We start from the raw sequence: 71,408 nt of genomic DNA on the forward strand, positions 1-71,408 counted from the left end.
TATTATTATTATTATTATTATTATTAAAACAATAAAACCAGAGGATAAGAATCAGTCTAAACAGACACCAAGGAGAGGATGGCTGTGTTATCCTACAAGGTGATTCTGCAGAGATATTCAAAAGCATATGACTGAAAATAGTACGTGTTAATGTGAGAATGTCTGTGTTTGCTGTTATTTAAGCGATTGTAAAGACTCAAAGTGATTTTCCTTGTCCTGTGACCGAAGTGAGAAACAAAATGGCTCACTAAACACTGCAATTAAGCAAGCAGCAGTTGAAGCTAAATTGAAAATGTCAAGAATAACAATTAAAATCATTATCTTTCACCACTATCTTTTGCTGAACATCCAACAAGCCAGGGCACAATTTTCATAGCGACTCCTGTCTAATTTAAGCTACTTAAATCTAATTAACACACACGCATACAATTAACACAATATGAATTGTGTAATCGTAAACAAATGATTTGCTATAAAAGAGGTTTTGTGCCATTGCCTTCATGGAACTCTTGCTAAAGAAGAGGCCTGGGTTGGTGTTGGCTTAGTGTTTAAGGTTGTGGATTTCTTGCCCATTGAGCTCCTAGTTTTAGGAAACCAAAAGATGTCCGTCATACTATCTACTGACCATAACTCCAGTGCATTAGCATGCCAGCTATGATCCCATATCCAACATCACTACTACTACGCCAGTGCGCCAACTACCAGCTGCTCAACATCAGCACCACAGCAGCATCACACTGACTACCAGTGTCCTCCAACATTGCTACAGTGGCAGTAGCGTGCTGGATACCACCCCCCCCCCCCTTTACCCAACACTATGCTACTGCTGTTCCACACATTTAGTGAAACTAGCATTACCTTTGTGTACCTTAACAGGGAAATAAAAGGTTGCATAACAGCTTGGACCTGGGAAATAAGACTAATAACAACAATAAAAATGAGGACCATCATGGACCCTTTATATTAAGAGGTTCATAAACAACAACATAGTCAGCAACAATCAACAGTGAACTAGCACTCCTCAGCTATGTTTAGCAGTTTATCCAGGCTGCTTGATACAGATCCACTAAAGCTAGAACCTAGATACAGAGAGACGTGAGAAAAAAAGTGAGAGAGTGAGAGACAGATTCAAAGAGAGAGAAAGACAGACAGCTACAGAGACAGAAAGATAATGAATGACACACAGAGACAGATACAGAGACAAAGAGAGAGAGAGACAGATACAAAGAGAGAAACTAAGATAGAGACAGTGAGTGATACACAGAGAGAGAAAGAGGATACAGAAAGAGGGAGAAAGTGAGAGACAGTGATACAGAAAGAGGAGATACAGAGAAAGAGTGATACAGATAGAGAGAGTGATACAGAGGCAGAGAGACTGAGTGATACAGAGAGAGAGAGAGAGAAAGAGAGAGACGGATACAGAGAGAGATATAGAGAGAGTGCTACAGATAAAGAGAGAGAGATAGATACAGAGAGATACACAGAAAAATAGAGAGAGATGGATACAGAGAGAAAGAGAGAGAGAGATACAGAAAGAGGGTGGCAGTCTTGCTCAGTGGTTGGCTCTATCAGTACAGTGACGCAGTGTGCACTTAATCAGAGGCAGTGCGTTTCTGGGCAGTAGGTGCACATGGTGGTGGTGGTGGTGGTGGTGAGGGGTGGACAGTAGTTGACGCCTGGAAAGAGAGGAAGAAACTGCAGAGGAGCTCGGAGCTCTGGACAGGAACTATGGCTGTGTCTCGGACAGTGCTGCTGCTGGTGCTGCTGATTATGGTCAGTGTGGGAAACTGGGCTCGAGGCTGGACTTTCTCCTGCCCTCAGATCTGCCGCTGCAGCCCGGACAGAGTGACCTGCACCAGACACACTCAGACCCAGAACTCATCCCCCCGGATCAGCAGCCTGTGAGTACACTTTCATTAAAACTCAGCACCACAGAGTCCATTCACTAGTGATTAAGGGTTTAGAAATCAAGTGAGGGTAGTGAAATAAATGTCTAAAAGATCTTGTCGTTTAACTTCAAAGAAAAAGTTAATTTAAATAATAATAGTAGTAGTAATAAGAATAACAACAGTAATAGTGGTAGTAGTAGTAACTTAAAGAAAACATGCATCTTTAACCTTTTGCTTTAGATGATTGTAGCGAATTTCTATTGGTCCATAGTTTGTTTGTTAGTTTACAAACATGAATTGTGCTTTTTCTTTTTTGCCAAAACTGTAAAAAAAAAAATAAAAAAAAAATAAAAATAAAAAAGATGCTTTAGATGATTGTAGAAAATTTCTATTGGTCCATAGTTTATTTGTCAGTTTACAAACATGAATTGTGCTTTTTCTTTTTTTTTTTTTTTTTGCCAAAAAAAAGATTGTTAAAAAAAACATTTATTGGTACTGTTGTCTGTGAAGAATGTGCCTAGATCATACAGAGCTGTACTAAAGGACTTAAAGCTTAAGTAAAGTTTAATTCAAGAAATTGCCTATATGATACAGTTCACGATAAAAGCTTACAATATAAATATATAAAAAATATATATATATAAAAAGCACACCATCATGTTTAAGAACTTTTTTTATCCAATCAGAACAGTGATATTTAACGACACAGCACATCACTGCTGTGGAGTTGGCAGGGTTTAAACACAACAGGATCCACTGACCGCCACCAATCTTTACATCTATATACATTTTTATACCCCTATATAAAGACCATGTTTACACCTGGTCAGTTCATGTTACTAGTATCTAAAATGGATCCTGCTAAAATGTGATCACATGCATTTACACTTGGTAGTCAAATGCGCATGAAGTGACCAGGTGTGAACAGAGTCTAAGTTTTTCTAGACTGGAACACTTTACATTCAGACTGAATACTGAATTAATGAGTGTACTTTATTTCATAAATTGGGCAATTCTCTCGTTCAGGCTTTGACTTAGATAAACGGGTTTCCAATTGTTCCAGTTGTCCAGGTCATGTCACCAATGTTCCGGGAAAGTAGGAAAGTAGGTCTGGGCAAAAGCAGGTTTAGTAAATGTGTCTTAGCCATGTCTAATCACAGAAGTTAAAGATTTGCCATGTGTTTTTGTATTTTTAGAAGACTGATGCATCTGCCTTTCAAAGAGGTGGCCAGCAGGACCTTCAGAGGTCTCCTCAACGTGTCAAGAATGTGAGTTTGAGGTCACACAGTGTACCTTGTACACAGGGAGCCAGCAACAAGATGTTAAGACTAGTAAACGTGCCTGTAATGAATAGCTCTGTCTTGTATTAAGCTTAATCCATAAACTAAAAGAACAGGCTGTTGACATGCTGAATTTGCAAAGAGCAAATTAAAAGGGTGATAAATTGTACAGCACTTATGCGTTACCAATATATTTATCAGATTCTCAGATAAAACAAGAATGTTTTAGACTTTAGACCTTCCTCAATGTCTTTCTCAATGGCCCAGGAGACAAAACCTAATATGTTGGATATTATACAGATGTTGTTTGATTTTATTTGAAGGTATAGCCATGCTTGATTTATGTATTTATTACTAGTTATCAAATGCTACTGGTCAGGTAAAAGTATCCAAATTTGCTTTATAGAAATCAATAATAGGGGGGGGGGGGAAACCCTGGTGAGCAAGCCAAAGGCACAAGTGTCAATAAAAAAAAAAAAAACTTCCTCAATGCTATAGGAAGAAACCTTGGGAGATACCAAAACGCACAATAATGGAGGACCCATCCTCCTTTGGTCAAAACATAAATGACTACGATAAAATTCACTAAGCTATTACATAAATCTATTTCTGTAGTTATATAGTCACAGTGGTGACACTAAGAATAATGTGTAGTAAAAAAAAAACAAAGTTAGTGGTAGTTTTTTTTAATATAATAAAAATAACAATACTAGCAGAAGTCAGAGTTCAAGTAAACGCAATAAGTAGTGAATGTTGGTCAACTCAAATCACTTCTTAGACGTCCTAAGAACAATACAAAACAATAAGCCTAAAGAAAATAATACAGTTAAATACACAAATGTAGTAGAAACCTAATGTAATGGATAAAATTGTGTCTGAGGTAAAAGTATCCCTCTTCTATTAAAACGTAACTTGAGCAAAATTCAAAGTTTTATCATTTAAATGTACAAATTTGTGCAAATGAGACTTAACTAAACACATAACTAAAGAAATGTAACTACCGTAGTTTCTGACAGATCTTCAAATTGAAACAATCATAATACCAGATTTTAGTAGAGCATGTTTTGTCCCCGACATTATAGCTGATACAAAATTGCTATACACTCTACGTATACACTCTAAATATACTCTCAAACCTCAGTCTCAGTCTCCATTCAACATAAAATCTATTTATAAAAAGAAATGTCTGGCTAAACTTATCCATGTAAATAAACATGCGACTCTGACAGAAATCATAATATCCATATTCAATTCAGGAAAAAACCCCACACGCAAATCTCACAGAAAAACTGCAGCTTTCTTAAGCCTCTATGGGACATGACAAAGGTCATGGGTCACAATACTAGTTCCTGCCCTATGACATGTAAGTAAGCAAACTCAGCATGTGAAAACAAATGCCTACCTCAGAATCCTCTGACATTTGTTTTAACTACAAAAGGCAATTCCGACTGCGATTACATTCTGAAAGATTGAGGAGGGCGTTACATCATCAAACACCTAAGACACATTTTAAAATCTGCTAAAGTGTAAGTGGTTCCTGATTGGGTAGGACTGTTCTGTAATTAACTGAAATGATGTCAACTAGATGAGTCATTTTAGGGGGAGGGGATAAAAAGCTGATGACAGAATTATCATTGGCACATCAAGAGCAGCTTATTTAGCAGCTTGTTTTTATATGCTGGTCTTTCTGCTTATTTCAATGTACTGGAATACATTTCTTATCAAAAATAACATATGAAAATGTCTCTGCTGCAGTGAAATTTCCCAGAGTGACTCAATCAGGACGATACAAAGTGAGGCATTTCTCTCCATCCACAGCCTCGAAGAAATGTAAGTAATATCTCTTTTCTTTCAACATATTAACTCGCATGCCAAAAGTCACGGGATAACAGAATGACGATAGATACGCTCGTGTACTTGGAATAGGTAATACATGGCATTACACTAGTTTTGTGCAGGCAAGGTCTCCTTCTTATGACTTTTCCATGAAGATTATGTTTGAGAGCATCACTGCACAGTAGAACACTGTACCACCACTCTTGACTGTTATAAACATTCGCAGTGATAAGGGAATTAAAATTTACCAGCCTATGAGCATATCTCATATTGACCTCCACAGTTCCCCTGAGCTGGCACTGAACAGGCAAGCAACACTGGAGTTGCTTATAGGCCCCCATATGCTTGATAAACATTTGTATAAGATTTGAAGTGTCAGATAATTCATAAAGCCTGGAAATCTGATTTGGATGATTGGTGATTGATGATATGTTTCAGACCTGCTTAAGGTCTGGTCAAAAAATCTCAAAAAAATCTTTAACAAATGTTGGAACTTTACAACTTAATTCTTAAGGTTATTAAAAACAGTAACTGTCCTGAAAATACTATTTACAAAATCAAAATAAATGTGTATTTCACCCAAACCTCTAGTAAGACAATCTACAATTTTCAATAAAAATATTTGTTAAACAAAACACAAATTTGTATTTAGGACATTCACAACAATTACAGTATTAATTTATTACACAGTGTATGGACATGACCTAAATCATTTGCTGACTTTAGTATTGCTCGTTACAGGTGCTTGATTTATTTATAAATACCATTTAAAAAAGTATATTTCAATTCCAATGTATAAATGTTGTTTCCAATTAAGAGCAGGACTGCATTGTTAGACTAGATAGCATAGATATTGTGACAGGCCCACTTGTATCATATCATATATAAACCAAGGACGGAATGCATGCAATTAATTTCTCTTTTCTATTTCTCTTTGTTTTTTCCAGCTTAATACAGAATATCAATCAGCTGCTGGTCATTGAAAACGGTGCCTTCACAGACTTGCCCAAATTAAAATACCTGTACGACAATTTAACCAAGCCATATTTTTAAAGTTATTTTTTAAGCTGTAATACAGTGCCTGATTCCTGTCTGGTCTGTTGTGTTTAGGAGCATCTGTAATACAGGAATGAGGCATTTCCCAGACCTCTCCACCATCGCCTCGATGGAGCTATATTTCTTCCTGTAAGTATTTGTATCCCGCAGTGATTTAGTACTGTAGCCTTCCAGCTGCACCTGCAGAGCTGAAGTGCGTATCTCTGGATTTATGCCCGGTTCAGCTAATACTCTGTGTTAATTTGCTATAAATATGCCTTTGGTGATTGCTGAGAGGGTAAGATTGGTGGGAGGAAAGAGCATTGTAGATTTCCTAGTGAATTGTCTATTAAAACTAAAACCTGCTCAGAATAAGCATCTGAATATGAAGCGAATGTGAAATACATATGCAGTTTTTCTCAAATTATTATTGTTCTGTTTGTTTTTCATGAAGGGAGATCGCAGACAACACACACATGAACAGCATTCCAGCCAATGCATTCCAAGGTATATCCAAGGAGTACATGTACATGTGAGTAGAGACCAATCCTGCATTTGATATTGATTATAAATCATATATATCAAATATATATTTCAAATAAAGAGAAAAATAGATAATCAAAGCCATCAAACCAAGCGGAACTGCTTGAATTTTTGTACCAGGAGTTGCATAAAGTTATCCAAAAGCAGTGTGTAAGACTGATGGAGGAGAAAATGCCAAGATGCATGAAAACTGTGACTCAAAAAACAGGGTTATAGAATAAGATTGCAACTGCTTGAATTTTTGTACCCGGAGTTGCATAAAGTTATCCAAAAGCAGTGTGTAAGACTGATGGAGTAGAACACGCCAAGATGCATGAAAACTGGGATAAAAAAGCAGGGTTATAGGATAAAACAGCAATGTTCATTTTACTCAAAAACATATACCTTTAAATAGCAATACTGAAGTGGTCTCATTTTTCTCCAGAGCTGTATATTAGACAAAATAGTAGACTATTGCTATTTTTCAAACAACATAACCATAGATCCAAACTGATGTACATGTTTTTTTATGGATTTTTTGAATTACGCAATCAACTCTTGAGCTTCGGAAGAAATTTAGTGAAGGGTTTTGAAATGACTATAATAAAAAAAATCATCTGACTGAATTATGACCAAATTTTTACAATATTCTTAGATTTACAGACAAATGTTATCTCTACATTGTTGAATTTTTACAGTGTTATAAATTAAAACTAGTTAAAAAGTTTTTTTTTTTTTTTTTTTACTTTTCAGCAGTTGCTAGGTGGCTATTATGGTGTTGCTGGGTTGCTGCTAGATGGTTGCTATAATTTTGCTACATCAGTACTAGACGGGTGTTCAGACACTTATAGATACCTATATCTATGAATTGGGGTTGTTTGGGAAGTGAACTTCCTAACATTCATACATAACTACATTGACATCAAACCCTGTTTATAACATCTGTTTCTTTCCTTAAGGAATCTGGTGCGGAATGGATTCACCGAGATCAGATCTCACGCTTTCAACGGGACCAAGCTGGATAAGCTGTACGTATCTCTCTCCTTTATCAGTGTGGGAAGGTTCATTGTTTCAGATGCATCACTTTCAGACATGTTTACAGAAAGCAGCCTCTCTTGTCTTGAGATGAGTGGCAGGATCAGATGTTTGTATTGAGCTTGAAGGTTCTGTCTAATCAGAAGAACATATTGTCCCGGTCAAACAATATATAAATGAGATAAAAACTGTGCCGCAGTGTTTTTCTAAGCATGTACACTTTATTATCTCGCCACTAAGTCTAAATAAACAGTTAGTATGCAGTTCTTAATGTGCAATCTGTGTGGTTATAATAGTAATTTAGCTAAAGCTGTTAATGGGTGCATTTTTTGGATATGGTGTTATTTTACCAGCACAGATATAATGTACTGTACAGAGGTTTTATGCACATAAGCACATTATTTAAATCTTGCTCAGCAAGAAGTGTTTTTAGTTCTTAGAATAAAATGCACAATGACATGAACAGTAAAATCTATTGAGATTTTTTTTTCTTCAAAGAAAGCAGTTAATATCTTATTGTTGAGCGAGTCTGGAGAACAAATCTTGACTCAAGACAACAAGAGCCAAGTCAAGATCAAGACCAAGACACATCAAGTCAGAGTCCAGACTAAGACTTATAATAAATGAGCCCATGTCAACACCAATGCCATCATATATCATATATTAAATCATACTAAATAAAAAGAGTATTCAATGAATTGATAATTGATTCAATATAAATTAAATATAAATCAAAAAACATATGTATTAATGCATAATAGTAAGAAATACCAATACAGATTAAAACTTAACATACATTTTGTTTTACTGAGTAAACATTTATAGATCAGATAAGAAGCTAGGAAGCCAAAGTGCCTTACACATTTGAACAGTGTTGTAATTATTATTACATTAAACAAGTACAGATTAAAACTAAATTTTTGACTGTATTATTGTTATTTTTATTTTTTTAGAATTCTGAAGAACAACAGGCAACTCACTAAAATCCACGATGACGCATTAGTAGGAGCACTGGGACCCAATCTGCTGTAAGTAAACTTTGAATATTAAACCATTTTTATTATCTGGTATTATCCAGTTAAAGGAAATCAACTGTGACTTAAATAAAACTGACTGGTAAAAGTATATTTTAGAATGTTCCTATCTGTTGGCCAAGGTCTGTATATTTATGGGGAGTAGAGTCGCCCTCCTACTGAAGCATTTCAAGGCAAGTGTCACAATCACCTCAAACTTTAGCCTTGGTATAAAAGAGCCAAGTACCCATTCTACAGGGCCATGCTCATAATGTGTATTACATACTGCGTAAAATCATCAGAATCAGGGTCACCTATCTTATCTGAAAGGGCCGTTATGGCTGCTGATTTCCATTCCACCCAAACAGGAGAACACCTTATATAACTAGGTGTGTGTGGGAAGACGGTGACATGATTAAAGAAGCTCATCAGGTGAGGTGTTCTGTGTTTGGATAAAATCAAATGAAAGCTACCATTGCTTCAGTTCAGTTTTAAGAAAAGTGTCATCTCTTTAGCTGAGTGAGTGAATATGTGAATAAATATATATATATATATATATATATATATATATATATATATATATATATATATATATATAAATATATAAATATATAAATATATATATATATATATTTTTTTTTTTTTCGATTCAGATTAGATCTGCATATTTGGACTGGTCCAATATATAGTCAATGATACGCACTTATAGAACACATAGAAATGGAAAAAAATATCAGCATCCACCAAAAACAGATTTTAAGAATACATAAAAACATGGTCAGCACTAAACAACCTCTCACAAACAAACAGATCAACACACCACTTAACACAACCATTATTCCAGCAACCATCCAATTACATCTAGCACCTCTACTCGAATGTTCCTATACACACACACACACACACACACACACACACACACACATACACACAGACTGGGCAGATACTTATATTTATTTCCTGTGTCTCTACCCATTTTCTCTCTTTTCTCTCTCTATCTCCACATACAGACAAAAAAAATGCTGTTCTGCTCTCTTTGTTGTTCCTTAATATTGGTCTTTTTTCTTGCTATATTTTGTCTTTTTTTATTCCTTTTTTTTGTCTTCTCTGTTTTTTTGTTTGTTTTTTGTTGTTTGTGCTTAAATTTTTTCTTTGAGTGATGTCATGGAAACAACACTTCTGGTCCCACAAAGGACTATGTTTGTAATAGTGATGTGTGAAAAGTGTAATGTTTTTTCTTAACAGATGTTTAAGTATACAGTTGAAATATGCTTAAAGATTCATGTCTTCTTGTGTGTGTGGTTTTTTATAGAGACCTGTCCTCCACTGCTCTCCGCTCGCTACCCTTACGTGGCCTGAGAGATCTAAAGGTTCTGGTAGCTCGGTCTGCACCTGATCTTAAGACACTACCCCCACTTGAGAGCCTTCAGGACCTACAAGAAGCAGAGCTCACCTACCCCAGCCACTGCTGTGCCTTCCACACCTGGAGACGCAACAACAGGTCTGATTCAGGATGACTAGTATGGAACAGATGATGGTTGCCAAATGTTTGTGGACATCCCTTCTAATGAATGCATTAGGATATTTAAAGTTTACTTTAAGTTGTACCTTTTGAGGAGATGCAAACACACACAAACACACACAGTTCGTCTAATATTTGTAGAAATGTATTGCTTTGTAAAAATCTGAGCTGTGAAGCAGTGAAACTGTGTTCTATGGAATTCTGTCACTCCATCCAGTACTGCTTTAACAATCCGTTTTGGTCCAGACTTCTACAGCAGGTGTGGATCTACTTAACCATGGTCTAATTTATCTGCATCTATGTGATTCAGATTTTTATACCAATTACAGAAAGTTGAGACAGGTCATCACCAACCTTTGAACAACACAAAGGGGGGAAACTTTTACAAATACATGTCACGCAGTTAAATCCCTGAGTCCTTGACTCAGTAGATTGGCTATTTATTCACAGAAATAAAAGGAATCAGAGGGTAATCTGTTATGCTCATTCTCAAACTCTGGCTGAGGCAGAATTCAGCACAACATCTGGGAAAAAACAACTTGCCAAACTGACAACATTTTACAAACGAATCATTGCAAAAACAATGGAGGTTATGAAAACAGAACATAGGAAATAACTGTTACTCAGTTCACTTAGTCACTAAACTGAAGTGTGAAACCAAAACTAACTGGAACCAAATGTAGCTTATGGTCAATTGGATTAATAGTCTTTACTTGAAGGAGTATCTTTAACATTTTCTATACATTAAAGCAATTATATTATAATATAGTTTGAAAAAAAGTTGTTGACACCAGCTGTTTTTGTCACCATCTAGGGAGAATGCCATATTCAGTCGCTTCAGGAACCTAACAAGGCTATGTAATATGGACAACCAACCAGATCTTATGTAAGTAGTCCTAACTTCCCAACATCTTACATTACAAATAAGGTACACCATTAAAACTGTCAATTTATTAATGGAACCTTTTATTATTTTTTTTTCCCCATATATCTTCAGGGACCCATCAGCTGAAGACCTGTCTGACCTTTACGACATCAACTTCCACTACCCAGATTTGGATTTATGCGCCAGCAGCACTTCTTTCAAGTGCACCCCAGAACCCGATGCCTTTAATCCCTGTGAGGACCTACTGGGTTACGGATTCCTGCGCTCCATCACCTGGATCATCACTGTCTTCGCTCTTCTGGGCAATTTAGCAGTGCTGATAGTCCTGCTCTCGAGCCACCAGAAGCTGACTGTCTCCAGATTCCTTATGTGCAACCTGGCCTTTGCTGACCTGTGCATGGGACTGTACCTGCTTCTGATCGCACTGGTGGACTACCGCTCCCAGCAGGAGTATTATAACCATGCTACAAACTGGCAGACAGGGGCTGGATGTGGAATTGCTGGGTTCCTGACAGTCTTTGCAAGCGAGCTGTCGGTCTACACTCTGACCATGATTACCCTGGAGCGCTGGCACACCATTAACTACGCCATGCAGAGAAATAGGAGATTGAGACTGCGACAAATTATGAGCCTGATGGCTTTCGGCTGGGTCTTTTCAATTCTGGTGGCTCTGCTCCCTGTGCTCGGCATCAGCAGCTACATTAAAGTTAGCATTTGCCTGCCAATGGACATCGAGACCCCGGCTTCACAGGGGTACGTCCTAGTTGTGCTAGTCTTAAACATGGCTGCCTTTTTAATGGTGTGCTGCTGCTATGTTGGAATCTACTTAAGCGTGCACAACCCAAACGTTATAACACGACATGGGGACACCAGAATAGCCAAGCGGATGGCGGTACTCATCTTCACGGACTTCCTGTGCATGGTGCCCATCTCGTTCTTCGCCATCTCAGCTGCTTTGCGCATGCCGCTAATCACGGTCTCACAGTCCAAGATCCTCCTTGTTCTTTTTTATCCCATCAACTCACTGTGCAACCCCTTCCTTTACACCATTTTCACAAGAGCCTTTCGCAGAGACATGTATCTGCTTCTGAGCCGCTGTGGCTGCTGCCAGACGCAAGCCGAGTTCTACAGAGTGCAAGGTCTCTCAGCAGTCACCTTGGCTTCCAAGAACAAGAACTCTAGGAAATCCCGTTCAAACCAGTTCCACGCGTACCACATCAAGCTGCAGGGCTGCTTCTTCAACAAAGATGCAACATGAGAAGCGCGTTTCAAAAAATCATAGACTGATAATTCACCTGTTGCACTGGAGAAATTATGTATATACTGTACATACTGTAAATATATATTACAGACTTTTTTATGAAACTGAATTTTCAAATGGATATTTTCTTCAGAAATAAAATAAATATAAATTGGTTCTATATTTTTCTTTATTTTACACTTCCAGGTAGTGGTGAATGCTATATAGTTGCTTGGTTGTTGCAAGAGTTGCTAAGGTGTGTCAGGCGGTAGCTTAGGTGCAAATAAGAAAGGTGAATAAACTGTGCCCTCCTTTTATTTATTCAGGGTCCAGTAAATATGATCATGTCCAGTAAATATGATCATATGATGTATAATTATGTCCCTAAATACACTTATTAATTATATTTAATAATTATATTATAGTTTATATGATTTTATACACTTACCATTATACCACCTATTCATTCCAGACAGCTCATTTTGAGGTGTACAAAAGTTTGTAATGAAACTGTTTAAATAATTTAATGAAAATTATCAAGTAATTTGTGTGTTTAGGTGCTAATGTGGATTCTGGATAATCAGAATAAATTAATTCTATATTTCAGAGAGAAAACTTCTAAATTACCATAGTTTATTTCAACCAAAGACACATTTGATACCAAGTATAGATGAATGTGTTGAAAACCTTCTAAGGATACAAACCAGATTAAGTGACCAGGTATAAACAGGCTCTAAGGGTTAATTTCCCCAAACAGGGATTAAGCGTCTCATTGAAATGAAATTTAGTTTTGGACCATGATGTGTCCTTTATAGTAGGCCTGTGAGGTTAATTGAATTAATTTGATTAATCAAATTACTGTTTTAATGCAATTTTCCTAAATTTAAAAATAATCGTGAATAAAAAAAAAAAATCTTGGATATTTGTAAAGAAGTTTGAGTGTTTGTTTTTTTTTGCAATATCGCCCAGCCCCACTTTATAGGTCTTTATACCATAAAAAGTATTTCATCACAAAACTAATACAAAACTAAATGACCTACAGGTGGCGTTGTTGAATCAAAATCCTTAAGTAGCCTGCTTACCCTTAACCTCCTTACTTTTTCCAATCCTGACTGAAGTGAGGTGGGCCTGCAGCTGTGTTCTGTTCAGACGCTCATCAGACATGTAAATGTGACTCCAACTACAATCATGGCAACAGCCAAACCCTGTGCAGAACCTGTGCAGGCAGAAATAATGCCGTAATTAGACAGCAGTGTGTCCTGGTTTTGCTTGAGGCAGGCAGTGGGCTGTCCCTAGTTCTGACAATCAATGAATACTGTCCAGTGTGTCCTATTGACACATTTTCTGGATTCCTATTTGGCCAACAACCACAGACATCTGGTGCAAGACCTTATCATTAAATAAATAAACACACTGAAAACTGGTTTAAAATAAAAACATGGGGAGAGATACTGGTTTAGATTTTCCTGCAGTGATTTAACTCAAACAGTGAGAACATACCAAGAACCAAGTATTACATTTTGAGAGCGCAGTCTGAACACCACCCCTTTAACCCAAAGAATATACATTAATTAAATAAATTAAACAGGGATTTTTATACAGTTTCAGTACTCTTTGCAAAATCTAAGCATTAAGACAGTAAATAAACCAAAAATATACATAAATAAAGCCGTTAATTTAAATAATACAATAAACAATATTCTCCACTTTTAAATAGTACCATAGTGTTTTTCTCTGTGATGTACAAAAGACTTTGTTCCACATTTTCCCAGCTCACCACTCAGCTTCACCGACAGCCTTGGAGAAAACATAGTCCTTTCCTCTGTAGCACATAACACCATCTTTCAAGTAAAACTTCCATCTGTTCTTACTGCGGTGAATCTGCCACACAAAAAAGAAAAAAAACACATTAAAGCTTCAAAATTCTGCATAATTTAACCATTGAGATGTACATCATCAATGTGTGAGTGATTTGAAGGGAAATGTACCATTCTAAAAATAAACCTACTGAGTGTCAGTGCTACAGCACTGACATGAATGAGAGCTCCAAAGCATTTAATTTAAAAGCGTTTTAAATAAACCCTTTTAAGCTTTTAAATAAAATTACATACATTACAGTGTGAAGAATTATTTTTTTTTTTTTTTTATCTTTCGTCCCTTGTAGCAGACATCACAGTGATGGGTCTGAGAACGTTGGGGTTATATAATAGATATTGTATTAATTGTATTTTATTAATTTTATGTATATGAAAAAAAAAAGTAAAACAAGAAAATAAAGGAATCACTAAAAGTTTATCTCCAGAAATTCGCCCTTCCCATTAGTTTAAATATTCTAAAATATTTACAATTTGGAATATATACATATAAAAGGAAAACAGTTCGGCAAAAGCTAATTTAGTACTTGACTTAATCTATAGAGGAAGGGGAGAAACCTGATGGACCATGTCATCAACACAGTGGGTAGCATACATTTACTTTTATTCATTCTCACTGTACAAGAAATGATGACAGTATCCTAAACAGAACATGTATAAATTGTCTTCATTTTCAGTAAATTAAGTGCATGTCATCGCAAAAGAATTCAACCAACATCACGCAAACACATGTTCTTATTACCCACAGTGAACCAGCTAACTCAAATCATACACTAGATCTTACCTTATCATACTGACAAACAACCACGTTCTCAGTGTCAAAGACTTCCGGAATATCCTGCTCACTCACATCATCACCAGAGTTCAGTGGATCCTAGACATAATAAAACAGCATCAAATCAGACAGCGTTTAGTTTCCATTCATTTTCTCCTTTAAAACAGCCCATATTATAAAGAAGTGATTATTCTGCATTGATTTTAAATGAAAAGTTATAATTAAATTAAATAAGACAATGCCAATTTTAAGAATAATGTAAAGCTACCCTTGGTCTGGGAAAGTACACAGTAATATGCTGAGTACAGAGGAAAATGAAAACAGCTCAAGCCACTTCAGTTTAGCATGGGGAATAATAATTTAATTAGTAAGCTCTGTTGGTGCCAGAATTAAAACATTCTTTCTTTTTCAGGCCAACATTATTAAAAATAAATAAATTATAGAATTAAAGATGAAGAGCAAACATTAAACTAAATCCACCAAAACAAGTACCCATATTCACATATATACTGTGGGCATGTATAGTATATATGTATGACACCCAAGGACATGCCAAAAATCATGGGACAGCAGTGTGTAAATTAAGTTTAAACTGAGTGAGGCATGATAGTGGACGCCAGATAGATGGGACATCTTTCTTGTAAAGTTGGGCAGAATTTTAACATTCCTCGTACCAAAGAGTTGTGCATTTACCAGAAATACATCTTTAAAGTAGGGCTGTCAACGTTAAAGCGCTAACGCACGCTGTTAATTTGGAATCAGTAACGCATTACTATTTTTTTAATTAATTCCGTAATCTGCCCCGCCCCCGTATATACTATTATTTGAATTGACACCACTAATAAACAGTAATGGCATTTTACATTTCTTACATTCATTCTTTTATTTACATTTAAATGGCCACAAAAAAAAATTGCATCTGAAGAAAAACAAATGCGATTAATCGCAGTTATTTACAGAATTTTGTTGTGATTTTTTGTTTTTTATAGACTGACACCACTACTTTAAAGTCATCACAACCTACAGTGGAACAGACTCAAGAGACTGAGAAAGAGGCAGAAATCACATTTTCAGGCCCCACACGCATATCCCACAGTTCATTTTAGCTGTCTTTAGTTTTGTTAAGACAATGCAAAAGTCATGGGACACAATACCCTTTCCTCTCCAATGACAAGTGGTGTCACTGTATGGTAAAGAATATTCATGCGTTAGTGCCAAAAGTCTTGCTTTTGTGCTGTCCTCACCTCCTCTTCCAACTCCTTCAGGTCAGACTCATCGTTGTTGCTGCTGGAGCTGTCACTGGGGTCACTGCTGCCACCAGCCCCCTGAAGTGCTTTCAGGGCCTCTGCATTGATCATGCCCAGGAACTCATTTTCTCCAATAGCTCCTGATTCTTCCTCCAGCTCCTGTGGTTCATCTCCTGCCTCAGAGCTGCTGTCACAAGCTCCGTCCATTTGTACTATGTTGGTTAACTCGTTGAAGTTGTAGTCCCTCAGGAGTTCCATCTCAAGCTGTGAAGAGAAAATGCAGTACATTTTATAGCATTGCACAGTTCAGTATTGGTACATAACACAGATTTAGATTGTTTTGTGTTTGTTTTGAGCATGATTGCATAGAAGTTAATGTCAAATTTCAGTTCCCATAAATCTCACAGTAAGAATCCAGACACTGTACATTCAGACCTTCAGCAGAAAACATGATTATGAGCTGATTGTATTTTAGCCACAGCATCTCCAGCAGTGAAGTCTAATACTTCCCATTTCCATTTACCTTAACTGCACTGTCAGGTGTTCTTTCCAGGTCTGGCAGAAGACTCATGGTGTCGCCACTGCTGGCCAAGGCTACAGGTTCTTCTTCTGCTTTAACAGCTCTCTCCACCATCTCCTGCACACTGCATCCAAACTCTGACACCTGCGCATTCCCTGATGCTCCCAGCAGCCCAGTAGACAGCTGTGTGGTTAGTGGAGAGGACATGCTCATATCCAGAGGCTGGGGGCTGAACTCAATGCCATCCAGGGTGAACTCGCTGGGGCTTTCTGGAGGCCACTGCGAGTACTGCTGATTAATGGAAGGCTCTGGGGTAGCAGGGGCTTCAGGCCTGGTGCTTTGATCCAGAGAGATACTGGGCGGCTGGGGTACTTGGCTCTGGCTCTGCTGGTGTGTTGGCAGGGCTGGTTGAGAGGTTTGAGTTGCAGGGAGAGTTTGGGGGCACGGGCCAGTCACCTGAGCAGGTATGTTGTGAATGATGGTGCTGGAAACTGTACTCTGCTCCACGAGGGGCTGATTAGCTTGGGCGGAGACGCGCTGACAACCCGGAGCCTTGGTCACCATTACTGGAACATTGACTTTGTAGAGATGACCTTAGGGTATATGGGAAGAAAGATGCATGAGGGATACTAAAAGTATTCTTCAATTATTAATCAAGTTTAAGATTCCAAATAGAGTTAATGAGGTCATTTGTATTTACAGAAGAGAGGTGCGTGACATGGACAACACGACAACTGTCAGACATTCAGAATTACGCATACCAAATACAGGTTATTATGATATTGTTGCAAAGCCTAAATGTGAATGTAAATTTTGTCTGGCTTAAAAAAAAAAAGCTTAAAAACTATGCTGTTAACATCCCAGCAGACATAGCAACAAAGAACAATACAGTCTTTTTCTCTGCATATAGTCTGCAGTGGTGGCTCACTCCTGCAAAGTCATGCTGCCACTGCTTCAGAATTTTATGGAACATCATTAAGATGCAATTACAAATCTCTGCAGAGGGCTTTTAATTTAAGATGACAGAGACATAAGGAAAGGGAGAAGAGACAAGGGATATCAATACCTCTCTGCATAAAGAAAGGGAAAAATGCACAAAATAATAACTGGACTCCCTGGTGTCCCTATTCTATTCCAAATTCATCATGGAAAAATGATCATACAGAGTAACATCATTAATGGGCTTGGTGTGAGCAGATCAGTTGAAGCCAATGCCTCTGGCTTTTACTATGACAGTGCAGAAAACATACTGTTCTGCAGAGTACTGATGCTAATAATATATCATATTGAACTTAACCCCAGTTCTCACATTTTTCACATTGCATAGCTAATATTTTCTCGTCTCCAGCACATTCACTTCCCAGCTAATTATAAAAAAAAATAATCATGGGTTGAATTGTGAGTGGTACGTGTGAACAAATGAAATATAATGAACAGCACCTGAAGAACAATATATTCTAATCCTCACAAAGGGCTGAAATCTGCAGGGGGTTTAGGATTATTGGTTGGCTTGTTGCAGATACAGGATGTCTTACCTGAAGCGGTCTGTAGAGTCACTCCAGCAGGAATATGAACAGGATAGGTAACTCCAGGTGGGAGAGAGAATGTTGCAATAGTGCTCTGAAAGTTAAGTTTTAAAAAACAGTTCTTCAGTAACTTGACTGTAAAATCAAGATGACAGAATATGTTAAACATTAAATCAGGTTCAGAGGAGAGAAAAGGCAAGGGAGGGAAGAAATAATTTGAATTTGCTTTTTTAATTTTTAATAAAACATTTACCTTTTTAATTTTAGCTTGCATTAAATGAACTTAGATTCATTCTTTTTTTCCTATTGGGCATTGTTTAATTCACAAATTGTGTTTAAATATTAAAATATCAAAAAGGCAAAGCTGTGAACAGATGTTGATATGAAGGATATTGTTCAATGAGGTCCTGGTCCCTGGTGTCTCCCTTTTCAGGATAATGAGAGATACTAAAGCTGCATCTAACTTACCCCTTTTGCAGCGAAACTCTGTGCAAGCTGCCCAGCAGGAATAACCACAGGAGCTGAAAATGTAACAAAATGTTTAAGAAACCATAAATATAATTTTTAAAAAAATGTGTGAGAATGTGTGAAAAATAAATATTTGATTCAGCCCTGATAACATTAATAAATATTATTAATATATATTTTTTAAATTGCAAGTATTATCCCAGATGTGTCTACAGCTAGCCATGGCCAGGAATGTGAGACAGAAATCTTTGGAGGGAGTACTTGCATGTGGAAATTGGTCATTATTACATTAAAAGTTAGACTTCACATGTTTTAGTTAATCAGTTAAACAACATAAATATACTAAACAAATGTGTCCAGAATTAAAGCATCTGTAGCTTTCATTAATCAAAAACTGTAAACATAATCCAGGACACTAAATATTAAACATTTAACTCACCTATTGTTTTCTGAAGAGTTTGAGAGTAATTTGCTGGGAGTTGCAGAACAAAATTTGATGGATTGGTGTTGTCTTTTGAAAAGCCTTCCACAGCTTTGGACTGCAAGACTTTGGACTCCCACCGCTACGAGGAGAAACAGATTTTTCCCACTGAGAAATAAAGCAGTAAAGCCTTCACATTTTTCCTTAACTCATAACCTCTGTAGCTGAAGTTTTATATTTTCTTTTAACCATGTGCTCCTTAAGCTTGGCAGAGCCCCAACTTAAACCAATACAAAAATTTAGTGGAAACGTGAGCCTTCTTTTCCTATTTTGCATGATTCTTCTTATGTTATCAAAGCAAAAGCATTTCTAAAGAAATGGTAAAAGGTTATTTTGACAGTATTTTAAACCAGTTAATATAAAATTTCATTTTACACAACAAGACATTCCATACAAATTCCATACAAATATCTGTATCAAATGAAGTAATTCATTTTTATCAAAGTGTTATTGGTAAATATAACTAATAAAATATTGTAATTTGGTAAAAAGCAATATTTCATTAGTTACATATTCCAATAACACTTTTAGTTTTCTATCAGGCAAAAAGGGTGTATTACCTGCCTCAAGTCATCTAGCACTTGCTCTTCTATTCCTTCTTCGAGAAACAGTTCACGAACATTCTCCATCACATCATCAATGACAGAGAGGTAGAGTTTAGGCTAAGGAAAGTGATAAAAAAAAAGTAAAATTTATGTTGAAAAAAATAAATAAATAAAAATAGAGTGTAAAAAAAAAAAAAAAAAAAAAAGGAAAAGCAGACAGATAAAACGACTGAAGGGTAACACCCTAGCCTGTGGAAATTCTGAAAAGGTATTGTTGAGCCTGAGAAAATAATAGAAAGCTAAAGTTTAGACTGTGGCACATAAATTGTAGTAAATTACAGCTTAAGGAATGTTTATAAAGCTAGGGTTTAGCCCTACAACATTATATTAACATAAAATAGTAGATCATAACAAGCTCAGAATTAGACATAGGGCATATTGTTTTTTTATTAATTTTTATGTGCTGCAAAAATGTAATAAAATCACTTTACAATGCATAAGTATATGAATATCAGTTTTTAAATGTCACTGCTGATGCATTTTGTCTGCATGTCAAAAGACGGAAATAAATATTTTATTGTTGATGGTTTAGTTGGTCTACAAGCATGATTAACTTTACCAAAATAGTATGATCAGTATGACCAAATCTGACCAAACTGGTCAACCAGCAAGACTAACATGGCCAATTTTTTTGATGTCTATGAAAATCAGTTTCTCTGATTTTGCTATTCATATTTATTTGTTAAATGAACATTGTTTTTTTTCTATAAGCTCTAAACACACTGCTTTTGGATATGTTATGTTATATATATATATATATATATATATATATATATATATATATATATATATATATATATATATATATATATATATATATATATGAACTGGCATATAGCTAAAGTTTACCCTGAGAACATTAGAAAAAATGTTAGAGTGTAATAAGGTAGAGTGTAGACTGAGAAAATAATTAAAAAGGAAAAAAAATAAGGCTGAGCTAGAGTTTAACTTAAGAAAAAAAGGGAACGATGATGTTGCTAACATAAAAACAACTAACCCTTTATGTCATTAATTTTCTGTGGATATATCAAATTTAAATTTCTATTTTGACTTTTTATAACAAACTGAATGTTTCAATCAGATGTTTTAAAGCAAGGAAGCACCCAGAACATAACATTGCAACAAATAAACACTGCTTTAGTAAGTTTACAACATGAATTTAGTAAGAATATAAACATCCAAATATACCTCTTTACATATTTTTGCATATATTTATACACACACACACATATACATATATATATATATATATATATATATATATATATATATATATATTTTTTTTTTTTTTTTATGACCCACTTGTACGTCACATATTGTATTAAACGTAGATATGGCTTGTGAGAATATACAAACAAACAAACAATAAATAAATAAATAAATAAAGGGTGGTCTGTTGCCAACACCGGTATACCGCAGAGTATTAACTTTACCTCGAGAGCCAACTAACTTAGCCAATGCTAGCTGTACGTTTTACTCAAATAATGAGTTTTAAATTGGATGTACGTTAAGTCTTTGCAGTTTTAACAGACAGAGGGTCCACACTGGCAGGTAACTAACCTAACTAAAGTAGATAGTTAGCTAACCTAAGTTAGTTTACCCAAATATCTTCTACACAGTTAACTTTAGCATTAGCTTGCTAGTTAACAATGCTAGCTAACAATGCTAGCTGGCAAGCTGAATAAACTAGATAGATATCTAGCCATATACTAGCTCATATCTGTGTAGCTAGGCATTAGCTGGATTAGCTGAGGTTAACAGCCAGTATGTTAGTTTATATAATAACTGATATACACGGAGAGGACTGTCTTTAGCTAGCAGCTAGAGGCAGCTAAACACTCATATACACTCCTATACTTACTAAAGTGTTTGAGTTTGAGAACATTTCCCCAGGTAAAGGTAGATAACACTACCACAAGCTGTTATCATGGAGTAGCTGTTCACCTTCACAGACTCTCACTCTGGTCTTTAGTGTGAATTTAGCTTTAACCTGATCAACACAAATGCTACAGAGGGCTGTACCACGAAGCAAGTTCAATTTGACCAAACATTCAGACACTGGATTAATTGGTACCACCACGTGAGACTAGTTACTTTGGGCCAGGCTTTCCTAATCAAGCCCTGTGGGCGTCTACTTTAAAAAGGGCTGGGCTCCCGGTGGCCTAGGTGTGTAATGACCAACCTGGCGAATTAAAAAAGGGGTTAACAACGTATGCGGAGAGACAGACTATGGTGTAACATCGTATGAAATGCAAACCATGATCTGTGTAACCAATGAGTATAAATACAAGGGTGGTCATATTAAGGTGACTCAATAAAATGTAAAATAAATCCAATTCAATTAATTCTAATAGTAAATACCACATACAGATGCAATCCCAATGGGCCTCGGAGATCTTGGCAGCAGATTGTTTTGCCTGTCTATGATTGTAAGACCTGAGTTCCTACAGCCAACAGGAAAAAGAAGGTCTTCAGGGGTAAAACCTCTGAGGTAAATCAGTATTTTCTAATCTAATTAGTTAAATAATACATCTCCCACCAGTGAATAATTTCACTCTCTTTTTTAAAAGGTTGGAACAGACACTGTAAAAGCATTGTACAAAAGAACACTGGAGCTGGATATACAGTACAAGCTCCTACAGGTTAAAAAGATTAAGCTGGAAATTGAACAGCTAGAGGTTGAAAAAAATGGTATAGACATTTTTCAATAAATATTCATTTAATGTATATATCCAATAAAATTCCTTAATCTTAATGTAGCTCTCCTCTTTTGCAGAAACGGCAACACCCCTAAAAGTTTTTTTTCTTTTTTTAATAATAAAATTTATTTAGGTTTGAGTGTTTGTTTGTTTTTTTTTCTCTTAGAATGTGTGTTTCATTGAGCACTTTAAGATATAGCAGACATAAAGTAAATGTTTCTCCCAAGCAGATGTAATCCTAAAATATACTTGTAAGGTAACAAACATTGAAATGGAAAAGTATTCAGCGACTATAGCAAAGAGATTGGGAAGATCTGAATAAATAAAGAATTTAGCATGTATGCCATTTTATATAACATGTCTTTATTAACAGTTAAAGAATAGTTCTGCAATTGTCTGTCTCACAATTCTGCCCTCTGGTTGGCCCAAAGTGACTGGATCGACTCAGGGGGCTGTGGCTCCACTGGTGGGCCTCTCTCCTTCCTAATCATGGCTATATTGTGCAGTACTGTTAAATCGTGACTTCAGAATCCCAAAGGTCATTTTGGTATGAGCCACATTGAACCGACACTGTGGTCCCGGCTGTGGATCTGGGAAAGGAGTCATCAGGTTCCCTTTTGCATGCATAGCCTCTGTCTCCAAGCAGCAACCCATTAAAAAATTCACCTTCAGTGGAAAACAGAACATTATTTTACTAATACTTTATTTGAAACATTAAACATTGATTAAGTCATTCATACCTAGCTCAAGACAATGACCTAGAGTTGACCCTCTTTATATACGTAAGAACTTGTTGTAAATTTCTTTTATTTATATGTATGGCCTTTTACATAAAATAAATGCTTGTCAAATAAATCAGAAAAACACACAAAATACTTTTTCAATTATGTTTACTAATGCTAGTTTTATATTTCTGCTCCTTAATCTGTATTTTATGGGAAAATAATAATCTTTACTCAAGTTTCTGCTTTTCTACTTTTTGTGTCTTGTAACATAAATCTGGTGGTGGTAATCCAACCTACTTTTGTATGATATAGAAATGGAACAATTATAATATCAAGAACATCAGTTTTAGAGCTTGAAGTTCTAAGTACACTAACCCCTGAACCCTATCATTCAGTTCTTAATCCAAATGCATTTTAAATTTTTGGGTAACATTGTGTGATGGTTATACTATACAGCATATCTTATGGCATCCCACAGGGTTACATTTTGGGGTCTTTGAAACTGTAATTAATGTTAATTATGACTTTAATCATGATTTAGTAATTTAGGGTGTGACTGTGAAATCGTAAGACTATGTGAACCATGATAAAAATAGATAAATAAATTACAGCATTTTCCTGTTGCTCTTAGAGAACACAGAAAGGTGAATTTGTTGTTTTAATTTTTAATGTTACTTTTGACCTCAAATCCTAATCAGCCATGGAGAAGGTGGTGGATTTGTTAACCATTACGCTATTTCATGACGAACAGTTTATTAGTGGTGGTCATGTACGCTAATTGAAGGCATACTGCAGTGTTAACAGTACAGGTTTTCTTTCCTATAGACATAGATGTAATTTCAGGAATGAACTAAAACCTTTAATAGGATCTTTAGACAGCATCTGCAAATATATGTTTATTGCTTACAGTGTATAAACAAAATGCAATTAAACAACAGACATTATTAAATAATATTACATGATAATGTAATGATTTATTCATGTCAGATACTCTATGCAGCAGGGTTTTTCTCATAATAAGAATTTCCTTTTCATACATGATCATGTGTATTATGTTTCATCCATTGACAGCCTTGGAATACAGGCTAAAGTGCAACAATACTGTAGGCTACTGAACAAGCTTTTTTGGAAGGCATTGCTTTGGCAGAATGCAATACACCTTATGCATCGTATTTACTTTGTGGTTATCAAACAAATACATGATTTCATGCTTTAATAATGAAGAGCCATGCGTGTAAATGTTAACAAACAGACCAAAGTAAGAACATTTAATGCATTGGTTTTAAGTGTGATAAAGTTAGAGAACATGCTGGATCACTGCGTCGCGCAACTTGTTGGTTTCTGTAATTCTGCTTCGATCACCTTCTTCTCTATTTCCACCTTAGAAAGCCAGACAAAGAGAAAATGATATTAAAATTAAAAGCTGTCCTCATTAAACAGTTTAACAAATACATTTTTCAGTTTATGTTTGTTTTATGTTAGTTGTGTTCCATCAATCACCCATTACCATGACTTTTACTTGTACCTGACATTTATAGTAGGCCTTGCTGCTGATGTGTTTTTGAGGCTGAATGTCGCTTTCTGTGCCCAAAGATATCACTCGAGTATGCGAAGCAACTGTGTATGCAACCTCACATTCCATGGTGATGAAAGGGAACCAGTCAGAGGGGATCTCCTGGTCTGATGCAAGTTCCAGCTTACAAGAGAAGGAGTGTGGATGGTCCACTGCTGTAAGTAAAAGAATAACACATTAGAGCTGGGCAACCTGACTAAAACCCCATATAACAGCATAGTTGTTTACATTTCATAAAAACATTGTGTAACAATACACTTTTCAAGATTATTACATAGAGAGAACTGTTAATCTTTACTTTAATGTTTTTTTTTTTTTTTTTTTTTTTTTTTTTTTCCCATGTCCACAGTGCTGCTGCGTTAAGTGGTTACTTGACAAAAATTTAACAAACAAAAAAATCCCTTGCACTTCTAAAAGCATTTACATGTGTCTTTGAAACAGAAAAAGGTCACCATAAACAGTTTGAAACGTCTACAACTCTAGTTCAACCATGTTTTCTCTAAAACTGTCCAACCTCTCATGTAGCTTTCCATACTAGGGTGGACCCTTGCATGACAGGAAATAAGAAGTTAAAATAAAAAGCGATTAAGCTGGGAAAATATGATTTACGATTTTAAGATAAATGGTAATACAGGACAATATGATTTACAGCTATAATGGTATAGTATAATGTATAGTATAAAGTTAAATTATCAGAATTGATTTATAAGCATTCTTAAATAGTTTTTATCTAACTGTGTATCTAAGGAACATATATGTTTTTTTTTTAAATAATAAACGTAAGAAATTTGCACTTTATGGCATTTAACTGACTTGCCAAACTGCATTGAATTTACAATTACAATATAATTCCCAGCCCTACAACAAATAATAGTAATAATAAAAAAATGCTCTAATTAATGTTGTTATTAGTCTTCCATCAGAAAGCGTGCACATAGCATAAAAGTCTAGAAAATAAACACAAGTATGAATGTCTGCTGAGGCAATACTAAAGGTTGTTGGGCATTCACTGTACACAGAAGGAAACACAAATTACAGTGGATACAATGGATCACAGTGAAATGTGTGTGTCTCATCTTGGTACACGACCCAAATGTGCCTGACAGGGATAGGTCTGTTTGTGATGAAAGTCTGACACTTCTTTTTTTCCTCCTTTCTTTTAAAAGAGGACATGTGCTTCGAGCTAGGCAGTACATAAGAAAATTCACAAAGAAGAACAGTTGGCTTTACGGACTGTGGATGTAGTTTCTGTTCGCACAGACAATTCCAGCCAGACACAATCATCCATTGACCACGCTGTCCACTTTGGTAACGCTTTAAAAATCAATTTAAATACTCAAGATCCCATGACTTTTGTCATCTATGTGCATTATTACTGAAAAACCTACTCAGTGTTTCCAGTTTTACGTCATCTGATGAGCAAACAGTATTCGAAGTTTTACAAACATCTAAGAACAGCAAGATACAAGCACAGATCCCAGCATCAACTCTTGCAGGGTTTACAAAATTAAGTTTAATTTTAACATAACTGAGTTAATTGAGTTAACATCCAACAGGGTTGGATGTTACTTTACAGCCAAACAGGGACCCTAATATAGAATGCACTACTTGGCTATTGTATAAACAGTTTGGCCTAATCCTTTGTCTCATTTATACCCCTACCCGTTGTTTTCGAGAGACACCAAATCCCTCAGAAACTAGTCACAAGAGAAATGGTTGATATCCTCCCTCTACGAAATGCCACATCCTTTTTATACATCATTAACATAAATAAATGAAAAAGGACACTGCTTCACTACAAGGCTACTAGTGGTGCTTTGTAGTCAACCCTGCCAGACTGCTGTAATTCCCTTTCCACCTTATATCATGCAACAGCCTCAGGTGCCAAAATAGAACTGCTGCACCATTTAAGGTGGAACAGGAAATGTAGCTACTAGTTAGCTAGCCACAGAGACACAATACTACTAACAATTTAATTTATATGCTTGTTATAAAGAAAAGGGTCATAATACACTGAACTACATTAATCTAAGATAATGTAGTATTTACAAAAAAAAAATCTGTTTCATTGGTTGTTCATAACCCACCATTTGATCGTTGAAAATTTCTCAATTTAAAGGGCCATGTAGATCTAACCCTCATTGTACCCCTCTGTCCCTAAGCTTGAACAAACAAAACGCAGTGATATAGTTTTATTTCTTTTTCTTGTTCTAATCTACATTATAAAATCCAACATCTCCCAAAATAGAATTCAGAAAAAATGAATGTTCCCTTACCCATGTTCTTAGCAGGAAGCCTGTCAATCCTCCAAACAATGGACCCGTACACATTTTCATACTTGACTGTACCAACAGTTACCTGCATGACAGGATGAGAGTCTGTGACGTTCACTGAGCCCAAACAGGCATTCCTGTTCATGCGGGCTTTCAGTGATTTCTGCCATGGCAGCGACACACTACGAGGCATTTTGACCCAGTCACCTGGCAATGGCACCTGAATGAGCACATTTTCACAAACTGGCTGCATCTCTGAATTTGCTCCAGGGAAAGGGAAGGACGATTGCATATTGAGAAAAGCTTGTAGCTCCACATAGGCACCTTGCACAGTGACCATTGCCTTCAGCGAGAATGGCAGCTCGCCACAACTAAGGGATACAGTCCTGTAGCGCATGAGTTCCACCTTGCAAGAATCAGGTGGCGAAAACTTAATCAGTCTAGTGTCTTCATATTCTGACTGTCGCACACACTTGTGAAAATGGAAGTCCTCAATCTCCATCCACACCTCCTCATCTTCCTCTGAGCCATATCCAGAGTCTCTTCTCAGCAGTGCAAGGTCATTCAATGCCAGAAAACATTCCCCTGGACCATTCAAGAAGGCCAGACAGTGAATTCGAGTAATGGCTGCACGTTCCAGTGTGGCTCCGTCCTTGTCTACTCGCATCCAGATGTGGTCTGCAATCTGCAGGGACAGCTCCTGCTCCTCATAATGTTTTTGTTGCTTATGTGGACCTGGTAGTCTCATCAGCTCCTCCTCAAGGGACACAAGCAAGTCTTCCATGTCTCCAAAGTCTGTTGTTCCAAACTTCAGCAGCTGCTCAACCTCAGCTTCATGAGTGACTTCGGGCTTGGGGTGATAGCGCTTTCGCTCTGTGTACAGCACATGCTCAATCTTCAACGTTGCGATCTTGCGTTGCTCACCATAGCTCTCTAGTTTCAGGCCTGAGAGCGAGCAGTTGGAATGAAGCTGGAACTCCTTGAACGGTTTTTCCAATCCCTTCTCGTAGTACATCTGGAGCACAGCTCCTGGGAGCAGCTGCAAGTAGATGGGACCCCACTGACGTGATGACATACGGTTCTTTTTCTCCGGAATCCTCAGCATTAAAGCCCAACCATGCCTCCTCTGGCTGAAGAACAGTTCCTGAGGAACGAAGGAAGAAAGGCAGCCTCCAATCTCAGCATCCCTCAGTGTCCTAACATCTGAAACTCTCCTTTCCCCATTTCCATTTCCATCCTCATAGTCCTCTTTTGCCCTTAGTCGCTCTAACTTGTGGCATATGTAGGAGTAAGAGTTTTGAAGATGGTCTCTTGGTGGTTCATAACCATCCTTGCTTCGAATAAAGAAGCGAGGCAAGGTTGAGCTGGGCTCCGAGTCTGAGGAGGAGCTTCCAGAATCTCTCTTGTGTATGCTTTCTGTCCAAAAAGGGCTAAAGTGCCCTGGGTCATCTTGGAATGATGGGAAGGAGACCTCAGGAGTCCAGTTGGAGGCACTTTTCTCAGGAGAGGAGATGCTGGTTGGTGTACTGGAAAAACTGTTGAAGAAGTCAGACTGTCCTTGAGGGCTAGAGTAAAAAGGAGATGGACCAGTTGGTGTCTCCCTCACTGGAGTACACATCGGAGTGTTGCTGGGCACACGTGAGCTCCCATTGAGGGTAAAGTGCATTTGAGGAGATTCCAGTGGGCTGGACAAGCTTAGAGATGGGTTCCCTAAAGGAGGCAGAACAAGCTTTAAACCATTCGGGCGAGGAATTGACCCTGAGCTTGAGGATGGAGACCTAACGGTTTTCTGAGGTGACGGGAGTGGGGTCCCTTCCTCTTCAAATGTCACCCAGTTAGCTGGAAGATTTGTTGAACACATTGTACTGGAAAAGTTGTTTGAACTCAGATTTGAGATTTCTGTCCGGAGTCAGCCTGAAGGAAACCCACCTTAGGGATCATCTGCATAAAAATAAAACAGAAGACACACAACATTGTAGTTAGGCCGGTCACAACAACTGTTTCAGAAATTATTGTGATTAAATTATATTAGTCATTGTAAGAACATTAAATGCCACTGATTCTCCAAAAAGGCATAACATAATGGCCACCTCCTCATTTCTACACCTATTTTTTAAATAGGAGCACTTGTAGTTCTATAATTACAGACCAGTCTTTATGTTTCTCTCTTGGACCTCACAGAACCACAAAAGAGCAGCTATTATTTGGGTGGTGGGTCATTCTCAGCAGTGCAGTGCAAGGTGGTGGTTAGTGTGTGTTGTGTTGTTACCGCTGGACTGATCATTTTGAAGATGCAGTCCTGTCTGTGTGTATGGAGGCACCATTATTGATGCACTGGTCACTGTGTATGTAAACAAACACGCAAAGAAACATAATATAATAAACAATATCAAGGTTAGCAAAATGGATTGAGGTCATATCCCTATACTGTACAATATGAAACAAACATAATTATCATGACAGGCCTAAATGTAGTCTTTGACAAAGACTGAACACTTCAAAAGAATGTACAGAATGTTAAACACAAAGAAGCTTATGAAACAATGAAGGTGGAATAATATAAATTCAGGAAGATTGTTATTGTGAAATATTCATGAAAAGAACCCATTCTTGGACCAAATGGACTGGAATACAATGTTGTGTTTTCTGTGTAAATGCTTCCAGAGAAATATGGCTTCCATTATGTGATTATACAATTCATGCCTTCCAAGTACGACATTTTCCTAATGACAAAGCAGAGATCCAAACAATACATTCTGCCAAACTTCCAATAAAAAACAAGATTTAACCAAAAGAGCATTTGTTAGGTAACCACTGCAACAAAATCCACTCTAGCAGCTGCCTGCTCGCACAGCATCTACCAGCATCTGCCAGCATCTACGTACATATCCCAGCTAAAGCATGATGTGATCAATAATATTCTGTGGATGGAAAAGATACAGTGTGAAAAGTATTATCTAAAAGGTATTACTGGATCACAGACGGGTCTAAGTAAGACCTTCTGGCAAGTGAACAGCTGGACACAGTCATGCAGCCAGTCTCCATTAGCCGATTTTTCACATGACTGCAGTTTTAATTATGCAATGGCACGGCACAAGCTTTTGGCTTCTTAGCCTTCTTTACTGGCTGCAGTTTTCTCTAAATGCATCCAAGTGGAAACATCTGGGGCTTCAAATCTCCACCTTGAGAAAGCCATTTGTATTGTAACAGCTGAGAAAGGACAGGAGGAAATTTGTCACACACTGGCTGATTTCATTTTCCATGTTTTAACTTCCTCATATGACTTATGATTTAAAAATAACACCCTGAATCATCTGGTCATTGTCTGGTCTTGGCACTGGTGTGTTCAAAAAATCTATAATGTACCATTTCTCCTCTATGTGGAGGCACTATTCAGCCGGATTTACTATATTGATCAACTTTTGTGCATGAACAACAATGTAGTCTCGGATACAGATTAGGCCACAGATACAGAGCCTAAAACACATCCATGCAAACAAAATCCCAATCCTGAAGTTTTGAAATAATGATTCTGGTCTATTAAATCTGGCTCAGCAATTAATCGACTCGGTTCCAGCTTGCAGGACATTGCCAGAGTTCTGAATTCTTTCTTGGGCAAAACATTTGTCAGCATTCCAGTATTTAAGATAATTCAGTATTTCTGTATTACTTTTAAGTAAATTATTTAAGGTATTAAATAAGTAGTACATATTGGTATAGCCTTTTCCTATAAGAATAATGAACCATGTGTATGGATATGGTATATACATTTTTGGCCCTGTGTAGTTTATTATCAAAATTAAACGTTAAGTTTTGGTTGGTTTAGGCCCAAAATAAACAACTTTAGTGCATCCCAAAATGTCAGGGTCTAGGTAACAGGGCTGCAGCATACATCGGTTCAGCACTGAATTCACAACGTACACATGTTCAATAGTCAAATCGCAGGAAGTGCAATGTTTTGTGCAAAGTCAAATTACATTTTTTTAAACCTTTTTTGCTGCATACAAAGAAAAACTTAAAATGGATGCTTTGAAGATGCTTTACAGATGAACTGATGATCAACTAAAATCCTATTTTTCGAATTGAATGATTAACAGAAAAATTTAAATATTGAAATGTACAATGCAATACAGCTGCATCTACCGTAAACTTAAAAAAATAAATAAAAACAGAAAAAACAGTGTAAATGAGTTGCTGTTGATGATTGTGACCAATGGCATCTGGCTAAAGTTGTAAATGCAAACTGACAAACAACCCTAGCAAAAATCAAACCCACATTCAATGAGGAAGCCCAGTATGCATATCCTGCAGGTCAGTGCAGTGTTCTTTAGCTTTCATGATACATGGCAACAAATCAAGGAACACAATACTAATCCCATGTCCCATGACTTTTGGCATGTCAGTGTAAATACCATACTAAAATACAAGAGTGGTTTAATCACTGCTTCAGCTTACACAGCCAATAAAGAAAAATAATTGTTTAGGAGTTGTTTTAGAGTAGACCTTTACTCACAGACAAATCCATTATATAGAAAAAGAAGTTTTGAGGGTTTGGCAATCTTCCAGACTTATGAAACAATGCATTAGATTAAGAGGAATTCTCATAATGAAGAGCTGAATCATTCCTTCTTTATGCTGGAGAAACTACACAAGCTACAAAGATAAAGCTGACACAGGCAGCATCAGCCGGCCACTGTGGCACGAGTGGGCAGAGAAATGAGAGGTTTCAGAGTCTTTGGAGGCTACGAGACACATTCTTCACATTCCTCTGGGACATTCACCATGGACAGGAAATACCAACTCAATACTCCCTGCTGCAAATTCATACATTAAAAGTTCACTAATTATCCCTTTAACTTCAGACACATTACACACTAATAGTCAAAATTGACTTTATCTTCATCTTTGTTTTCACTAGTTAGTTCCCTATGTTTCAGGTTTCTTAACAACATTAAGAAAGTTGGGCAATATGACAATATTTCGGCTATTGTGTGTCAGTAACAAACATTCAATTTGGGCTGCCACCATGACAGCCTGTCACTGATCAAGACTAAGCTCAAGGTCACCTTTTACAGCCACTGCACAGCAGTACAACCTGGTTATTTAACCTGTCCGAGTCAGACTAGTGATTGGGGCAGTGATCACACACCCCTGGAATGAAGGGCTGCCACCTCAGAACCCGAGGAGAAATTGTTGTTTAGGTGTTTGGCTTAAAAGCACCTCAGCCATTATTACTGAGATGATAGTATTGAACCTTCAGTCTGCCCACAATTCACTTCCTGCCAAGCCAATGACTTTCAAATCTGAAGAAAACACAGTTTGGTTGCAAAGCTAAAGGTGGAGGAAGGAAGGATGGAAAAAATAGCAGAAATTAATGTGGTTCAGTATAGCAGGATTAAATATGTCCTTCTAGTATTCTATTCAAGGTACCACTAGTACTTTTTCAAGCATACATAATCATATTAGCTATTTTTGTGTGGTCACAGTGAAACAGCGTCTAAAACCCACATGACTGGTCACTGTCCTGTGATCAGAAACACTTACACACTCAAGTCAAGGTCATGGAAGCACACACACACTGAATCACACACTGTAAGCCATACTAGTCTAGAGCATTTTATCACAAAAATTCCCTTTGCAAACAAAAATTGCTTTCTTGTTACTGCTCTATAACCAGAAAACACATCTCAAGTCTAGACAGGTCATATACCTGTTTAGTGAATGAGTACATATAATATCCTCCTATGATCCACGGTTTTGGAACGGTTTTGATATCTGGTCAATGTTTTATATATACAGCTCTGTAAACAATTAAGAGACCATCTCAGATTCTCTGATTTAGCTACTTATATGTATATGGTTGAGTAAAATGAACATTGTGGTTTTATTCTATAAACTACAGACATTTTTCCCAAATTCCAAATAAAAATATTGTCACTTAGAGCATTTATTTGCAGAAAATGAGAAATGGCTGAAATAATAAAAAAGACAAGAGTTTTAGACCTCAAATAATGCAAAGAAATTAAGTTCATATTCATAACATTTTAAGAGTTCAGAAATCAATATTTGGTGGAATAACCCTGGTTTTTAAATCACAGTTTTCATGCATCTTGACATGTTCTCCTCCACCAGTCTTACACACTGATTTTGGATAACTTTATGCCTTTACTCCTGGTGCAAAAATTCAAGCAGTTCAATTTGGTTTGATGGCTTGTGATCATCCATCTTCCTCTTGTTTAGATTCCAGAGGATTTCAATTTGAAAATGTGACAAACCCATGGGCCCCCTTCAGGTATATATAAAAGTTCTGTTGTCATTTTTGTCACTATAGAGGATACTAAAATAAAAGCTGTGATTATTTACTGTACATTTATATATTCTTATAAAAATAAAGTTTCGTTTTTTTTTTTTTGTTTTTTTAGAATTAAATTGCTTATCAACAACAAAATCATGTCACCAAAATACAAATATAAAATATAAAAGCTGCGATCAGCAGAATTTTTTTTATTTTCCCTGTGCTCTGTTAGCCACGCCCCCACAGCTGAGGCCTCACTGGACAGCCCAGGATGTCCTCTTCACAGAACAGTGGGACTCCAGCAGATTGCAATAACAGTGTTTGACTTATAGGTCCCTGACCATATTTTTCCACTACAGTGGACAAAATAAACCACCAGGTCTCAGGATAATATTATAAAACAATTATAAATTTTATTCATACAGTACATCTCCTGGAACAAACTCTAATCTAAAATCAAGAGTATCAAGAGTCTCAGTCTCTTATCCCACAGGAAACATTATGGTTTCTCATTCCAACTTCATCAGCCATAACTCTGCAGCACATAACCGGATGCCTTTCCTCACATGGTTAGTCTGACAGCAACAATAAGATATAGTAGTTTGTTAACTTGGAACACACAAGTCTTAATTACTTTAGGTCAACGTACACCATGCAAAAACACCAATCCAAATTTCTCTCAGGGAGAAAATATTAGAGAAGCATCCTTGGGAAAATTTTATATTAAAACAGTTTTAGCCAAACATGGATAAAAATTTTAAGAACACATCATGTTGATGCACATTGTATAAAGTTGCCTTGGATGGAAATAGGCATGAATGGTTTTCAGCACATTAAATAAAATAGAAAATATACTATATTATTTACAATCCCAAATTGTAACAAAAAGCAACATATTCCAAAAAACAGGGAAAATTAAGGGCTAGTAAACATTGAGAGCCATACTTTAACATTAGCTTATAGAACCACAGGGGCAAGGGGGAATGTGTGCAACATTTATCAAGAACTACAATATGTTGTTACCTTTACAAATACTATTTACAATTCTACATGGATGTCTACTCAGTTTCCAACATTACAATGCAAAATCACATGAGGCACACATTACAAAGATTCCGCTGTAGAAGAGGGTACAAGTGCTGGGCTGGCCTGTCGGCAGGCAAATTAAAACCTGAAACACTTAATTGAACACATAATTTGGTTATCACAAAAATCTCTTTACATTGCAAAAAGTGCATATTCTGAACACAATCTAGTCCAGACAAAATAACACCTGAAACACATATTATATAAAAATATTTTAAGTGTTGGGAGAAGGAATGGCATCAACATATGATAGATGCTATCTGAGAGAAAAAAAAAAACCAAACATTTGGTGGTCAACCAGGTCTTGCATGATTTTCCTTGTATGCTTTGATCACATTTTGAAATATAGTTTTCACAGCTCTTTTTTTGTTTTTTTGTTTCCATTTTCCTGAAGGTAAATTACCTTGTCTTTGAATCTTAAAAAATATGTTGTGAAATATTAATAATAATAATAATAATAATAATAATAATAATAATAATAATAATAATATTAACAGCTTGTCTTAAACTTAAAAAAAGTAAAAGTAAAAGTATTTCCATGCCTTTCTTTTCTTAAGCACCACTGTTCCCACATTTGTTAACCACAATGCAAAATATGATAAATACAGTGTACCTTTAATCCAAACCTAAACGGTATACAAGCAACTCTCTCTAGCTCTTTTTTGGGCTACATGTCATGAGCCAGAGGGAGGATCTGAGTTCAGATAATTGCAGGGTACCAAATTAGACTTCATCGGCACTTCAATCTCAGATGTCGTGCATGAAAACTGTAGCTAATCTCAGCATCAGTGTTGACATAATCACATGGCTAAGCGTCATACTCATCTTCTGGCGTGACCTCCAAAACAGATCATCATGACACGATGCATGGAAAAATTCATCCTCACATGCAATAAAAATATGCAAGAAAAAAGAGAACCCCAAACACAGTTTATCAGCCAAGAGGTATCTGATATCTGAAGTCTGTATGTGTAGTTTTGAAGTTTTGAAGACCTTTTTATATTTTACGCCATTTTTTAGTCATGCCCACATAACCATTTACCAAACTGAAAACCTCTGGAATATACTGCTGAACTGCTTGAACCAGGAGTGGCATAAAGTTATCCAAAAGCAGTGTGTAAAACTGGTGGAGGAGAACATGCCAAGATGCATGAAAACGATGACTGAAAAAAACAGGGTTATTCCACTAAATATTGATTTCTCAACTTTATGAATATGAACTTGTTTTCTTTGCATTATTTGAGGTATGAAAGCTCTGCATATTTTTGTTATTTCAGCCATTTCTCATTTTCTGCAAATACATGCTCTAAATGACAATATTTTTATTTGGAGAAATGGTGTCAATAGTTTATAGAATAAAATAATGTTCATTTTACTCAAATATATATATCTATAAATAGCAAAATCTGAGAAACTGATTCAAAAACTGAAGTGGTCTCTTCGTTTCAGAGCTGTTTATAAAAATACATTTTTAAAGGTAGTTTAAAGATCTTCTTTTTTGTTAATTAACTTTTTAAACATGTAATAATATCAAAACATAAAATAAAAAAAATACCAGGGTGCTGATGCTCCTGGAGAAGGAGGGGGGGATTCAGAGCATCTGGCAACCCGAGCTGAGCCAGGGCATCAAGCTATTCTCAATCAGTTTTCACAGATTACTGAACCAAACCGCTCGGGTGAGATTTATTTACACGAGCCGACATTGACTACGCTAACGTTACTTCTGTTTACTTAACACTTAATTACGAGGGTAAAAGTCCGTCTTAACAAAACTTTTAAGCCATTTTTGATGCTAAAAACCTTTAAAACTCGCATCTGATCAACATTGCTTTGTAGCATTGTTTTGGAAAAGTTGCAGCACTAGTTTTACACACGTCTGCACTGATTTACAACAATAACAACCGCTCTAAATCAGATTTACCGCCTGTATTTATACTTATAAACACATTATCTATACGAAAACGTTATCAGTTGCGTAGAAACGTAAAAGCTAGCAGCTTTACGCGCTGTGGAAAAGTAACTTTAACGTTACTTTCAGAAGTTCACTAAAGCCAAGCCATGTTTAAAGCTGCGTTACTCCGCAGTCATCCTGCTGTAAATGTCGCTACTGAAGGACTTTATCGTTATACTCACTCAGATACTCAGCTCCAGTCCGTGTCCAGCACCGGGTCATGGTTCGGGATGTTCCGCTGGACTGACCGGATCGCTTCAAAATGGCAGAGATAAGTGGAAAAGCTGCTCCCTCCCTCCCTCTCTCGGTCCTCTCTCTCCAAGTCCTCTCCCTCCTCCTACATCATCTACAACAACAGCAAGGCCTTCGAAAACACGCCACCGCGACCCACAGGTCCACCTAGGGCCCCTAACTAGTACACGAGTTTATATCCGAGCCGCTGCGCCCTGATCCTCACGGAAAATCTTACAAATCCGTACAAAATTCCTGAAAGAGGTGTAAAAAAAAAAGTCTTAACACTGCAAACAGTGATCTCATAGATGCTCCTCCTCGGCCTGGAGAACATCAGGCAACCTCCTCTAATACAAAAACATCAAAAAACAAAACAACAATAGTAACAGACTTGAGATTAATTTCAAAATAGGTTTGTAAAAAAAAATATCAATGATTCTTGTGATATTTTGTTTGCATGGAAACCCAGTCCGACCAACTAAAATATATAAATAAATCCAGTACATATACTTTAACGTTAATTATTAAGTACATTGCTATCTCATTATAATGTCTTTATTTAGAGTAACTGTCTCTTTATTTTCAGATACTGAAAATAAGACGTTATTTTGAGATGCTGCCTAATTATTTTTAAGATGATACCTCTATTTTGAGATACTTAGTCATTGTTTTTAAGATAAGTTACTTTGAGATGATTGCTTTGAAGTAAATACTTAGTATCTTAAAATAACAACTTAGAATCTCAAAATAATTACTTTGTGTCTCAAAATTACTTAGTATCTTAAATTAACACATTAGCAGGTAAAACAGCAGCTTAAAGTAAGTAAGGAGAACCCAATCCGAAACAAAATATTAAATTTAGTGATTTCTTTTTATACTCAGTGAAGCTCACAAGAGCTGCTGATGCTCATCAGGCTGGGAAAAAAGGATACAAAACGCTCTCTAAAATGTTGGAACTGTACCAACCCAGTCAGACATTGTGTACAGATAAAGGAAATTCAAAACCATATTTACCCTTCCCAGGAGTAGTCCATCAATAAATATCACTCCAAAAGCAAGGCTGGTAATAGTTTGCAAGGTCACAAAAGGACTTAACTTATAAGCAATGCACAGCCTTTCTCTCATTAAATTCGTTTTTGTGCATGAGTCCACAATCAGGAAAGCACTTATAAATGGTGAGCATGGACAAAAAGAATACTCTGCAGTTTGCTAAAGCTCACATGGAAAAGACAGATCAAATTATTTTTAACATAAAATAATCCCCCTTCATCTGTAAATGGTTATATTACCTTTTAGTTCATTTTATACCTAGCATTAATAATATTGGTTAAAAATACTTTTTTTTTTACTTGCCTTCTATTAAAACATAGCTCCTAAATGCCCATTTGCCTTTGTACATCACCATGCACTAGGGGGCAAACAAATATGAATCCATACTCTTAAGTTAGTACTTTACCATTTCATAAAACATCCTAAAGCCCATTTCCCACACTCCAGAAAAGGGAAGAAAGTATACTCAGGGCACAGTAAATGAACATAGTAACGGCACCCTCTGGAGGCATGACGCCAAAAGCAAACATTATCTCCACCCTGTCAGATTCTCCTTTTATTCTTCAAAAAAATATTAGAGCATTAATAAGTTTCTCAATGTTTGTAATTCCAGTTATGAATTAAACAAGTATTTTAGTAAAGCTGAGCAATTATAAGAGTTGAATACACTTCTCTAGGATTTAAAATGTGAAAGGTACTCTACCTACTTTGTGTACATAAACATTTAGAACATGACTAAACTGTTGAGACTTTGGTTTCAATGAAAGTTTAATCAAAAGGGGGACATAAGTGATACTCTGAGCCTAAGAATTGACAAAAAAAAAATTGACTCAAAGCCACATTGTCACCTTGTGTGGGCAAATACCTGAAATTAATGTTGTTAAACTTAGCCCACAATATCCAAAATGTTACCAGGCCTTACTCTGTGTGAAGCTTAACAAAACATCCAAAACTAGAACTAAAAATTAAGCAGATTATAAGGAAAGTTGTGGACCACTTGGAGAACACACATGTTGACATCAAAATTAAATGAAGAACGGATACAGACGGTTGGGTGGTGAACATTTTATTGACTACTGTACATTTACTTGTCCTCTGGCTTGTTGAAGCAGTAAGTCAGACAGCACTTTCCGCAATAGTGCCTGTCGAAGTGGCTGGCCATGAAAACACCGGCACCACACTCATCAGCGGGGCACTCGCGACGAAGACGGTGGATCTTGCCGTTTTCATCGACCTGTCAGAAAGGAATGGGCAAGGATGAAGGGGGACCATAACTATTGCACCCTACTATCTGCATGTCATTCAAGTTGTTTTATCAGAAGTTACTTCGTTCAATGTTTAAAAATCCATCCTCACCTTATAGTACTTGAGCACAGCGAGCTTGACCTTCTTCCTCTTGTGCTTGTTCTTCTTGGGGGTGGTGTAAGACTTCTTCTTCCTCTTCTTAGCACCACCACGAAGTCTCAGCACCAGGTGCAGGGTGGACTCCTGTACAATTGAAAAATCAGTTAGCTCCACAGTACAACATTTCTATCAACACAGAACAATTCAAATAAGCTTAAATGTGCTTGCTTTGCCTTGTACTAACACTAATTTAACTTGACATTTCATTATCATGCAATGGCATTCACATCTCTTTTTATATGACTACAAAAAAAAAAAAAAAAACACAGCAACAAAGAAACAATGCATGTCTATTCCTTTCAATATCAGTGTCCACCATAAATGATTTTTAAAACAACCCTCCAAAATATCTCCAAATCTGAGGATCACCTTGTGCACTACAATATACAATTAATGGGAGAGACCTGCACCTAATAAAACGTCATACCACTACATACATACATACATACATACATACATATAAATATAAAATAAAATGTGCCAAAGAACTGATGTCCATCTACCCTGGACAGATGTGCAGTCTTAAAATACTTTGATTATATTTACACACAAGAAAAACAGATGCTGTTTACCTTTTGGATGTTGTAATCAGACAGGGTGCGTCCATCCTCAAGCTGCTTGCCGGCAAAGATCAACCTCTGCTGGTCAGGAGGGATACCTAAATAAAAAATAAGAAACCAAGCAACACACAATTTAGGCCTAGAACAAAACAACTGGTCACTTAGCAAGTGAAATTCAATCGCTGATTGACATTATTATCAGTTTAATATTACCTTCTTTGTCTTGGATTTTGGCCTTGACATTTTCGATAGTATCTGAAGGCTCAACCTGCAAAAGATAGAGAAGGAAGATTATTCAACATGCTCGAATTACAATGAATCATTCCTTTACAACATTAACTATATTTTTCTGCACCAGTTCTGTTTACTACGCATACTGTCCTTAATTATACTAGTAGTGTGATGCATATCAACTGTGCATATTGCAGTGTTGGGTTGCTCCATACTCCGAGACAATTAAGCACTTTTACAGTTAAAACAGATTAAAGTTCGACTTCACCCCAAACCTCCATAAATTCTTAATATCTATAATTCAAAATCCCAACACTAGTTCTAGTACAATAATTAAATTACTTAAGAGGAGATACAGGAGCATCCATGCCAGAAACAGTTGCTCGAACAGCTTCCCTTTATCTTCCATCACTTAGCAATATCTGACACTAGACCAATAAAATCAGAACTATCCATAGAACTACTGACGGATGAACTGAATATTTAGCAATCAAAATTTAGCAGAAAATGCTAACAAAAGTAAATATTCTCTCATCAAATTCCCTGTTAATTGCATATTTTTATAAAATATTTGCATGGGTGAAAAATGGCTAAATTAACTGTTTGCTATTCTGCCTAATGGTTTATTTGATTGGGTTTCAGGCAAAATTGTGGTTTCGATTCTTGCCTCCACATACTAGCTACAAACAATGGATTAATAATTATTAGATTAATTTATATACCATAATACACACGGGATAGATAACGATTGTCTAGACTAACAGACCTGTATATAACATATATTACCACAATTTGTAGCCCATGCATTCACTAGCTAGTTAGCTAACACACATCTTGTGCTTTGGCACGTCCAGGTTATATTTTACCAACTTAAACGGGTTTCATTAGAAATTACTCCATTTCTACATTAGAAAGGGAAAACACACCTTATATTGAACACAGCCGGCCTACAGCTACTATACATCAGTTACTATCTAGTTAATGAAAGTGTTTCCTAGTTAAGACTAGCACATACATTTAGCTACACGTGCTACAACAGGCAACCGGCTACTAGGGTAACTTAACTGAAAACCCTGAACCTCAGAAGCTTCTGACAGACAGTTGTACACCTAAAAAGAGATTTAACGCTTTCTGAACCATGTAAATCATTCTCTATTCTCGTTTAAAATGTCTGATCATTAAAAACGAGACAGAGTAAAGGAACAGTGTACACATGCGATTCCTCTGCCCACCTCAAGGGTTATAGTCTTCCCCGTAAGGGTTTTGACGAAAATCTGCATTTTGCCGTCGAATCCACCTAAACACAGAAAAATACAAGCGTTCCGCCACAGTTAGACGCGCTCAGACACTTATTAGACCTTAATTTTACACTTTATTCCATGTATTAAAGCGGAGCCCCACTCACCACAAGCCTCTCGCTAATGGCGGATCATGAGAAGAGGGCTGGAGGAGGGCGCGACGGGGTTTTCTCGCCCAGATCGCAGGGATCAGCAGAAGCCCCGCGCGATGCCTGAATAAAAACACCACGAACTAAAAACTTTTTTTTCGGTCTGTTATAAACTCATGGAACGTCAAATATTCGTACATCTATATATCTAAAATAATAGTAAAATACCTTGATTCACAGAAACGTTTGAGTTATTCGAACCAAGGTAACAACTAACTACATTTCCCACAATGCATCCGCGGTTACCGTGGAGACTGTAGCGTTACCTAGCTTTAGATGTTCTGTCAGTGGTTAGCAGATTAGCTAACTTTGAACAATTTTAAATTATGCTTTAAAACAAGCTGTTTATAACAAAGTAATGGATGTAAAAGGTAAAACTGAGCTACTCTTCAGGACTGCTGCTGACAGGGAGTTTTTGGAGTCACTGCAGCAGTTTATATGTGGAGAGAAGGAGTGCCTGAGCGGCCCTGAGCACAGATACAACATTTATAAAGCTGCTTTTGATAAGGTACATTAATATTGTAACTTAGCTAATATTATAAGTTATTAAGTACATTAATGATTAACTGTTAGCATTAGAGCTCAGCAAAAATAGTTACTTTAGACAGTGGCAGAACTTTAAAACTATAAATTGATCAAAAACCGTTCTATAAATAAACAGCTAAATTAACTAGAAAAGGAGAGTTTGATGACGAATTAATAAAGTTGAGAGTTATTCAAATCAGGATAACTAACCACATTTCCCACAAAGCACTCTCAGTTTCTCAGTTAGCTAACATATTTCATCAAGCTATGCGCAAAAACAAGCTGTATTTAATATAAACAATTGGACTTTATAATAAATAAATAAATGAAAATAAGGAGAACTTTTTTATTTTATATGATTTTATTAGTTATGGCTCTAAAATAATATCAGGATATTTCAAGGTATTTTTGCAGTAAAGATATTCTTGGCGACCTACATAAAATATAACAATAAATATTCATTATATTAGTATGATAAATATAATAATACAATGTTTGTTTTGTATAAATGTAAGCATTTCATACTTTCAGTAGAAACAAAAAAAACTATAAACGTTTGTCTGTTTCCTCAACAGTAACTTACCAAGTCACTGATATTGTATAAAATATTTATAGTGTAGCATAATTAAAAAGAATGTACAAAAATATAGTACAACAACATTCTTCTACCGCAGAACTGAAGTGCAGCATTTATAGCTAGCTTTATAGACTAACAACAGCAGACTAAAAATGCACTCCAAAGACATTCAATAAAGCTCAATAATAAGACTAAACATTTAATAGTTGTAGGCTATAGCCTTCATTAATTAAAAATGTAGTAAACTTTATATTATAGTAAAAATGTCATCACTTAACAATTAGGGACAGGCCCTGAATCGTGGAAATTAGTTCAGTGAAGGTAGCCGTGTAGAGAAGCCGTTAATATTGTAATAAATTAAAAATTAGTCGTATTCTTGATGTAGACCATTATCAGAAAGGGGTACAATCAACCGTCACTGATTAAAGTAACTATTTTATTTAAATATCTGAAAGGTGAATTAAACCCACATTGTAATGTAATTGTTCACTTGAAGCTCATTACCATTTGTTTCCTAATTTTAGGTAATTGACCATGCTACACTGTACAAAATGCTTCTTACATCCATCAAGAAAGAATATGATGATTTCATTGCTGCTGTAAAAACTAATAACCAAAGATCAAAGCTTGCTCATAAAAAACTAAAGGCCATGGAAACTCAACCCACCTCCTTAATGAACTTTCAGAGAAGAGCTGCACAACTTCAGGACAGGTAAAAACGCCACACAATTAAAACTTGGACTATGGCTTTTCTTATTTGAATCAACCAGTAATTAAACAGTAAGTAAATTAACAGTTTAACCAGTTGGTGACTCTGAAATGTTAATCTTGGTCTGAGCTCTGCCTTTCTCCCGTGAACAATGCGTTTGTCGATAAAATCAATACACGCACTTGTTGTGAGTGCAGACTGAATACCATCCCCACCAGTTACAATCTCTTACACCATGCTGGGTCCAAATGTGTAAAAGCACATGGAATACGTAAAAGCAGACTGAGATGCAAATTGTAAGTGCACGTGCAAATTGTAAGTGCACGTGCAAGTTCTACCTCAAAACCGACAGAGGCCGTTAATGATCTTTATAAAGCTATTGCAGCGCAGGAAACGCGTAAAAACGCACTGAACGCTAAAAGCGCAGGAGATGCGGAAAAAGCGCACGGAATGCGTAAAAAAGCATGTGAGAAGTGTAAAAGACCACAGAATTCCAAAAGCACATGAATGCATAAAAGTCAATGGGATGCGTAAAATCGCACTGAAAACGCACAGAATGCGCAACAATATGAGATGCGCACAGAATGCAAAGTGCACTGAATGTGTAAAAGCACACGAAATGCGTAAAAGCAAATGAGATACATAAAAACACAAACTATGCTTAAATGCGCATGGGAAAAGTGCAGATGCGCCATGCCTAAACGCCACAGAGAGTGATCAGACTAAAATCACAAGAACTGTAGAGATCTAATTAATGAATTTGGACCAGTCCTAAAAGCACACAAAATGCACAATAATTGTAAAAATGCACTCACTTTTTGAGCCATGGGGTAATTTTACTTGCTGGTGCCTTTCTTGACTTGAAAGGAAGTCGGGTCCCATATTCCAGATGTGTTCCAAATATGTCCAGGATTTGTGATGAATGGATTACTGGCTGATTGATTTTCTGTTCTTTCAGAATTGCTGTTATACAGAGAGATACTGCTGATGTCAGAAATCAGTTACAAGGTCTTGAGGAGATCAGAAAAAATCAATTGGATTCTCCAAAGCAGGAAACTTTAGATAGCCATGAACGAAATCCTGTTGGACAGATACCAGGTACTGTAACTACTATTCACTCAATTTAAAAGTCACAAGGTACTGTAACTGCTTTTAAATCGCAGCCAATCATTGGTAAGAAGGAACTTGAAGGCCCTCATCCTTTTCTACAGGAATCATATCACCTAAAATGTTACATGTATGATTCCATTGGCTCAGCATTTACCACTAGATGAGTAACACTGACTGGAGGACATAAAACTATATACAAATACTTAATGACAACTAATTTATTCCATATTTAAATAAACAAAAGAAGCATATATAACAATGGATAATTGTTATAAATAAACCATTTTTTAAAATGACAATATTGTAAAAATTATTCAGGATTATGTGCTAACCTAAATATTTATTATTACATTAAGGGTCTGTTATACCTTTTCCTATACTTAGGCCTTACATTCAGTGAGTCTTTGAATCCTGAAGCCCTGGATAAGCGTCTGTTGTTCTTGAAGCAAAAGCGAGACAATCTTCTAAGTAAAATAAAGAGCCAATACATTCCAAGGCAGGAGAAAGATGCCCTGGATTTCAAAATGAGGACCAGTCTGAACCAAAGAGATGCACTTATATTAGAGAACAACAGACTGCAACGTCGGTAAGAGCATCACTTTGTCGATATTTCATACCAGTTTGGCAATATTGTATTACACTTTCTGCAGCATAAGTTCTTGATTTTATGATTGATGCGTAATACAATGTTAATGCTAATATGAGCAGTGGTAGCAGTTAAAGCACTAATTGGTTATTGATTACTGGATTGTGGGTTCAATACCTGTGATTGCCAGGCTGCCACTTTGGGCCCTTAAGAAACAACCTTAAGCCCCAATGCTCTTCAGGCATATGTGCTCTATTTTTTTTTTTCTTGTTTGTTGCTTATTTTATTTATATTAAATAAAACTGTCATTGTTTACAGATTTACACAGCTGACATGTCTAAGCAAGGCTCTGAGTTCCTGGGAAAAAACATCAAGTCGTCCTCCTCTGCTTGAGTTTCTATCCTCCAAATTAGAGCATGTCTCTGAAATGAAAGGTTCCTTTCTTTTATTACCTTCACCACATGGCAGGTCAGAGCAGAACATCTGCTCTGTGTTTCACTTACTTTCTGGAGGCTAAATGTGTGATTTTTTTATTCCAGTCTCTGAGACTGACAGCTATGTCATCAAAACAGACGATGAGTTTGAAGAAGATGATCCTGAGAAAGTCCACAAATCAAAGCTTTTGTTGGACTACATTGAAAGGTATGTTAATGTGACCCGAAACTTGGCCATATCTGGCATTTACTAGTGGCCTATTCTACTTGGAATGATGGCCCATAAGTTAGCTGGGTGCAATTTTGTTAATTCATATTTGTTTTTTAAAATCACCATTTTATGTCTGCAGAATGAAACTATAATTTCTTTTTTATGTACAGAGCTGCCTATTTAGTATAATGATTTAAATAAAACGAACTGTTTTTAAGCAATTATACTAATATTCATGATAACAATTACTGTGAAGTATTTAAAACTGCAGACAATGTAATAATGTATTGAAGGAACATAGAAGCTCACATGTTAACTGCCAACATACTGATGTCCATCTTCTTTGTTTGTAGTCATTTGAGCGGTTTGCTGTTGTTGCTGTTCGAGAGGGCATATATTAGTGTATGGGTTTATATGTGTTTATTTAGATTAGTTGTGGTGATTCCATCCTGGTGTTAGTGTGGAGGGTGAATATATTTTTCCACCCACAGGTTCTCAGATCTTTTTAATTCAGGTGAATACGAGGCTGCCGCTTATCATGCTGCCAAGTCCCCTCATGGAGTCTTGAGGAACATGGAGACCATGATGAGATTCAAATGTATGTCCCTTCCTTATACTTGCTATTGCAGTGGTGGGCTGTGATAAGGTGCACTAATATTTCTCCACTTTTTTCTCTCAGCTGTCAGTGTGTATGAGAGACAGCTTCCTCCTGTACTGCTCTTCTTTCAGGCTCTGATGCTCTCAGCCCAACCTGGAAAGCAGGTGCCAGGAGAGAGGATGTCTCTGGAGGGGGTCCGCTGTGCTCTGCAGTACAACTACATCCAGCTGGCTACTTTTGGAGTCACCCAGCAAAGGTAGGTGATACCTTGCTTTACATTATCGTGGATGTTCTGTCCCTAGTGACTCTAGTGGTTTGCAATTATTGAAAGAAAGGAAACACCTCTGCATATATAAAATAATAAAAGAGTTTTCCAGATGGTGATCCAATTTTAAATATCAGGTTTTTTTTATTATTTATATGAATGTTTCATTGGGTTTCCAGGGTGTTGCCCAGCCTTGCTTTTAATAATTCTAGGCAGGCTTCAGATCCACCATGACCCTGACTAGGAACAAGAAAATAAGATTGTTTCCATGTTGGCCACACATATGGATGTCACTTATGATGGACCTCATTAGGGTCAAAGTACATTAATTTCTTTTGATGTTAGTGCCTATATCTTTATGTAAGTTTTGGCTCACTGTTCACTGACACTCAGAAGTGAAAGAATATGTTCCATGTGTTACACCCACAGGTTATCGTACAGTGAAGAATTAGGGGATATGATCTGTAACCATGGCGACAAGGACCCACGGATAGCAGACACTTGTTTGGCCCTAGCCCAGATTATTTTCACAGCCTGCGGTGCTGTTAAGAAGGCAGTGCTCAGCATGTGCAGACGAGGGTTGACCAGCGGTGCCTTAGAACACATTTACAAGAACAGAGACTTCACAGTAGGTGAGATCCAGCTTATTACACACCACACTGTTCTACTTATGGCATATCAGGCAGTTATGTAAATGATTAAAGGTGTGGTCTGATTACACTTTGGGTCTTACTACAAGAGAGCTTTTGGGTAGTGTACCCCTTAGTGAGAGATCTCTGACTCTCTCATACCTCTACAATGTATTTGAAAATATTTTTCCCTGTTGACAGGCTTTGAGAGGAGACAAGGTATGGACTGAAGTAGTAGGGTCACAGTCTAGAACAACTATCAGCCAGCTATAGTGACCTTTGTAGTGACAAATCCTGGATCTTTTGGGATCCAATAGCGGTTTTGAGGATGGAGGTCTTGTGGTGAGCAGGTTTGGACTTTGACTTGGCCATTCTAACACCTGGATACATTTATTTGTGAACCATTTCATTGTAGATTTTGCTATATATTTTGGATCATTGTCACAGGTTTTCTTCCAGAATGGTCCTGTAATTGGCTCCATCCATCTTACCATCAATTGAAACCATCTTCCCTGTCCCTGCTGAAGAAAAGCAGGCCCAAACCATGATGCTGCCAGCACCATGTTTTACTTTGGGTATGGTGTGTTCAGAATCATAAGCAGCGTTACTTTTCAGCCACACAAAGCGCTTTGTATTTAGGCAAAAAAACTTAACTGAAGGTTTGCCCTTCTTCCACATGTTTGCTGTTCAAACTTCTTATGTCTGTCTTTGAACAGTGGCATTCTTATTGCCACTCTTCCATAAAGGGCAGATTTGTGCACTGATTGCTGTCCTATGGACAGAGTCTCCCAACTCAGCTGTAGATCTCTGCAGTTCATCCAGAGTGATCAAGGGTCTCTTGGCTGCATCCCTGATCAATCTTCTCCTTGTTTGAGCTGAAAGTTTAGAGGGACGGCCGGGTCTTGGTAGATTTGCAGTGGTCTGATACTTCCATTTCAATATGATTGCTTGCACAGTGCTCCTTGAGATGTTTAAAGCTTGGGAAATATTTTTGTTTCCAAATACGACTTTAAACTTCTCCACAACAATATCTCAGACCTGCCTATTGTGTTCATTGTTCTTCATGATGCTCACTTCTGTGCTTTAAACCGAACTCTAAGACTATCACAGAGCGGGTGCATTTATACGGAGACTTGATTACACACAGTTGGATTCTATTTATCATCCTCAGTCATTTAGGTCAACATTGGATAATTCAAAGATCCTCACTGAACATCTGGAGTGAGCTTGCTGCACTGAAAGTAAAGGGGCGAATAATATTGCACGCACCACTTTTCAGTTTTTTATTTCTAAAAAAAGTTTCAAATAGCCAATAAATTTCATTCCACTTCATGATTGTGTCCCGCTTGTTGATTGTTGATTCTTCACACAAAAATACAATTTCATATCTTTATGTTTGAAGCCTGAAATGTGGCAAAAGGTTGTAAAGTTCAAGGGGGCTGAATACTTTTACAAGGCACTGTATAGTACTCTCTATGGTAATCACTGCTAAATGCATTTGTGGAAAGCCATTATGAATAATGTATTTGATTCCATTACATCTATTAATTTAATCTTAATGTTGGATATTTTATTTTAGTGGAACACTGGTAGTCCATTCACTAATAATATAAAATAAGATAAGAGCACATGTCCCAAGCAGCACCCCTCTCTCACTCAGTTTATGCACCCCTGCATGCACCATTTCTTCTGTAGTGCTTGGTGTGTGTGTCCTTGCAGTAAAACCAGTGCCAATCGTGCCAGGTAAAGATTACACTATTTTTCTGTTGCGCTCCATGTTCATTCAGACACCTACATTCCAAACTGTGAGGCTCTATGGATTGAATAGTGATCCCCACCTCTTTCCACCATTACACAGTATAACGCTAGAGGCTGCAGGTGTTATCAGATTTAACACAATTTAAAAGGCAGTGCTTTCTTCCAAGCGTATTTAGCTGTGTTGTTGCATCAGTGGCAGTTCTACAAAATGCAGTGTCTGGACCCAAAGGGAACCAATGCTTGCCTTCACCCTGTAAGCATTGACTTTGTAATTGCTGCGTGGGAACCATAATATTACTTAACTAAAGGAAGATTACATGCTTTGCAATTTTTTTCTTGTGAGCAAGTTACTTCATCCAGTTCATTCAAAAGCCTGCTACCAATGTTCTTAAAATATATACATGTTTTACATATTAGGTTGAGTGTTAGTATTTCCTGTTGTGTATGCAGAGGACCTCATATTTGTGCTGAGGGAATGTCCCAGTTTGAGTCTGCTAGAAGATTTGACTCAGCCATATGGGGGGAACCCAGCCCTCCTGTCTGTGGGCTTTATCTGTCACTACCTTCTCAGTGCTGGCCTGGAGGACCTGGCCTTTCAGCTATTAGAGAAGATTTACACTGATGGACAAGGTTAGTACACTTTTTAGTATCTTACACTGACATGCTAAATTTATCATAAAGTGTTAGCTCAGGGGATGGCTTCAGAATGCTCACATTTGTATAAGGTTTAAGTAATACAATGGAACCATATATCTATTGTCCACTGTCTGTAACTGCCTGCAGGTGCCCTACAGCAGACCATCCTGGATGACGTCATGTGCAGTGCAGAGGGCTGGAGTGAGATTGCGGCCCGCTGTGTTCAGAGGGAGCGGCCTCAGCTGGCACAGGGGATTATCTCCACCCTGCTGTCCCAGCCTGGAGCAATGTGCCTCCCTCAGGAGCAAGAGAGTGCCAAGCTGATGGAGCATGTGTTCGTGTAGGGGACTGGCCAGAAGGTGGAGCACAAGCGTCAGATAGAGCTGAGTCAAAATCTAAAAACAAAGCAGAACATTCCTGTTTGATAGTACTTGAGTTAACTTGAGTTTAGGGCCGGTAATGAGATTGTTGGACAAAAAACAATCTAGCCTATACAAATGTTAACATATTTCTTACTAATTCAAGTCTATAAAATTAACTGTGTAATTAGCTCTTAGCTTTTCCCACTCAGCATCCCTATGCCTGAGTGGGAAGCCTAATTGGGCACCAGAAAGTTTTGTCTAGGGGTTCAACATGTTGGGCCCACATATGTATATCAGTGAGGGGACCAGGGTGCTTAAATATGGGCCCCATATGGATGGCCTCTGCACATGGGAACTGTTTGGGACCATGAGAGCTTAGGTGGGCTTTAATGATAGGGCCCAAATGGGAAAACTAGGTCCACGTAAAAACACAAGTACAAACCCACAAAGTCCCACATAAGAATATCGGCTGGGTTATTATAAATTCATGGTCCTTTGTGACTGTGACTGCCCTTACTGGTTTTACCCATGTACAGTTATATATGTCCTGTAGTATGCTATACAGTGTCAGAAAACCATGAAAGCAAATCTATTTAAAATTACTTAACACAGTTTAAGGCCCATTTTAATTATTAATGTCTGCGGATAACACATTACACTAAACATACCTTGACTGATTAGCTACATTATATGTAGTAAAAGAAAAACAATCTATGCATCCATGCATCTATGAAACATGGTGGCGGTGGTATAATGTTCATCATTATACAAGCATTATACTAACAGTGCAGATGACACTTTTTTTCAAACAATGCTCCATACAGGCTAAATGGAAAGATGAATGTGTGTTTGTGCCACCAACACTTTCTCCAGTTGAAAGATCTGTGTCGCCCTGTCTGTCTTTGTGCCGTGATGCCGCCGCTCTGGGAGGACGCAGCAGTCGGAAGAAAAGGCCAGCCTTGTGACGGCCCACACACACAGTAGACTCTTTGTTGTTGAGCTGAGCCACTATGGTAACAAGGCACATGAAAGCAAACGGCGCCCCCTCAGTCCACAAACAACACCCACATTCAGTAATCACGGTTTCCCAGCACCCCTAAAAAACAGTCCTCACCATACTATCTGTACAGGCTTTCTCCCTGAAATAGATGGATCCTGCCTGCAGCTTCATGATGATTCTTGTTTTGTTGTGAGAGATGATAATCTTGTGAAGAACCTTCACTTGACGTAAAGGTCCTTTATCACTTTAAAGGCTCTTCATAGGTCTCTGTTCCATAGAAGTAGTTCCTCACTGGCATCATTTCAAATCTTCTACAGCACCTTTGTTATTAAGAGTACGTGCACAGAGCGTTTACTGAACAAATTGTATGCATTAAATTATGGCCTCTTTTCCAGTGCTGGGCCAGTGGTTACTAACATTTCCACACCGGTGCTGACCTATTAGTCTGTGATGAAACAGTGATGATAAGCCCTGTCCCATATCATTAACGCAGTGTTAGCATGCCAGCTACAGGCCTCATCCCACATTGCTACAGCAGTGTTAGCACATCAGCAATGGGCCCTGTCCAACATCACTACTTTAGTGTGAGCATGCCAACTGCAGTCCTCATCCGGAATTGCGATTAAACAACACTAGATTAAACAACTATGAACGTGAGTTTACTTAAAACAGTAAAAAAATAAATAAATAATAATATTAAAAAAAAATGGACTATCAGATCAAAGGACAAATAAGATTAAGTAAAATAATAATGGTTAAAGCAACTTAGTCATGTTAAAAAAGAAAAAGGAAGATTTCAAAATTGTAACAAAAATAAAATAACTGTTTTTATTAGAAGATGTTCTAAATTAGTATAAATAATACAAGATAAAGCTATGCCCTGCGCCTCAATGACATGCATTATTAACAAATAATGTATAGTGAATTAATTATTTGATAGACTTATATAGACTCTGATAGACTTATATAGATTATCAGTCTGCTCAGGGTTTCCTATGCAGGGGGAGTTGGGATAGAAGGAGCTATTGTACAAGATGCTGATAAATGAAGAAAAGGGTGTGTGTGTGTCTGTGTGTGTGTGTGTAAGTGTGTGTGTGCGTGCTGTCTCAGCTCCTGGCTGTTCAGCTCACAGTGGTCCTTATTGATTTTCTGCAGCAAGGGGAGCCGAGCCGAGCCTGAAGCTGCTGCTGGGTCAGTGTGCTACACAGTGCAGCATCACTGCAGCCTCACCTCAGCTCACACAGCGCTGCCCGGCCCTCCGTCCAGTTTAGCCTAGCCACTGTAGCATCACTTGTTTGTTTTTCTCACTGCAGCTTTTATTCTTATTCACTTCCATCCATATAAAAAGTTGGGATGCTATGTTAAATGTACATACATATAAGTAAAAGCAGAATTCAATGATTGTATTTACAATAGAACATACAATACATCCTAGAAGTTTAAAGTGAGACGTTTTATCATTTCATGAAAAAAACACTAACTTGATTGCAGCAACCTGTCTAAAAAAAGACTGGAAAATTAAGTGGCTCTAATAAAATGTTAGGAATATCAGAGGGGCCTATTATATTTGCAAATCATTCTGTTTTTACAGTTTTTACACATTTAACAGTGTTGGGGCTGTTTTGCTTGTGTTTGAATTGTCCTCAAAAAGTGCCATTTTGTACAAAACTAGTAGTTGTATTGTGTGAAAACTGTACACAAGCTAGCCTGCTAACATGGGTGGAATATGGGTTAGGTGGGTTCCAGTTGGGTTCCTGGGAGTTATGGGGGTTATGAGAGGGTTAAAATTAAATATTAATATTCTATTCTAATATCAAATTTACTGACTTTTGGGTTTTTATTAGCTGTAGGTCATAATTACCAACATTAAAAGAGCACTTAATATAGATTAGTCCATATGAGTTTCACTTGTTGAATTTACTTTTTAATGATATTTTAACTTGGTAAGATGAACCTGTACATCAAACTGCTTAATGTTAAATTAGTGAATTGGGGCATTCACAAAACATTTGGTGTCTAATCCGCTCTTCATTGTTGGTTTGACACTATTGCACTTTTTTAAAGATCAGGCTTTTTACTGAGACTTTTGATCTTGTCCTGTGGTTCCTGAATCCAGCCATGTCCAGGCAGTAGCCCTGAATTGCTCTCTTGCGCGTCAGCCACAGCGTCTGCTATGTGAACTGATGTGACTGTCTAGGGAACACAGCCGCCGGCCAAAGCGCAGCCGACCAGCGCGGGGCCATTGTGTGGCACAGACACAGAGATTTTTGAATCATCGAGTCATTTCCAGCCTCTTGTTCCAGCGAGCGTTATTTAAGGGTTTAGCGCCTGGGTTTAGCGCAGAATTAGCAGTATTATTAGCTTTCTATTCCTGAAGGTTGTCTAGGCATTTGGGTATGTCAGAGAAACATACAAAGGTTGCATCAGTCAGAGCTGCTTTGATGGTCGTTGTTTTGCTTCGTAATCTGCTCATCAGGTCAGTTTTAAATTTAGCCTTTGTAGTACCTGTCTGGTGCGCATCCACGTTATTTTGGTTTATAGGGATCAGATAAATGCTAATATTGGCTTGTGCAGAGAATGGAAAATAGCTCATTGATTCCCAGTGCAGCTGATCGAGAGAGTGAGAACGCTTTATGAACCCCTGAGTCAGGGCACTAATGGATGGCCTCTAGAAGCCTAGCCTAGCTTCACAATCGTACACTGCTGTTGTACAGTACGTGCTGTGCTTCTGTTATCCAGGATCCGGTACACACAGGAAAGGCCAGAGTTGGGTGTGAGGACATTTTTTCTTGGCCAGTGTGAAGTTTCCTATTCCCATTTCTATATTTCTATATTTTCTATATTATGTGAAGATTGAACTGTAGTGGCTAAAACAGAAAGCATCATAACATAGGATACCATAGCTTTGTATGGTAACAAGAACATTATAATGTCTTAATAGATACTGTTAAATGGCTGTTAAAGCCATAGAACAGATAGCCGCCTTATTCTTAGCCTTACACTTCCTTGTTCACCATTTATTGGAGTGTGGAGGTACTGTGTGCTCTACAATATTACTGATGAGCATATTGGAAGAGGAAGTTTGTCTCAGATAACTAACTAAAATACTGTTATAGTGCTTTGACATGGGCTTAATAGCTGATGTATGTAAATTTTAGAGGATGTATAAAGAAAGTGAACAGTATTACATAATGTTTAGGGTTCTGTAATAGACCCACTTTACAGCTCTATTTCGTTTATGATGGCTTTGCATTTGAATGAGGAGCCAACAGTGTTTAGGGTTCACAGTATTTTAATGCCATGTACCAAGCAATAGCTTTAAACTGTGCCAAAATATACAGTTTTCAAATGAAAAAGACTCATGATAAAATAAGCCATGCCCCAGTTCTGAACATAGATAAATAAACATTTCAGCTTTTATCTAACTTGAGTTGTTTTATGGCATCTAGAATTGATCCATTTAGAAATGATCCTAATGAGCATAATGTCTGGTTTGCATAACATGCAGCCTTATTTTGCAGGTCTATAATAAATGTTGGATGATATAACTTATTTTGAGCTCCAGCAAAAGCAACAAAGAGTTTTGGTCCCATAGAGAGTTTGTGTGAAAACGACTATCGTATAAATCCAGCCACAGTCCTGGACACGTGTTTATTTCAGTTGGGTTTTGAATGTGGTTTGAGAAGAGACTACTTATTTTCCTGTGGTTCTGAGTGCTGCTTCTACATGGATTAGTTCCCTTTAGGCCCCAGTGACTCAGAGTACGAATAGTGAAGGTTTGGAAACTGTAAACTGGAAATGAGACTTTATGTTTTCATCATGCGCTTTTACTTCTCATACAAACGGTAGGAAAAGAAGGTCAGTGCCATTTGATAGAATTTACACTGTAGTCTCTTGAATCTGGCTTTCATAAAAGCTTAGAATTGGTAAGATTCTGTATTTGTGAGTTCTGCAACCTGAGTTAATGGTCAATAAGAAAAGTAATTCAATTAAGTAGTATTAGTTACCCATTAAATGATTGTCCACTGTCAATGATGGCACCAAAAGACACACTTTTTAAATAAAAAAAAATATATATTATAGGTTTAAATCTGACAAAGATGTTATATTTTATTCAGATAACCAAATTAAAATGCAAAGTTCCCAGACCAGTCAGTGCCAGAAAGCAGTAGCCTATTTAGCGTTAGCTAATTAGTTGATTAGGTAAAGTAAGTGGTTTGCATTGGAGTTTTACACTGCAGCATATAAGCATTGATGTTAAAAAGCAAATATTTAAAGTTAATTCATACAGTAACTTCTTTATTTTAGATCACTTTAGTGGTTTTTAACTTGTATTTACAATTTTGTTAGGAAACACATGCACACTTCCACACATCCTTGTTTGGGATCATAAATGGACTTTTAGTTTGTGTTTCTTTAACATTTGAAGGTGGATGTGGAAGCTGGTAATGATGTCCCACCCTAGTTGTTCCAGTTAAACATTCAGATCATTTATTCATTACACTATTAAAAATAATTGCCAAAGGAGTTACTTTACATTTTATGTGCCAGGTTAGCATTGTTAGCAATACCAGTTGATTTGATGTATGTTGTGTATCGAAGAACCAAAGAAACATAAGGGTTGACAGATAAGGACTGATTTATTTACACACACATAGAAAGAAAAATCATAATAATCTGTAGAGTATAATTCTACAGCTTTTACTACTGTTGTTATGCAGTGCAGCCATCTTGAGTTCCGATCTTGGGGTTGTTGATGCTCTCCTGACATTTCAAGTAGGAAATCCAACTTTGTTCTAGTTTAAATTTCGTACTTGGACCATGGAAATTCTGACATTCAAGCCCAAATGGAACGCATGATGAAGAAATAAGGGTTAAAGGAAGGGCAGAAATAAGGCAATTATAGAGCACACAAAACCACTAAACACATTTTCTTCAGTATTAATGAAGGTTTTTGGTAAACAAACTAATTTGATTATTAGATGGAATTCCCCTTTAAGGCTGTTTGGGTTGGCATGCTGCCTGGTCAATGCACCAAGAGAATGCACATTTATCTTGTGTACAAGGTTAAAGTCTCACATAATCTGCCTCTCCCACATCATTCTCTATTAAACACATTTGTTCTTTCTCCTTGCACTCTGTTATATACTACATAATCTATCCTTCTTCTCCATATCTCTCAGGTATGCTGTAATTCCATTATTAGACATCCTAGCCATCTGCTTCCTACCTATTGCATTGAAATACCTTTTAACTGTCCATTTGTACAGTTTTATTCTATCTGACTTTCACTACAGAGATTTCTGTCTCTGAACAACTGAGCCTGTCTAATTAGCCTTAAGCCACTTCAGCTGTCTCGTCTCTAAACGTAGTGTGGTTGTACTGCAGATTTGGGAACAGGAGCAACGATGCAATATGATACTTAGTCTGACTTAAACTTGAGCCATAGCACAGCCTTAAATCTATCAAGGAGCCTATATCAAAACATTAGCAGTGCCATGGAGTCCAAATGTTGAGCTGGACAGTGTTTAAAAAAAGTTAAGTATAGTCTTTGAGCTGGCTGCTCAAGTCCTTTTGGTACTTTTAAACTTCTCATAGTGGGTTAACATGATCATTTAGCATAGCTGTCAAGACTTTTAAAATAATGTATTATTTTTTTGTTTTGTTGCTGTACCTTTTTACTATACTGACAAATATAAATGAGCCTAGTTATGATTGGCAGTCCTATTTTGTGTTTTGTTTTAAAAGTTTCTAGGCTGTAAAAGGGTCAGCTGTAGGCTGACTATATATTTACTACATGATTACTATACTATATGATTTTTTATCATAAAAACATACTCAAAATGAGCAGTTTGCTTATTACTAATATGTATGAACCATTTCCATTGTCTTTTCTCATGATCTTCTGAGCTCTCTCCTTCCCTTAGAATAAATAAAACAGTATATATTATGCTGCATCTGTTCTGATTGGTTTTGTTTTAGGTAAGATATTTTTTCATCACTTTCTTATAATCTCTTATCAAGCAGGCCGCCTTTTACTCTGCCTGTTAGACTAGCATATATAAATAAATAGCCTTTTTTCATGTTTATTTTTATTCTTATTTTTTAAAGCAATCAGGGCTATACAATGCAGTACTTGAGCCGGGAAAACAACTGCTCGTGTATGTGTGTTTTTAAATGTACAATGACCTTTTTTTTTTTTTACTAAATGAGCTGTTGCCTTAGTATCTATATGTATGGACCTTTCCTTGATAATTTCCATTATGGTCTATTATGGTTTAAATTGGCTAATTTAAAAAGTAGCCCAGACTGAAACACTGATAGAGTGGTGCTAAATTGCTCAGTAGATCTATATGTGTACAGTAAATAAATACATAACACAGTATTTAAAACAGGCAGCGCACACACACACAGACACACACATAGCATAACATTTATAAGTACATAACATTACATACAGTACCAGTTGTCATTATATACTCATTTGTATTTTTAGAGCGGTTTGTGTACAGCACACACAGTAAAACAGATATTATCTGTTGGAAAGGAACATGTGCTGTTTACTTTCATCACGGCTTATGAGTCATTCTCTGGTCATTCCTAAAATCTGGGGTCATCACAGGCTATTCTCTGAAAAGCCCAGAGGAGTACAGTACCGCCCTCATCTTTATGCCAGTGACTGTGCAGTTTTCTCATTGGAATAGCGCCATCTCCCAAGTCTCTGAGCCCACAGAAATGTCTGGAACACTTCTCTTATCTGTGAAGAATGATAGCAAGCCCTGTAGATTTGTACGCCCGAATCCTGTCAAGGCCTGTCCTTCAAGAGCTGAGCACCTTTTAGTTTGTCTCTGTGTACTGCCCAGCCAAGCAGTCCACACTGACTTAAAGTGAATTTCTGTATTTTGTTTAAAATGTAATTTTTTTTATCTCTTTGGGGTTAAAACCACCTCAATTTATTCCTGGCTCCTGATCTTTATTTTAAAGAATGTTTTTCCGCCCACGGCAGTCCTTTGCCAAATCTACCACACGGTATTTTTTTTTAAATACTTTAGCATTTTGCAGTAGGATTCTAGTATAAGTAGCTGGGCTGACTAAGAGCATGCTGTCATAGCTGAAATCATAAAGATCTTAGTCATAGTCCATAATTATTCTGGTACCTTTCACTTCCTCTAACCACCACCCCACCATACACCCAAGCAACACACCAGCAGAGATGGAATCATGGATTCAGCTCTTGCCTGTGCTTTGGTTCAGTGAATGTCTGAACCAGGCCTTCACTAGACTGGGCACCAGCTTTCACATGCTTAGCTCCCCACTTGGATAGGATGGTTACTGTAGACCAGGGGTGTCAAACTCATTTTGGCCGAGGGCCACATTGGCATATTGGCTGTCCTCCGAGGGCCAGATGTAACTTATAAATGTAATAAAATGTAACCAAATGTAATATATGTAAATGAATGTAATTACTCCTTAATGTTAAATAACTCTCAATATATTATTTATTCAATCAAATATTACAGTTGCATGGAAAAAATGTTTGCTTGTTGCTCTATTAACATAAATCCTTTTAATTTGTCATGTCATGAAATCCAAAAACTCCATCAATCAAGAACCAAACTATTCAAGTGAATAGAAATGACATCAAGTTATATTAACTTTGAAATTATTAACTGAAATAAGGCTTAATAAATATAAAATCAAAAATTGTGAGCTGTTAAGAACATAGCATTTCCTCAGATTTAGCAGTTCCTCATCCAACCACTAGTGGGAGCTGCAGCAGCAGCACCACAAGTCCGCAGTCTTTACTGAGTCAGAGCTACAGCCCAGCCACGGGCTACAGGGCTCAGCTCAGCCAGTCTGGAGCGTTTTTACAATTTTTAAGTTCTTCTGTGTATGAAATAAAGATTTTTGTAACCGAATAATACAGCTCTCTACAGTTCATCTTTCAGCCCAATCAGCTAACAGCAGCCGTTTAGAGCATGAGTCACTGCTGGGATTACATTATAAACAGGTCAGTTATCGCGCTGCTAACCTCAGGATGTTTATAACTACGGAGTTTAGTGGACACACCACGGCTGCAAGGTTAGACTGTTGAAGGCTACTGAAGACTATTAAAGGCTATTGGAGGTTATTGAAAGGTTTTTTGGGGGCAGAAATCAGTAAAGGCTGGTTAGATAAGTGATTCACGTCCTCGTACTTTGCTGCGGTGAAACTGCGACTAGCGCTGTCACAGTGATGTTTATTAACGTCATTAAAACAGATTTTGTCAGCTATTGTCTTATACATGTTTACACAGAACTTATATCTCTCCTAAAACGCGTTTATTTTGGTCAGTAACACTCTTCGTAACACAAAAGGCATACCGGTCTTTCGCCTTGAAGCACAGCCGTCCGTCTGCATCAACTTCTCTTTTTCTGGACATTATGGGATAAACATTTATATGTCTCAATTCCACCCGCGAAGTTACACCTTCCCTCCGGCAGGGTTTCCACATCAATGACTACACTGCCGTGTAGTGGCAGTAAGCCGTAACTTTGCGGGTAATACAATCGACAAGCATTGTGGGAAATGTATTTTTTGGTCAAAGAACGCTTCTGACTTATTTATTATAGACACTAAGATCTTACAAGCTCTCGCGGGCCACATAAAAAGACGTGGCGGGCCACATTTGGCCCGCGGGCCTTGTGTTTGACACATGTGCTGTAGACGGACACCACCTAAAACAGGATTCCTCTCAAGGAGACCAGGCTATCCCTTTACACGCCTTAAAAATAAACAGAATTGATTGGTGCACCATCAACACCTATGAAAAGAGAGCGGCCTAGCCAAACGACTGGCTGCACAAGATCTTTATGAGTGGCTACTTCTAGCCTTGAAGCTAGGCCTTAGTGGCCACTTTAAGTCACTGAACTCAGTCACATTTCAAATGAAATGTACAAAGTACAGTTTAAAACATTGGATTTAACTTTTCTAATTGTAACAATTAAGACTTAAAATGATTCTGAATGTGGTCCATAGATTACAAACAATGTAAAAACCATTGAGAAAATTAAGAAATATTACACGGAAATTATAGTAATCACATCAACCATAGTAACTATTAGAGCTAGTCTCCCGTTTGAACCAAAGTGCCAAAGTTCAAATTAAAAAGCTGATTGTTTTCTTAATTCTTCTTCAAGTACATGGCAGACAGGGTGTGTGTATTTGGCAATACGTCACCACCAGTGGACAAAAGCTGTTGTATAAATGGTATTATATGCTGTACAGATACAGAGTCGAGTTAATGCCTACATTTCTTAGTGTGTGCAACTTTAGTCCTGTATGCAGTCTTGTTGCAGCTCATCACAAGGTTCACATACACATACACATATTAACACCTAGAGTGCAATTTAGCATTTTAGAAATTTAGAAATCCATGTGGACAACTCCTGAGTTAGGATCAAACCCACAACCACAACTGGAGTTGTGTGCTGCCATACTACAAGGTCTTTATCAACCATTCAGAAACAGTAATATTACTACAATACTTTTTGGGTTTAAACACAATATGCATAACAAAATATAAATACAAATGAACTGAAAATATTTAGTGCATTTAAATAAATAATTACTTAATTAAATTCAGTTTAATTTGACACATTTTTTATGATATTTTAAAATAAAATGGAAAGACTATTACTAATAGTCTTTAAACCCTGCCTCCTTACGTAATAGAAGCATGCGCTTTAAACTACCGAACATGTGATTCTTCTCTTGTGTGCCACAAACCCTTGGAGGTCCATTCGTCAGAACTTTGGCTGTCTGTCCAAGGCCCTCCCCCAAAAGGCTCCCAAAAGAGTGTCAGTCCTCATGCCTCAAAGCAGTGACGGATGCAGGCAGACCTTTTTTTGGCCTCTTATCTGAGCCCACTTTCAGAGCAAGGCCCCATTCTTTAGATGCCGGGAGCTTGCAGTGATCTCACCCAACTAGTTTTGCATTTCCATTCACAACCAGCAGAAAGTGTGAAATAGTTTTGTCATGGATGATGTATTGACAGTCTTCTAAAAAAAACAAATTCATGATTGTCTGATTGTTTAATTTTGCGCTGAAGCAATAAAGCTAACATGTGACAGAAACATCCAGTGTAAATAGCTAGTTAGCATGATGCGAACTACATGCCTAAATCACCACAAAATTCCTCAAACTGTATTTTAGTGGCTCAGGAACCTTTTATAGATATAGTATAACAGTACTGATGTTAGTGTGAAATTAATTTAAATATCTGGTTTAAGTTAAACTACATACTCACTCTCGCTTTTCCACTGCTGTAGGAATCAGATACAGTCAGGGGTGAAGTGTGGTGCGCAAACTAAATAATGCAGTTAGCAAAGACCGTATTACAAGGTAAGCTCCACTGTTTCTGGCTGGATGATTTGGACCTCCCAATTAGGAACATTAGAGTAAATGAAGTGCATCACATGTGCATTGTTGTTTTTTATGAAAAAATATCCAGCACTGTTTCCAATAAATGTTCAAAACTTTCTCAGACATGACATCAAGTGAACTTTTATTGTAATATGACTAAAAGTAATAAAATGTATTTCCTGTAAAATTTAAGTACATACGAGCAGTAAGTAAAGAAATTATCTTTTGAAGAATAAATGTATTAAAAATGGTTTATGCTGCTTTTGTGTCAGTAATTGTCTCTATATTACAGGCAAAGCTTTTTTGGAGCAGTACTTGACCATGATTTGATTGTATTTACCATGTTGGAGATCCATCATTCCAGAGAACACGGTCAGTTCATCTGCTCCACAACTCGATGCTGGGTTGCTTAATAGTCCTCTAGCCCATGTCTGGCATTAGGCATTGTACCAATAGGTTCATGTTCCATCTGCTCCATTGAGTCCTATTCTATACTATATTTCTTTTCTATAGTATATTCTATGGTTGTTTGTGCATTATTTACATTTGTTATTCTACATTAACAATAATTTCCTACTGTCTTTGCAGAAGCTCATATTAAACACTTCCTCAAAGGTAAAACGATGGTTACATTACATGAGTCTCTTAACCACTTGGTGTAGGTGGTAAAACTTCCTCTAAATACTGAATAAACAAACAAAAAAAGATTTGGCAGGCTGATTAAAACTTGTTTAAGAACTAATATGATTATTTTAACAACCAAAACGTACACCATGCTCTTGTATAGATGATTTATATTCCTCAACCATACATATTAATCTGTCAAAACATGATCTTCACACAGTATGTACTATCTTCCTGTCAGCTTGAAGGACTGAAACAGCAGCCATCATACATGTTGCAGTAATCCAAGATCCTACTAACTGAGAGTAAGCAAGCTAAGCACATTGCAAAGTCAGCTTTACACGGCTCACAAAGCAAAGCAGTGGAGGAATAACATGCAAGAGGAAACTACTACTTGCTCCTATGTGAACTGGGAGGGATTACATTACATTTACTGTATAATGACCACTGGCAGTAGCTACTTTCTCTCGTAAGAGTTTCTATTCAACTGTAATATCAGATCACAGACATAGATCTGGCTCCACACAATCCATAGTACCTAAAATTGCAATCTGGTAATCTTTATATATTTATTGCCGTACTAACACTATTTTGTCTGTGTATGGCATTTCATCTACTCGAGGTGCTACGGTGGCCGAGAAAGCCCAACGCAGTGCAAATTGAAAAGCGCTGCAAAAGCACAAAACACATCCATCAAAATTACAACACAGGCGCAGCAAATAGAAAAACGCGCTGCAACTTAAAAAAAACGCGCTGCAAATAGAAAAACGCGCTGCAAATAGAACCACAACACAACGGAAGTGAGTCACAACACAACGGAATTTTCCCGGGGGACCTTAAAAGATACTGTACCAGCTGCGTCTTCAGTAACGTCTCGGACTTCACTATGTGTACAAAGGACAATAAGTGGCAAACAAGGCGTTTTGTGAAGCAGAACTTTTAATAATATGCACACAATCAAGGTAATCACAGGTAATAAACATAACTTACTTTTCAGAAGCTTGTTTGCCACTTATTGTCCTTTGTATACAGCTGGTACAGCATCTTTTAAGGTCCCCCGGGAAAATTCCGTTGTGTTGTGACTCACTTCCGTTGTGTTGTGGTTCTATTTGCAGCGCGTTTTTCTATTTGCAGCGCGTTTTTCTTTTTGCTGCGCCTGTGTTGTAATTTTGATGGATGTGTTTTGTGCTTTTGCAGCGCTTTTCAATTTGCACTCCACTGGGCTTTCTCGGCCAACGTAAGGTGCACATCAAAATTAAAATCATACTTCAGTCCTCAGTACCACAGAATATACAGTATGTGTATATCAGATATTCCAGGCAGTTTTAAAAAAGCATGTAGAAGACCCATCTGTGATTTGTACATATTAATCAAGCATGACCTTTAAGACACCAAGCAATCAGCAAGCACACAGTACTGCTACGCTTCATGTATTTTTAGAGTTGCTACCATAGCATACATCTCTGTTTCATGTAGCACAGTCAGAGTAAACGTGGGATGTGCTACCGTATATGTTTGCACTATCAACTCATTCAAAGCAAAAGTATAATGCATTATTCAATGCATTCATAAGAATTTAACTTTGAGTGATCATGCTTTGCTTATAAATACATTGCCTGATACTTTTTTTATATATAGCCATGAGGGCAAAATAGTCCCAATAAATAACTTAATTTTAGGGAAAGTCTTTTTATTTTTAGGGGGTGCTTTTTGGATAGAAATGCTACATCCCTGCATGACCCAGAAGAAAATAGTACATGTCTTTATTACTTCAAAGCTAGACAATTGCAATGCACTATAGTCAGGATGATCTAGTTGTTTGATTTCAGCTTGTTCAAAATGCTGCAGCCATGGTCCTTGCTAAAATCATAATATTTTCTAGTCTAGTATGCAAACTTACTTGTTCATTTCAGCTTTTGGTGATCTGTTTTCCTTTAGATACAGGCTGCTGATCTGGAGTTTATGTATAGGCAGTTGTGGTAAACTGTGATGCTAATGCTGCCATCATTTAAACTTGCATATGATCATTTAAGGTTGTGGATGTTGGAGTGGATGGATTCCAGTGTTTCAGGGTGTGCACATGACTGTGTTACCTTCTGGCTCTCTTCTTTTAATTATACTGTTATGATCAGGATTAATATGATGTGAAGCGGTTTTACAGTACTGTGTTTTTCCAATGTATGTTTCTGAATCCTTTTTACTATGGGCAAAGTTAATATGTAAATTGTGTGTGTGTGCGCTAACAAGTGCTGTATAACTGTATAATATTACTGCTTTTTGGGGTTGATGAGGCTCTCCAGACTTTCTGTGTAGAACATTTTACTTGTAGAGGTGTTTCAGTTGAAATGTCCTACTTGGAAATACTCACATCAGAGTTTAAATAGAACACAGCATTAGTCTGCTATAGGGAGAGTGGTAAAATGTCAGTATCAGTGTTTTTTTTTTTTATTATCCAATTACTACAGAGTGTGGAGGCCACTGAATATTAAGGTAAACCAATAATATATAGGAAAAGTAAAGTTAAATTATTTAATAAATATATTTATTCAATTAAGGGTATAAAGGTAACAGTTTATGTCTTTAAATATTGTTTTTCTACCTTGATATTTTAGGGGCTCTGTAACAGAGTGAACTTTGCCACACACTCCTCCCACACACACAGGCACTCCAGCAAAGTTATGTCACCCACTGCTTTTCTCCAGTTCACTCAACACGACTGAGGCCTCCTCACATTTTCATGCGGTGGAGTGCAGGTTTGAGAAAGTGGGCGTGGCTTTTCCAGACGTGGGCGTGTCCGCTCGTCCCTTGCTGCTTTCCATTGGCTGCTGAGTGGCCAGTCAGGCCTTGGCTTGTATTTCAATATTGGGTAGCAGAAGCAGAAGTGCTTTGGCTGAGCGCTGCTCTGTGCGGTCAGCTCCAGTGAAACTGCATCGTGGCTTTTCAGAAGAACATAAACAAAAGGGAGCTGATCTAAAGTACGCGGGGCTTTGGGCTGAACCGGGGGGCTTTCAGGGGTAGTTGCCATCTTTGTCTTGGGGAACATTTGAAGAGTTTTAGTCACGTTTTTTCAAGATGGCAGACGCTGAAGAAGTTTCTTCCACAACTCCAAATGGAGTGCAAGAGGAGGCAGCAGCAGGAGCAGGAGGAGGTGGTGCTGGAGGGGTGCAGGAAAATGTGGTACCGGTGGGGGACTTAAAGGGGAGCAGCAATGAGGCCGAGGCTAAAGAGGAAAATGTAAAAGATGAGACTAAGGAAAAAGAGGTAGTGGCTCCATCTTCAGTTCCAGCTCCAGTAGCAGAACCTGAACCAGTGGTGTCCAGCACATTGGAGGAACCAGTGAAAAAACAGGAGCAAAAAGTGGAGGAGCCCACTACAGACAAAGCTGAGACTGAGCTATCTGAGAAGACTGACTTAGTTACTTCTTCTTCAGAGACCAAGGATGTGAAGGAAAGTGTTCAGAAAGAGGAGCTTGAGAAGCCTGAGAAGCTTGAGGAGCAGCAGCAGGTTGTTGTAGAAGAAGCACAAACTGCAGCAACAGCAGATGTAGTAGAAGCAGCAGCAGCAGAGCCAGTGCAATCACCAGTAATAGAAGAAACAGCAGAAGTACCAGCAGCAGCAGAAGTACCAGTCGTAGTACCAGTAGAAGCAGTGCCAGCGGTGCCAATAGTAGAAGCACCAGTACCAGTAGAAGTACCAGCAGCAGAAGTACCACCAGTAGTAGAAGAAAAAGCAGCCGAAGTACCAGTAGTAGTGCCAGAAGAAGTACCAGTAGTAGAAGCAGTAGAAGAATTAGTAGCAGCAGCGCCCGTGCAGGAGGTCACGGCATCACCATCACCACCCCCAGCAGCAGCAGAGGAATCCTTGAAAGCGCCTCCGGCTGAGGAGCAGAAGCTACAGCAGCAGCCAGAGCAGGAGCCAGTAATCACTGCAGTGCCTGAACCTGCTGCAGAGCCAGCAGCCGCTGTTTCATCGACTGTGGAGTTTGAGGAGCCTACATTGCCTGCAGAGAAGGAGAAGGAGGTGATAGAGGAGCATCAGGACTTGGGCATTCACATTAACCTCACTGCAGCTGCTCCAGCACCCGAGGTGGAGGAGGAACCGACTCCAGCAGCCCCTGCACCACCATTATCACGTGAGTGAGTTCTGGCTGTATTTTCTTTGCACTGTAATCTGCATTGTGGGTGTCTAAATATCTAGTCTAATCTGTGGTGAAGCTTCTATTTTAGCCTGTAAAACACCATTAATCTCAGCACCAAACCCAGCTAACGTTAACGTTACTTGGCAAGATTGGGAAGCTGGTTTTACCCTTAAAGAATGTGTCAGGGATATTATCAGTCGTGTAATGTTGATTTTATATCGTATAAACATTGAACAAACAGGAAGAAAGATGTTTACGCGTTCATCCCCGTTGTTTTGTTTTTGGTAGCCACAAGGTAAACATAATAGCTAAGATAGCTAGATTTAATTAACGCCTTCTGAACCAAGCCCTATTCATTCAACGTTATCTACTACTGAGCAAGCTAACGCAGATTTTTCTCTTAAAGGATGTGTCCGTGTGCCTTTTAGCTTAGCCAGGGATTTTATCAGCATTTTACTGTTTAATTATTAGCATTTGCACTGTATAAACACTGAGGAGACTGTCAGAATGATGATTTTGCATTAGTTAGCATTGCTAGCCAGCTAGCTAACGTCATGTAAAAAGAGAACCTGCGGCCCACCTGTTTCTGTGCCAAGAATGCCAATAAACGGTTGGATAAAGATGATAACTAAACATTGTGTATAAAGCTGACTTTTATTTTCTTTATTCAGACACCTACTGACTACTTACAGTCACATTCCAGTAAAAACAAAGGGGATTTCACCAGCTAACAAGCTCTAAGGGGTGGTCTTAACTAACAGGCTAGCTAACTGAACACTATTCAAACAAAGGAGCTCACACCCTCTTTCAGTGGATTGCTTTAAGGGTATTAAAATGAAACCAAAGACTCTGGTTAAGCAGTAACCAGACATTTTTTGAGATAATTTTAATACTGATGTTTATAAAAAACTTGAGAGCCAGCCTAATGATGTGGCTAGCTGGCTGTGGTGAAAGATTTGGGGAAGCTTGAGAGATTAGGTTAAAATCCCTGGTTTTATATCTGTGAGAAACAAAAAAAATGAGGGAGCTGTAGAATGCTTTATATTAAAGTTCTTTAAAAAAAGCAAAGTATAATATGTATTTTTGCTGTAATTTGCTGAAAATGTGTTATGTACCCCACAAGCCACCCCCACCCCCTCAGAAGGCCACAAGGGCGGGGTTGGTTGAGGTTGGGGAAGTACAAAGGCAAGGAGTTAAGTATATTCACTAGTATGTTTCAAGGCAGAAAATGAAGCAGATTTCTTGGTCTTATTGCCAGTAGATCTGAAAGATGTTACTTGAAAGAGTGGGGAAGACATTGGTGGTACAGTTGATGAATGAAAGCTATTTTACACAAAGCTAGTAAATTAAACGATGGTTAACCACTTAACCACTTGTAATTCTCATCTTCTGATAATTTTACTTTGAGAGCCTGCCCAATGATCTACCTAGCAGTGATGGTTTAGGAAGCTTGAGAGGATGCATAAATAAACTGTGGCAGCTAGGGAACATTTCTGTTAAAGCTGTCAAACATGGAAGTTAAGTGACAGGAGTGGATGAGATTGGGGAAGTCCAAAGATGAGATATGAGGTCATTTCAGTAGTATGATTCAAAGCACCTGTTACCAAAATAAAACAGCTTTCTCACTATTATTGTAAGCAGACTAATCTGGTGAACAGTTCTCATAGTAAGTATGAAATGTATGAAGTTGGTGGTGCAGAAGCCTTGCATAGTTTTCGACCACATTTTCTTCCCTTTGACTCCTATATGCCTCTATAAACTAATCTGTCTAAAAACTAAAATCTTTATTTAAAAATTTCTTACAATATTACAATTTTTATTGATTAGCAGTTGGATCAACATTGGTCATAAAGGCCTAATGCCAGTACAAAGATGCTGCAGATTTCAGGAACTGCAAGCCATTGTTTCATGGGTTTTAAACTTACAACCGCTATGTTTGATGGACCACACCCTTCGAACAGTCCACAGATCTGCTAGATGGATTTAGGGGGGAGGGCTGGAGCCAGTTTAAAACATAGCAATATCCTATATATAGACCAAGTGGTCCATGGTGCTGCTGGTGTTCATTTCAATAGCTCCTTCTCAGTAATGCTGTAAAAAGCAGTGCACTGGGTGTGCACTTTCACCTATGCCTGCTTATTGGCCCTTTGTAGGCTGTATTCTTAAATTATAGTGGATCTTATTATCGGTAGTCTACTGTCTGTATGCAGATGTTTGTGTTTCTTTCCATAAAATAAAGTTTTGGTACATAAAACCACACAACAAACATCCCGAGTAGTCCTAAGCTTAGATGATAAAAATAATTGATCTGTTAGCTGTGTATGCATGGGCCCTTTCTATCACTACTCTCTTGTCAACAAAACTGTTTGTCATGTGTCATAAGATAAGTAATTGAAACAAAAGCATGAAATAAATAGTTGGGATCTCTACAATCAAACTTTGGGATCTATGTCAGTACAAAACTTGTTCTTAGTAATCAACACGGAATCCATGTGGACTATAGCATTGTTATATCATATTTCCTAATGTTCGACATGGATGCATATTGGTACACACCTTTAATCTACTATATAGTTGTTTTTCTAGCGTGTCTTTTATGTTTTATACCTTCTGGAAGCTTGTAACTACCCTTACAACACAGCATTATTATTATTACTTTTTCTTCAGATGAACCCAGTCTTCCTGCCCCTGCGGCTGCCTCTGCTGCTACATTTCCACCTCTGATGCAATTTACTTCAGGCAAGTTCTTTCTGCATGCTACTAACTCTTTTTACTTACTGTATTTGCTTAGCATTGGACAGGGTATTTATGATTTTTTTTTTTTTTTTTTTTTTTGCATATACTAATTAAAAAAAAAAATTAGTAACCGTAAGAATGCTGACAAATAGTTGGTTTCTCAAGCATTCTAAGTTCTGTTTCAAGTTCTGTGTATGGGGGTCTGTGAAACACAAACCTATGTGAATAACAAAGTATGCATGTTCTTAGTGCCTCCAGATTCTTTCATTGTCTGTGAGCAATTAAGCTGTGTTATCTGTTCTGATGTGTCTGTATTAACATATTTCTGCCTAAGAAGCAGGAAGTTCTTCTGCTTCTGTTACCCTCTCTCCTTTCCAATCCTTTCTGTCCTGACTATTTGAAAGAATGTCGCCCCAACAGAGATGGCTAACATCAAGTCTGTTATGCCCTAATGCCATGGAATATGAATGGACAACAGTTGACTTTACTATTTCTGTTGGCCAGCATAATATCATGGCAACTATGGAAAGCTGGCATGTACTTCCGAGATGTTTTCTCATGCCCTTTCAGACTAGAAAAAGAAGGTATTATACCCGTGCTAACAAAATCTGTAAGGGAATTGGCTAATTCTCATCTTCTCAAAGGTAGAAGAGTACATTTGAATGCTGTATGCCAAAAGGTATTGATTAAGTAGTGTTGACAAAGATGATTGGAGAACATAAAACCACACTTGGAACCTATCCATCTCACATACCCTCCAAGATAGCAAAGATAAACCTTGATTTGAACTGTACTTCTAATTCAACAGAGTACGGAGATTCTTCACCCATAGCTTCACAGGACATCGGCAAGATAACCATGGATTCATTCGGCAATGATTCACCATCTAGGAGCATGCCTAGATATGAGCCAGATGTACTAAACCAATCAGATGACGACTTAATGTTTGAAATTAAAAAGCCTTTTCAAAATTTCTCGCCTGTTAACAACCCTAGCAGTGAGTTTTCTCTTTTTGGAGAAACTACAGCAGACACAAGAGCGGCAACAATGTCTGATAGTCCATCTCCAGACCTGGTCCAAAATGCTCATGATGGAGAGCTGCAGGATGAAGTACAGGACTATGAGCAGTCATTTGATTCCAGGGAAGAGGCCACTGAATCACTGAGGCAACAGCTTGCTTCCTCTGACCTTTTCACAACTGCCCCTAAAGAGCACGAGGAGTCTGGTTTGCCACCTTCTCTCCCAGATATCTTGAAGTCTTCTCCGCTAAACCCAGACAAAGTAGACTCGGGATCGTCTGAGGGAAGCCCTGATTTTAGTCCGGTCCATAGAAGTGGAAATGATTCACCAAATGCTCCTTTCTCCCTGTCAGGGAACAATCCGTTTGCTTTTGAAACCAAGGTTCCTTTGCTTAAAGAGATGACTGAGGAGACTGAAGCAAAGGCTGCTGCTGAAAAAGCAAAGAAAGATGCAGAAACAAAGGCTTCAGAACAGATGTTTGGCACCTTTGACCTTGTTAAGGAGGCAGAGACATCTCCAAAAGGTACCGAAACCACAGTTGAAGACAAAGATGACTTTAAGACTTTCAATCAAGATTCTGTTCAGATGGCTGACAAATTTGAATGTCTTAGCTTCCCAACTGGAAAGGCTCAGGAACACTCTGATTCTGAGAGTCCCTCTGCAGATTCTTTATCTCCAGTTTTGGAGGCTATGGGAAAAAATCCAGCAAGTTTCCAAATCGAACCTGAAAAGAACATTGTCATCGAGGAAAGGGAGGAAGAGGAGGAAGCTGCTGACGAAGTGTCTGAGCAAGAGGTGTCATCTGAAGAGTTTGAATTTGTCGAGAAGCCTCCTCGAGGTGCTATTGATGAGTTTCTGGAAACACTGGACAACTCCAAGTTTGCCAAGGCTGCAGAAATGGTTGATGAGGAGGAGGACATTCTGCCAAGCTATGCAGAGAAGACTGAGGCCGAGGAGGAGGAGGAGGAGGAGGAGGAAAGCTTTACGGTACAAGAAACCAAGAATCAAAGTTCTTACCTTCTACTAACCGAACCCTTAGATGGGGCCTCTTCAGCGAGAGGTAAGGCTGGCCTAGAATTGTCAGATTTCCAAGTGCCCTCCCAGGCCCCCTTGGCTCATTCCCCTGTGGTCAAAGCTGACACGATGACCATGAAGACAGCAGAACCGCAAGCAGTCAAGCTACCTAACCTGAAACTGGGATCAGGTAATTAATTGGCAGATGATGTAACTGTTCATTATCAATTCAAGTCATCACCTTCCTTGCCATCATCACCTTCTTGTCACCACCTTTGTTTCAGTGTTCATTCGTTTCCATCACGTGCATGGTTCTTTTGCCACTCTGCATGGTCTGATTGATGGTCGTGATGCATGTATGTAGTAGTGGCTGTAATGAATGCGTAGTTTTGCATCATCCATGCATTTTCATTAACCTTTTGTCATTTACCTTCTTTGTTTTACACATTACGTCTTTCCCAATTATCCTTTGAGTTCCTTTTCATAAATACAGAATTAATATTTGTTCAGCGTAAGGAAAGACAACTTAGGGCTTAAATATTCTTTATTCAGAGATGTGAACGCAGGTTTGTTGAGCTACGCATACTTGTGTGTAGTTGCATTTAAACATGTATCACAACACATTTTATAACAGTAGTATTGCTGCAAGGTGTGGTACAGTCATTGTCACGTTCTCCTGTAGTAACAGCAAGCTTTTTTACAGTGAACTGTCATGTCATTAACACTATCCTCTTTAGACACTATGGTTTGTTCTCTATCCCTGAGAGGTTTACACACCCTAGTAAAATAGGCT

The 71,408-nt window shown here is 37.6% G+C and overlaps 6 protein-coding genes across 8 annotated transcripts in view; 3 read left to right on the forward strand and 3 right to left on the reverse strand.

The window, feature by feature from the left end:
• The first annotated feature begins 1,416 nt into the window (after nt 1–1,416).
• Nucleotides 1,417–12,416, forward strand: LOC103043730 (lutropin-choriogonadotropic hormone receptor). The gene is made up of 11 exons (XM_007230113.4): nt 1,417–1,901; nt 3,086–3,157; nt 4,925–4,999; nt 5,953–6,027; nt 6,116–6,190; nt 6,495–6,572; nt 7,522–7,590; nt 8,551–8,625; nt 9,923–10,111; nt 10,947–11,018; nt 11,130–12,416. Exons 1-11 carry the CDS (start codon nt 1,729–1,731, stop codon nt 12,274–12,276), a joined length of 2,100 nt encoding a protein of 699 aa, XP_007230175.2. The 5' UTR covers nt 1,417–1,728; the 3' UTR covers nt 12,277–12,416.
• Nucleotides 12,417–12,850: 434 nt separating this feature from the next.
• On the reverse strand, nt 12,851–21,850 carry gtf2a1l (general transcription factor IIA, 1-like). 2 transcript variants are annotated; one of them, XM_022681855.2, is made up of 10 exons: nt 21,616–21,850; nt 19,710–19,811; nt 19,108–19,231; nt 18,669–18,721; nt 18,210–18,294; nt 16,678–17,267; nt 16,152–16,418; nt 14,917–15,006; nt 14,036–14,139; nt 12,851–13,474 (listed from the first exon to the last, which is right to left on the reverse strand). In XM_022681855.2, the coding sequence occupies exons 1-10, from the start codon at nt 21,637–21,639 to the stop codon at nt 13,324–13,326; spliced, it is 1,590 nt and encodes a 529-aa protein (XP_022537576.2). In that variant the 5' UTR covers nt 21,640–21,850; the 3' UTR covers nt 12,851–13,323. The 2 variants fall into 2 exon arrangements, with proteins under 2 accessions (XP_022537576.2, XP_022537577.2); XM_022681856.2 differs by lacking the exon at nt 12,851–13,474 and having other exon boundaries at nt 13,714–14,139; nt 21,616–21,845.
• Nucleotides 21,851–24,061: 2,211 nt separating this feature from the next.
• On the reverse strand, nt 24,062–36,681 carry LOC111195217 (stonin-1). Its single transcript, XM_022681854.2, has 4 exons — nt 36,539–36,681; nt 27,028–28,965; nt 24,704–24,906; nt 24,062–24,558 (listed from the first exon to the last, which is right to left on the reverse strand). The coding sequence occupies exons 2-4, from the start codon at nt 28,883–28,885 to the stop codon at nt 24,493–24,495; spliced, it is 2,127 nt and encodes a 708-aa protein (XP_022537575.2). The 5' UTR covers nt 28,886–28,965; nt 36,539–36,681; the 3' UTR covers nt 24,062–24,492.
• Nucleotides 36,682–38,687: 2,006 nt separating this feature from the next.
• Nucleotides 38,688–41,376, reverse strand: rps27a (ribosomal protein S27a). Its single transcript, XM_007230114.4, has 6 exons — nt 41,238–41,376; nt 41,065–41,129; nt 39,815–39,869; nt 39,614–39,699; nt 38,994–39,125; nt 38,688–38,871 (listed from the first exon to the last, which is right to left on the reverse strand). Exons 2-6 carry the CDS (start codon nt 41,110–41,112, stop codon nt 38,722–38,724), a joined length of 471 nt encoding a protein of 156 aa, XP_007230176.1. The 5' UTR covers nt 41,113–41,129; nt 41,238–41,376; the 3' UTR covers nt 38,688–38,721.
• Nucleotides 41,377–41,386: 10 nt separating this feature from the next.
• Nucleotides 41,387–57,635, forward strand: LOC103038574 (clathrin heavy chain linker domain-containing protein 1). Its single transcript, XM_022681860.2, has 11 exons — nt 41,387–41,787; nt 42,906–43,093; nt 44,049–44,188; nt 44,585–44,786; nt 45,105–45,220; nt 45,326–45,428; nt 45,923–46,029; nt 46,111–46,285; nt 46,724–46,926; nt 49,132–49,311; nt 49,465–57,635. Exons 1-11 carry the CDS (start codon nt 41,638–41,640, stop codon nt 49,659–49,661), a joined length of 1,761 nt encoding a protein of 586 aa, XP_022537581.2. The 5' UTR covers nt 41,387–41,637; the 3' UTR covers nt 49,662–57,635.
• Nucleotides 57,636–64,363: 6,728 nt separating this feature from the next.
• The window catches only part of rtn4b (reticulon 4b), a 23,488-nt gene continuing 16,443 nt past the window's right edge, over nt 64,364–71,408 (forward strand). The window contains exons 1-3 of one of the 2 annotated variants that reach the window (XM_049472660.1): nt 64,364–65,839; nt 68,513–68,584; nt 69,390–70,805. In XM_049472660.1, the coding sequence (XP_049328617.1) occupies nt 64,780–65,839; nt 68,513–68,584; nt 69,390–70,805 (2,548 nt within the window). In that variant the 5' untranslated portion in view covers nt 64,364–64,779. The remainder of the gene's footprint in view (nt 65,840–68,512; nt 68,585–69,389; nt 70,806–71,408) is intronic. The other variant, XM_007230116.4, reaches the window with a different exon arrangement.

Source organism: Astyanax mexicanus, chromosome 25 (genome assembly GCF_023375975.1).
Source record: "Astyanax mexicanus isolate ESR-SI-001 chromosome 25, AstMex3_surface, whole genome shotgun sequence".
Classification (NCBI taxonomy): domain Eukaryota; kingdom Metazoa; phylum Chordata; class Actinopteri; order Characiformes; family Acestrorhamphidae; genus Astyanax; species Astyanax mexicanus.

Bases quoted from the DNA above. Each gene is read 5' to 3' on its own strand.
- LOC103043730 (XM_007230113.4), top strand. From the start codon at position 1,729: ATGGCTGTGTCTCGGACAGTGCTGCTGCTGGTGCTGCTGATTATGGTC. The intron at 8,626-9,922 runs GTAAGTAAACTT...GGTTTTTTATAG, and splicing joins GCACTGGGACCCAATCTGCT to AGACCTGTCCTCCACTGCTC. The intron at 11,019-11,129 runs GTAAGTAGTCCT...ATATATCTTCAG, and splicing joins GACAACCAACCAGATCTTAT to GGACCCATCAGCTGAAGACC.
- gtf2a1l (XM_022681855.2), bottom strand. From the start codon at position 21,639: ATGTTCTCAAACTCAAACACTTTA. The intron at 16,419-16,677 runs GTAAATGGAAAT...TTCTCTTCACAG, and splicing joins CACCTGACAGTGCAGTTAAG to CTTGAGATGGAACTCCTGAG. The intron at 14,140-14,916 runs GTAAGATCTAGT...TTTGTGTGGCAG, and splicing joins TTGTTTGTCAGTATGATAAG to ATTCACCGCAGTAAGAACAG.
- LOC111195217 (XM_022681854.2), bottom strand. From the start codon at position 28,885: ATGTGTTCAACAAATCTTCCAGCTAACTGGGTGACATTTGAAGAGGAA. The intron at 24,907-27,027 runs GTAAGGGAACAT...TTTTACTTACAG, and splicing joins GCTTCCTGCTAAGAACATGG to CAGTGGACCATCCACACTCC. The intron at 24,559-24,703 runs GTACAAGTAAAA...TGGCTTTCTAAG, and splicing joins AGGCCTACTATAAATGTCAG to GTGGAAATAGAGAAGAAGGT.
- rps27a (XM_007230114.4), bottom strand. From the start codon at position 41,112: ATGCAGATTTTCGTCAAAACCCTTACGGGGAAGACTATAACCCTTGAG. The intron at 39,126-39,613 runs GTAAACAGCATC...TCAATTGTACAG, and splicing joins CTGATTACAACATCCAAAAG to GAGTCCACCCTGCACCTGGT. The intron at 38,872-38,993 runs GTGAGGATGGAT...CCTTTCTGACAG, and splicing joins CTGTGCTCAAGTACTATAAG to GTCGATGAAAACGGCAAGAT.
- LOC103038574 (XM_022681860.2), top strand. From the start codon at position 41,638: ATGGATGTAAAAGGTAAAACTGAGCTACTCTTCAGGACTGCTGCTGAC. The intron at 43,094-44,048 runs GTAAAAACGCCA...CTGTTCTTTCAG, and splicing joins GCTGCACAACTTCAGGACAG to AATTGCTGTTATACAGAGAG. The intron at 45,429-45,922 runs GTATGTTAATGT...TTCCACCCACAG, and splicing joins TTGTTGGACTACATTGAAAG to GTTCTCAGATCTTTTTAATT.